The sequence below is a fragment of the Papio anubis genome, chromosome 9, assembly GCF_008728515.1.
Source record: "Papio anubis isolate 15944 chromosome 9, Panubis1.0, whole genome shotgun sequence".
Classification (NCBI taxonomy): Eukaryota; Metazoa; Chordata; class Mammalia; order Primates; family Cercopithecidae; genus Papio; species Papio anubis.
In genome coordinates, this window is record NC_044984.1 from 83,206,413 (window position 1) to 83,278,501 (window position 72,089).

Below are 72,089 nucleotides of genomic sequence, written 5' to 3' on the forward strand. Positions count from 1 at the left end.
CTCTAAGCTTTAATACTGAACAGAGATTTAAAAGGATTAACATCAACCACCTTCCAGTAAACACACGAAATGCATTTCAACATCTAGTATTTCATCTTTATTTGAGTACTTTCAAATTGTAATGCTCTAGTCATGTAGAAAGACTGGCTGGCATTGTCTATTACCATTCCTTCTAAGTTATTCACAGTTCCACAGTGAACATTTTTCAGCAAGTTTTTCAGGTCTTTTGTTTCAGCTGCTGTTTTTGTCTTGCTTACATTAGTTAGTCAGATTTATGGTGCTGTATGCAGGGGTTCCCACCATGCATGTCATTATTACTAATGTGTCTCCCTTTAGCAAACTATGTTTATAACTTAGCCAATTAGTTGCTTTGCCCAACTCTTTGAATTCCTAGGCCTTACACTTCACTGAAATAGCACTTCTTATTGCCAAGGCACTTTGTAAAACACTTGACTGTATTTTCATGTATACCTATTTTTAGAGCCCACAGTGGAATTGAACAGACCTGTTTCTTGATTGTTTATTTTGCCCAGACATTTATTTGGAAGATGTTCATTCTTTTTGGGCTTCCACAGATGCCCCATTTGTTCATTCACCATCTTCCAGTGCACCAAATATGGACATGACGAGCTCTCTCACAGATGAAATAAAAGTTAACACTTTATTATCATGAAAATAGTTGTGATGTTGGTCCTGTTAATACATAAACTTTTGCTTTTAGTTTCCTCCAACTATGTGGAGTACTATCCTTGCCCTTCAATGACAAGGTATTTCTAATAATAACTTTCACATGAGTGATAATGACTCACTTTTGCAAAGGCAAAAAATGAAATGATTTTATTATCTTTAAAATAAACGATGATTGATGACAACGATGATACCATAACCCAGTTTCTTTAGGATGTCACAGATATAGTAAAATTTGAGGGATTCTGAAAACCTGCTTGCTTCAACATGTCTCCCCATTAACCTGGTCAATGCCTCATATATTGTCTTGGGTTATTTGACATGTAAAAAAATATATTCAGAAACTACAATGGGTTAATATTCTCATCCATGAATGTATTGTGTCACAACTTCATGAAGCGTTCTATGATGTCTTCAGACAAAGTATAACTTCTTGGAACTTTTTGAGTGTTACCTAGATCTACTGTTTTATGGAACTCATTACATAATTCAAGTTTTTGTATTTAATTGTATTATGTCTGTCTTATTCAATTTGACTGTAAAGTCCTTAAGGGTAAGGTAGATGTCTGAAGTTTTCATTAATATGCTTCACAGTAAATAGTAAAGTATTCTGCATATTGTGGTTGCTCAAAAATCTGTTGAATAACTAGAAAAAAAGACATATTAATGTTGATTACCTTATTAGTTTAGCTAGACAATAGAGATATAGGTATAGAGATAAACATAATATGATGGTTAAAAAAAATCTAGGTTGCTGTTATGAAAGTTAGTCTCCAGGCAAAGTGATAAAAATAATTGATTGAAGTAGAACTTCCTGAATGGCAGAGTAAGGACCTTGCTAAATCCTCTCCATTAAAAACAAAGAAAATTTTATCAAAATTATCAAAATTAACCATTTCAAAACTCTAGAAATTAACCAAAGGCATACAACAAAGTAGAAAATGCTTAGCAAAACGATTAGATTTTTATAACAAAAATAGAGTTGTGGCATTTTATTTTGGGGATACTTACATCCCAAACCCAGGTCCATGGCATGGTAGCTCTCCTAACCATCAGCCTTGTACCCACTGGATGGAGCTGATCCTTTCTGGAGCTCTGCAAATGATACCATTCCCCAGAGTGTTATCCGTGTTTGACTATACTTAAAGTTCTCTAGAAAAGTCCCATTTCCAGGGCATTGTTGCTATTTAGCCTGACTTGGGGGTCAGCTCAACAGAAAAGCCTCATTTCCAGGTCATTGCCAAAAACAAGTACAATTATCTGCAATAATTAATATTACAACTGCTTAAGTTTGCAGTATCAGTTGGCCAAGAATTTGCAAGGAAGATCTAAGCAATGACACAACCCTAAAGGGTTTTGAAAAGCCTCAATCCACTACTAGAGATCTAGAAGTCCTAGTACTTGTATGCCTGTGTACATGCTCAGGAAAGACTGAATGGAGCACTATTTATTTATTTGTATTGGGTAACTTTGGTGAACTTTGCAAACAGCAAGTGAAAGCTAATGCAGATGTGTAAACCGATTAAACTTTGAAGGTGTGCCCTCATGTACACAGATCCCTTAGAATATTGTGTAAGATTTAGTGGCTCAAGGAAATCTTTTTCCCAATCACTGACTGATCACTAGGCTATGCTGATCTGGAGTGAATTCAATAAATACAGATTTTAAAATACAAGCAATGAAGTATATAAATTGATAGAAAAATAAATAAAAAGCAAAGATTTCATCGGCTACACACTGTAGGGAATATTTACTCCACAGAATTAGTCTTGGAAAGTCAATAAATAAACAAACAACAGCAGTAACAGCAGCAACAACAAAACAGCACTAATAAAAGGGAGCTTGATTCAAGAATTGTTACAATATACACACAATTTCCATCATACAGATTTCATACTTTTGAATTTCCCTACTTGCTAAAATCTATTTGTAACTCCAAAATCAATACTTGAAGTACTTTCACAGTTGTTCACATGACTGTAAATGTACAGAGTGATGAAAGGTTTGAGTACCCAATGTGCAAGTTCTTTGCTGAGATCAAAGATGACATTCTCTGCATTCTTGTTTTAGCTCTAATACAAAGATGGCCACAGGATTAAGACAGTAGTGGGGCAGCCTCAGGCAAATCACTTAACAATTGTGAACCCTGTTCCTTGTATTCTCTTTTGCAAATTGTTTTTTAAAAATTCCATCAGGATAAATTGTTTTCTGTTAAAATTTTAATCTATGTGGTGTATATAATATGTGCATGTCACACACATATATGTGTATATATATGTGTGTGTATATATATACATATACATATATCCCACAGGAGCTGTATTTGTATTATTGCCTATATAGAACATATCAATATACACATAAAATATATATATTTATATAAACATATATGCATATATGTGTAAATATGTGTTTGTATATTTTTATGTGTATATATATTTATGTACATATAATTAATATATATAAAATACATTATGTATATATATTTTATGTAGGTATATATACACACACACATATATACACATACATATACCTACATAAAATATATATACATAATATATTTTACATATACATTTGTGTGTATATATGTGTATATGTGTGTATATACACACACACACACAAATACACACATACATATATCCCACAGGAGCAATAATATAATATTCTCTAATTCTCTATTCTCTAATTCAGCATTTGCAGTAACTTTATAGAGCATAACTACTGTAAATAAAGAGAATCAACTATATTATCTAAATTCTTGCTTTCAACCAAAAATCAGAACAGGAAAATAAACAGGAAAGTACAGAACATAACAGAAAAAAAACACAAACAAACAAAGCAGTTCACAGAAACAGTCTTTGAAGGAGTACAGATGCTGCACTAAAAGAAACCATATTAAACCAGGTTCAATTTTAAAAAGTCAGCAAAGAGAGATAAATTATAGAAACACTAACCAATAGATATTTTGGACTTAGAAAATATAAGAACTGCAATGAAAAAATATGTAGAAGGGTTTAGCAGCAGATTTGACCTGGCAGAAGAATCAGTGAACTTGAAGTTAGAAGAAATAATCAGTAAACTTAAATATAAATTAATTAAGATTATTCACTCTTAGGAACAGAAAGAAAAACGAATGCAGGAAAATTAAAGCAACAGAGAACTGTGGGACACTATTAAGTGTTCCAGCATATGCATTAATGGCAGTCCTAGAAAGAAAGGAGTGTGAAAAAGAGATAAAAAGAAAAATCTTTGAAGAAATGGTGACCCAAAACTGTTTAAATTGATTGGAAACATAAATCTATAAATCCAAAAACTCAATAAACAATCTTTGAGCAGGAAAAACTCAAAGAGCTCCAACTCAGACACATCATAGTCATAGTGCTGAATATCAGTGACATAGACAGTATCTTGAAAGCAGTAAGATAAAATAACTCAAGTGTTCCTTGATAATATTAATAACTGACTTCTCACAGAAACCAAGAGGAGCAGAAGGTGGAATAACACATTCAAAGTGTTGAAAGGAAAAAACAGTCAATCAACATTATATATCTAACAAAACTAATATTCAAAAGTGTCTTAATCCATTTTCGCATTGCTGTAAGGAGATACCTGAGATTGGATAATTTATGAACAAAAGAGGTTTAATTGACTCATAGTCCTACATGGTTGGGAGGCCTCAGGAACACACAATCATAGCATAATGCAAAGGGGACACAAGGGCCTTCTTCACAAGGCATGAGGAGAGAGAGAGAGAGCAGAAAAGGCCCATTATAAAACCATCAGATCTTGTGAGAATTCACTCATTATCATGAGAACAGGATGGGAAAAACCACCCCCATGATTCAATCACCTCCCACCAAGTCTATCCCTCAACACATATGGATTACAGTTTGAGATGAGATTTGGTTGGGGATATATAGGCAAGCCATATTATTCCACCCTCGACCCTCCCAAATCTCCCCCCTCTTTTAACATTTCAAAACCAACCATGCCTTCCCAGTAGTCCTCCAAAGTGTTAACTCACTCCAGCATTAACCCAAAAGTTGAAGTCCAAAGTTTTATCTGAGACAAGGCAAGTCCCTTCTCCTTATGAGCCTGTAGAATCAAAAGCAACTAGTTACTTCCTAGATACAATGAGGGTACAGGTATTAGTTAAATGCTCCCATTTCAAATGGGAGAAATTGGCCAAAACAAAGGGACTACAGGCCCCATGCAAGTCCAAAATCCAGTAGGGCAGTCACTACATTTTAAAGCTCCTAAATGATCTCCTTTGACTCCATGTCTTATATTCAGGACATGCTGATGTGAAAGGTGGAATTCCATGGTTTTGGGCAGCTTCAGCCCTGTGGTTTTTCAGGAGACAGCCCCCTCCCAGCTGCTTTCACAGGCTGCCATTAAGTTTCTGTGGATTTTCCAGGCACACATTGTAAGCTATCAATGGATCTACTATTCTGAGGTCTGAAAGATGGTGGCCCTCTTCTCACAGCTCCACTAGACAGTCCCCCACTGGGAACTCTCTGTGGGGCTCCCATCTCACATTTCTTTTTCACACTGCTCTAGCAGATGTTCTGTGTGAGGGCTCTGCCTCTGCAGCAAACTTCTGCCTGGACATCCAGACATTTACATACTTCCCCTGAAATCTAGGTGGAGGTTCCTCATACTAAATTCTTGACTTCTGTGCAACCACAGGCAAAACACCATCTAGAAGCCACGAAGGCTCAGGCTTTGCATCCTCTGAAGTAACAGCCTGAGCTGTATGTTGGCTCTGTTTGCCATGGCTGGGACACAGGGTGCCAAGTCCTGAGGCTGCACAGAGCAGCAGAGGAGGCCCCTGGGGTATCTTTATAGCAGTGCCCCATTTTTTGTGCTACCAATTTACTGTATTAGCCTTTTTTTCACACTTCTATTAAGAAATACCTGGGACTGGGTAATTTATAGAGGAAACAGGTTTAATTTACTCACAGTTTCATATGGCTGGGGAGGCCTCAGTAACATACAATCATGGTGGAAGGAAAAAGGGAAGCAGGAACATTTTTCACAAGACAGCAGAGAGAGAGAGAGAGAGAGAGAGCAGAGAGCAAAGCAGGAAGAGAAAATGGAGAAGAGCCCTTATAAAACCATCAGATCTCATGAGAACTCACTATCACAAGAACAGCATGGGGGAAATTGCCTCTATGATCCAATCACTTCCCAACAGGTTTGTCCCACGACATGTGAGGATTACAGTTTGAGGTGAGATTTGGGTGGGGACACAGAGCCAAGGCATTAAAAAAAAAAAAAAAAAAAAAAAAGAAGAAGAAGAAATCAAGACATTTCCATATAGGCAAAGACTGAGATAATTTGTTGCTTGCCCAACTTTCTGACAGAAAATACCAAACACAGCCTTTTAGGCTAAAAAGGAAGGATATCAGATGGTAACTCAGCACCACACATAAAAATAAAGAGCATGAATAGAGATATGTAAATAGAGAAATATTAACTTTTTTCTTAATTTATTTTAAAAGACAACTACATAAAACAATAATTATAAAATAGTGTTGATAGACTTATAAAATATAAACATTTAATTTGTGTAATGTGATGATCATACCACAAAGGAGGAAAGAGAAAAGAAGCTCTATTTGAGCAAAGTTTTAATACATGAGTGGAATTAATTTAGTCTTAATCTGAGGTAGATTGTTTTAGACCAAAACGCACATTGCAATCTTCAGGGCAACTACCAAGAAAATAAATATAAAAATATAGTTTAAAAAAAAAAAACAAAGAAGAGGGTGAAACAAGATTGTGAAATAAAATGTTCCACTGATTGTTCTCTCCTCAGGAATACCAAATTTTATCAACTATCTGCACACAAAAAAAAGCACCTTTAGAAGAATCGAACATCAGGTGAGCAATTACAATACCAGGTTTTAACTTCATACTGCTAAAAGAGACATTAAAGAGGGTAAGAGAGACAGTCTTGAATCACTCGTGAACCCAGAACATTTGAGACCAGTCTCAGTTAACTTAGAAAGTTTATTTTGCCAAGGTTGAGGACATGCCTGTGACATAGCCTCACAAAGTCCTGATGACATGTGCCCAAGGTGGTAGGGATACAACTTGATTTTATACATTTTAGGGAGACATGAAACACCAATCAATATATGTAAGAAGTACATTAGTTCAATTCAGAAAGGTGGAGACAACTCAATGCAAGGTCCCCCACTAGGGACTTCCAGGTCACAGGTAGGTGAGGGACAGGTGGTTGCATTTTTTTGAGTTTCTGATAAGTCTTTCCAAAAGAGGCAATCAGGATATGCATCTATCTCTGTAAGCAGAGGGATGACTTTGAATAGAATGGGGGGTAGATTTGTCCTGAGTGGTTCCCAGTTTGAAGGCGAGCAAAGTTTTTTCCTTCCACATTTCCCACTTTTTCTTTTTAAAATGCTTTGGATAAAGCATTTTACAAGAAAATGAATCTCTGGTCTCAGGTTTCATCTGATCTCTCATGACTAGGACGGTTTATTTCTAGATGGGTAGGTCATGAAAGCTCATTTTTAGCATGTTGTAAAGTCCCATGTCCTGTAAAGAGAAAATAGTGGAAAGGAAGGAAGAAAAAACAACAACAAACAAAAGAACAATCAATATAAATCACATTACTCTGAAGTCCACATATTAGTAGGCAGGTATGAAAGTGACTTATATATGTAAATAGTTTACTGTTTGTTTGTTTGTTTTTTTTTTTTAAGTTTAAGTTGCCTGGCTTTAGTTCCCAGGGTTTTAAGAAAGCACAGCTTAGCATTCAGTGATTCTAAATTACGAAAAATAGAAAAAAAAAAAAAGAAGAAAAAAAATGAAAACACTATCTTGAAGACTTGTAGCCAAGAAAAATTAGAATTTGGTCCAAACTGTAGAAAATAATAAAAATTAGGGGAAAAAAACCAACATTATGGAAGACTGGAATCTAAAAACAGGTGTAAATCATCTTAACACATAATTTTCTCTCTATATATTCCCATTTTACTAAAGACAAATAATGGTAGGGCTGGTTTGCTTATTATAATTGGCCTAATTATTTGTATACAGTGCAGCAATAATAATTATTTTTTCATAGGCTTTTAAATTGGCTTTGATGGAACTTGTTTCATAGGAGGATCCTCAAATAAGACTTTTGAAAGTTAAGCCCAGCCATGGATTTGTGCCATCAAATATCCATGAGTTGGCTGAATTTCCTCTCCTCTTGAGGTTCCAAGATAAACCTGAGGCTTCTGCACCTTCCAGAAAGTGACATTCTTCAGTTACCACAGGTCAGAAATCCTATACAGGGACTATGTACACAAAATATGAGGTCAGTTTTTCTAAAGGGCTTTATTGGCTCCATAAGGCAAGTTCAATTCCTTAAATGAAAGCACACCATTCCTGTCAAAGCCTTGGTAAAATAACCTATTTCTCCAATTGTGTCCTGTTACAAATTCTAATTGCACTTATGCAAATGACTTATTGCTGTAAGTTAAGAATACTCACAAATATTCCAAATTCTGGAGAAATCAGGTAGAAACAAATATGCCCCAAATTCTGTTCATAGGAGTGTACTAAATTATTAAAAGCTGTCAATAGCTCAAAGAAAAGTTTTAATACTGAAAAACAAAACAAAGGATCAACAAACATTTTAAGCCAAAAGTCAAAAATATTGGTTCCATCCATGCAGTTAATTCCTGTTCTGCTTGACACTCATGTGCATTTTAGTTCTCCATGAGTCCTGAAAGTATTTCCTCTATTCTGATGTCACAGTCTCCAGTTATTAGAAACCAGCATTTAGGAGCACCTGTTAGAGTTTCATAGCTGATTTTAAAACCACTTTCTAAAGAGGACCAAAACAAGACAATGGTCTACGGATGAAAATAAAAGTTTTAAGGCAGCCATAGTTAAAAAAAGACACACTTGGCAAGAAAATTTGTTGATTCTCTGGCACACAATAATTTTAACATAACAATTATGATTATCACTGATAGTGTACACTAAGTTACATCAAAATTATGTGAGTTTCTCACAGTTTGGAACACATATCAATGACATATTTATACAAATACAGCCCAAAGAAAACCAAACACCATTTCATATTTCACAAATGCATCCTGTATAATTTTTATGCCAACTAAGTCAAATTATGTCATTTTTGAACTTTAGGGAAGCTAACGTCTTAAGGGATTAATTAGGTGAGAAAAAAAACATAATTTTTAATTTGATTTTGGAACATTTGCCAAATATAAAAGGTTTAAAACACTTCATGTTACAAAATAGAATTACAGGTCATTGTAAAGTCATTTATTTAACCAAAGTGATAATTCAGGGATTTCAAACAAAACAAAACAAAACAAAAAGCAAAAACCTTCATTCTTTGAGAGAGGTGACTTAATTTTCTGAACAAGAAGCCCTAATAGAAACAACATGAAGCCAATTACATTTGTTTTTCAAAATTGTGTAAACAATCTACAAAATTTAATGTTGACTGTAAAATAGAACTTTCATAAGTTTTTTATAACCTTTGTAACCTTTATTAAGGAGTTGGTTAATGCTTCAAGAAAACATTGTTAATCTGACATAGGGGTCCATATACTAGTTTTGCATCAGTGTGCCTTTGACACTAATGATTAATTTATAGAGAAACTGAACTTATTTTATCTTTGAAAATCTGCACTTAAAATCTTACATGCCCACCTCTTCCATGCTAGTCCCTTGGCCTTGAGGAATTGAATAGCTTTATGGTTTTTGCCCTGTGTCTCAGGAATGCAGTTTATTTTGAGTGACATCTTCTATGGGGCCTGAAGATTAGTCTTTAATTGCTGTCAGTGTCTAAGATTCAGCAGGACTTGTGGTCCTTTTTAGACTCAGGATGAAAGTCCTGTAACTCAACGTTTCAAGGATTTAAAACGTAATTTTTAAAAAATTATCTCAGTTTTATTTTCCTAAGCAAACCAAAGCTTAACGATTATATGACAACTTAATTATATTAAAGTTTTTGTTTTTTTAATATATAAATCCTCTGATTGTTACTTACACCAACTGTTCATGATACGCTCGGACTTTCTAGCTTGTCCTGAATATCCCTCCTTTTCAAACAACCAGTTATATTATTTTAGGGCTAAATTTACCACATAAGATTCTTCCTTATATAATATTATTTTGCTTTAAGCTTTTTTTACCTCAAAAAATACTTCTTTATTTTTATAACTTTCTTCACATCTTTTTTTATTCCTGGTTCCTTTTACCTTGTTTTATACATAACCCTTAAATAAGTTTTTAATTAGACAAAACTCATTCACTTTAAAAAAAACACACACACACTTCTTTGTAGCAAGAATGTTCTCCTAAAATATATTTATTGGTAAATGCACCAATAATAAAATATCTGTTACTTAATTACTAGAATATAACTTTATATTCTAAATTATGACCCATTTGTCTAAAAGTATTTATCCCTTTACATTTACCTAATTATTTTATTTCAATTGTTTACCTAGATTATTTATGAAAACTATGATAGTCATGATTTAAAGTTATGAAGCTGCCATTGAAAAATTATAACCGAGACAGTGAAAAAAGATTTGACCTAACTGACTCCATTTTCTCTTAACCTCCAAGCTGTCCTTGTTGATTCCTGGACTTAGGCCAAACTAACTTTGGGAGGAACTTGGTCTATAGTTTAGTTTTGAAACAAAGACAGTAAGTCATCTCCCAAAACAAGTGTCCTAATTGTCTGTGAACCAGACAGCCTAAAACCTTCATAGATTGAGAAGTTATGATGATCTTACTACATTTAAGCTGCTTCTATTTTTCATTAAACCCATATCAATGTCTTATTTATTAAAAATTACACAAGCAAAGATTATTCTGATTTAAGCTGGATTTATGGTTTTGTAACCCCTATGAAAAATTTTGAAACCTTATAAAATTTGGCAGGGACAAGTATAAAATTTGCTTGATTAATAAATACAAGCACAAATATATGCTGGCAGATGTCTTAAGACATTTCTTATATTACTTTACAATACTTTTAAAGATAGACTATTTGTTAAAGATTTGACTTAAGTTACTTGAAACTTGAAAAAGCATTTGACTAGCCTTTTCTTTTTTAGTATCCGATATAAACACTTTTATTTTTCCTTAACCAAATTAATTAGAGCTCTTTTATATATTTTTAACTAGTAAAACATTTATAGACAACACATAAATACATATAAAGATGTATTAGAGATGCTGATGGAAGTACATTTTATAGATTTTTAGGTCTTTATAAGACCCCCGCCTTTTTTAATGTTAGACTTTTAGATTCCTAATAACCTGTTTCACAACCCTAGGCAGTTGTCAGCTAAATAGCCTTAAATTTGCACATTAAAGGAAAACACTCAGGTGAAAATCAAATAGCAAAATTTGCAACATAAGGTACAGAGGAAAAAAAGTATAGTGGTGCTAGAGGGAGACACTTTTACTTTGAGCCAAGTTAAACATAAAATTAAACTACACTCTTTCTTAAAAACCCAAGAGTAGCCTCTGTTGCAATACCTATTTTAGTCAAAACAAAACAAAACAAAACAAAAAATGTGAAAACAGCCTTTCATATACAAACATGCACACATACACACACATACATCTTGGACATTAGTCTTTTAATTAAGCTGACTTTTAGCCATTGAGCTCCTTTATAGTCATTGCTTTTTCAATTTGGTCTGGCTGGCAGAAAGGTGGTCTTATTATGTAAATAAAGCCCCTTTAGTAGTCAAAATTAAAAATGTTTTCGATATGGTTTGGCTCTGTTTCCCCACCCGAATCTCATTTTAAATCATATTCTCATAATTCCCATGTGTTGTGAGAGGGACACAATGGGAGATAATTTGAACCATGGGGGCAGTTTTCCCCATACTGTTCTTGTGGTAATGAATAAGTCTCATGAGATCTGATGGTTTTATAAGGGGTTTCCGCTTTTGCATATTCCTCATTTTCTCTTGCTGCTGCCATGTAAGAAGTGCCTTTCATCTCTTGCCATGATACTGAGGCCTCCCCAGTAATGTGGAATTGTAGTCCAATTAAACCTCTTTTTCATCCCAGTTTTGGATATGTCTTTATTAGCAGCATGAAAATAAACTAATACAGGAAATTGGCACACTTAGAGTGGAACATTGCTGAAAACATACCTGGAAATATAGAAGCAACTTTGGAACTGAGTAACAGGCAGAGGTTAGAACAGTTTGGAGGGCTCAGAAGAAGACAGGAAATGTAGGAAAGTTCAAAACTTCCTAGAGACTTGTTGAATGGCTTTACCCAAAATTCTGGTTAGTGATATGAACAATAAGGTCCAGGCTAAGGTGGTCTCAGATGGAGATGAGGAACATGTTGGGAACTGGAGCAAAAGTGACTCTTCTTATGTTTTAGCAAAGAGACTGGTAGCATTTTGCCCCTGCTCCAGAGATTTGTGAAACTTTGAACTTGAGAGAGATGGTTGAGGGTATCTGGCAGGAGAAATTTCTAAGCAACAAAGCATTCAAGATGTGACTTGGGTGCTGTTAAAGGCATTCAGTTTTATAAGGGAAGCCAGGCATACATGTTTGGAAAATTTGCAGCAAAACACATTTTCTGGGACGAAATTCAAGCCAGCTGCGGAAATTTGCATAAGTAGCAAGGAGCTTAATGTTAATCCCCAAGATCATTGGAAAATTGTATCCAGGCCATGTCAGAGACCTTCATGGCAGCCCCTCCCACCACAGGCCCAGAGGGCCAGGGGGGAAAAAGTGGTTTTGTGTGCTAGGCCCAGGGTCTTCATGCTCTGTGCAGCCTAGGGACTTGCTGCCCTGTGTTCCAGTCACTCCAGCCATGACTGAAAGGGGCCAACCTATATCTTGGGCTGTGGCTTCAGAGGGTGGAAGCCTAAAGCCTTGGCAGGTTCCACTTGATGTTGAGCCTTCAGGTGCACAGAAGTCAAGAATTGAGGTTTGGGAACCTCCATCTAGATTTCAGAAGGTGTATGGAAATGCCTGGATGCCCAGACAAAGGTTTGCTGCAGGCGTCAGGCCCTCATGGAGAACCTCTGCTAGGGCAGTGTGGAAGGAAAATGTGGGGTCAGAGTCCCCACCCAGAGTCTCTGTTGGGGCACTGCCTAGTCCTGGAGCTATGAGAAGAGGCCCACCATCCTCCAGACCCAGAATGTTAGATCTACCAACAGCTTGCACCATGTGCCTAGAAAAGCCACAGACACTCAATGCCAGCCTGTGACAGCAGCTAGGAGGGAGGCTGCACCCTACAAAGCCACAGGGGTGGAGCTGCCCAAGACCATAGGAACCTACCTCTTGCATCAGCATGACCTGGATGGGAGACCTGGAGTCAAAGAGTTCATTTTGGAGCTGTAAAATTTGACTGCCCTGCTGGATTTCAGACTTGCATGAGCGCTGTAACTCTTTTGTTTTGGCCAGTTTCTCCCATTTGAAATGCCTATATTTACCCAATATCTGTACCCCCATTATGTCTAGGCAGTAACTAGCTTTCTTTTCATTTTACAGGTTCAAAGGCAGAAGAGACTTGCCTTGCCTCCTATGAAACTTTGGACTGTGGACTTTGAGGTTAGTGCTGAAATGAGTTAATACTCTGGGGGACTGTTGGAAAGGGATGATTGGTTTTGAAATGTGAGGACATGAGATTTGGATGGGCCAGGAGTAGAACAATATGGTTTGGCTCTGTGTCCCCACCCAAATCTCATTTTGAATTTCATTCCCTTAATTCCCACATGTTGTGGGAGGGACCTGTTGGGAGATAATTTGATTTATGGGTGCTGTTTCCCCCATACTGTTCTTGTGGTAGTGAATAAGCCTCATGAGATGTGATGGTTTTATCAGCAGTTTCTGCTTTTGCATCTTCTTCATTTTTCTCTCGCTGTAGCAGGACAAGCCATGGACAAGACCCCATAGACACCGAGATAGTGAAGGAAGTAGCTTTTAATCAGCTGGAAGCATTGACAGACTAGCTTCTTAAAATCCGAGCTTGTTGAGTGTACAATTTCTGTCCCTTTTAAGGGCTCATGACACTAAAGATTTTACATGAGAGGGCCACGATTGATTGAGCAATCTAGGAGGTATGTGACAAGGGCTGCATGCACGGGAAATCAGAGTGAAACAGAACAGAATGAGAAGTTTCACAATGTCCTTCCATACGATGTCTGGAATCTATGGATAACATTGGTTGCTAGGTCATGGGTTGAATTTTAACTATCAGGCTAAGGTTAGGTAGGCCCAGGCCTGGTTTTGGGTCTGGTGCCTGGCGCCGGGCTGCCTGCCTTTGGTTTCACTTCCTTGTTTCTTCTTAAAACAGGTCCTGAACATAAAACAGTATAGCACAATATGGGGGGGGGGTCTCTTTGCCTCTTCTCTCATTGCCACTACCATGTAGGGACTGTCTCTTACCTCTCATCATGAATCTGAGACCTCCCCAACCATGAGGAACTATAAGTCCAATTAAACCTCTTTTCCTTCCCTGTCTTGGGTATGTCTTTATCAGCAGTGTGAAAATGGACTCTTTTCTTTTTTTTCTTTCTTTCCTTTTCTTTTCTCTTTTTTTTTTTTTTTTTTTTGTTTTGCTAGCCATTTTTCTCTCATTTCAGAGGCTTTGTTCCTTATAATTTAGGATTCCCCTTGGGATTTGACCAAGACAAAGAAACAACAAAACAGTTAGGCAAAATTAACAATGATCACACAAATTATATGATTTATGAGTGCTCTAAATGTAAGCAGAAATTAACACCAGTGGATTGTTAAATGTTGACTTTAGTCATTTAAAAGGAATTTGCAAGACAGAACCCCAAAACAGTTTCTTACCTAGTGATGGGTCTCAGGCTGTAGACTGCTCTCTACCATCCTAGTAGCAGGAAAAAAAAAAAAACAAAAAACTTATCTTCCCTGTTGAAAGTGAGCTCAAACTCCATAAAGGAGTTGCCTGCCTTCAATTGTCATGGAAGAAGGAAAACTTGCCTTCCTATTGGAAGCAAGTAAAAATCCAATAAAAAAGGAGTTGTACGACAAAATAAGCTTTCCAACTTGACCAAATCTGGTGAGATCCTGAATTCTCTGGAGGGAGTGCTCTCAGACCTCAGCAAATTATCCTATTGGTTTGAGCTCATGCTGGTACCAAGCACCTGCAGGAGATTTGTCAAAGGTCATGGGCTTCTCCACTCAGAATCCTTCTGTGGTTACCAAAAATGTAAACCCTGAAAATTTGAGACAGATTTCAGTTAATTTAGAAACTTTATTTTGCCAAGTAGCACAGCCTCAGGAAGTCCTGAAGACATGTGTCCAAGGTGGTCAGGGCACAGCTTGATTTTATACATTTTAGGGAAACACGGGACATCAATCAATATACGTAAGAAGTACATTAGTTCAATCCAGAAAAGGTGGAGACAACTCAAAGCAAGGCCCCCTCACTAGGGGCTTCCAGGTCACAGGTAGGTAAGAGACAGATGGTTGCATTCTTTTGAGTTTCTGATAAGTCTTTCCAAAAAATGCAATCAGAATATGCATCTATCTCCGTGAGCAGAGGGATGACTTTGAAGAGAATGGGAGGCAGATTTCAAGCTGAGCGATTCCCAGATTGAAGGGGACCAACAAACTTGCCCTGAGCGGTTGCCACGCTGAAGGGCCCCAAGGTATTTTCCTTTTACACACTGATGCCAACCCACCCCTGGCACTGGCCGCATGGTGTGGAGAGAGATTCTGTGCATTTGGTGGAGGGAGAGCACAATGACTGAGCGACCTTGCAATGAACTCAGTGGTGCCTTGTCACAGTGGAAAGCAAAACTGTGCTGAACTCAGGTAGTGCCCACCTTGGAGGGAGCATTTGTACCAACCTTAGCTAGAGGGATTGCACCCATTCCAGTGACTGCAACTTGAGTTTCTTGGCAAGCCTTGCCACCACTGGCTAAAGCTCTCTGGGGTCCTAAGTGAACTTGAAGCGCCACCTAGGACACAAGGACTGCAATTCTTAGGCAAGTCCTGATGCTGTGCTGGACTTAATGGCCAGTGAACTGGGGTGGTGCATGACCTAGTAAGACACCAGCTGGGTGGAAGTTGGTGAGGACAAGGGATCGCTTGCAACACCCCTCCGCCAACACCAAACAGTGCAGCTCACAGCAATGAGAGTAACACTTTCCTTTTACTCGAGAAAAGGACAGAAAAGAGTAAACAGGATTTTGTCTTGCATCTTGGATACCCATTCAGCCATGGTAGGATAGGATAGCAGGCAGTCATGAGGCCCTCATTCCAGGCCCAAACGCACAGAAAACATTTTCATACATACCCTGGGCCAGAAGGGAACCTGCTGCATTGAAGGGAAGGATTCCCTGTTGACAGAATTCATCACATGCTGATTAAAGAGACCCTGGGACCTGAATAACCAATAGTGATATCCAGGTAGTATGTCATGGGTCTCGGGTGAGATTTTGAGATGTGCTAGTTTCAGGTACCAGCTTGGCTATGGTGGAGTTGAGCACTGAGCAAGCTCTTGGGGTCCCTGAGTCCAGGCCTAGGCTCTTGGACAGCATTTCTTCATCTGCCCTGGGCCACAGGGAAGCCCACTGCCCTGAAGGGTGAGCCCTGGGCTGGCAGCAATTACCACAAGCTGACTGAAGAGTCCTTGTGCCTTCAGTGAATAGTGGTAGTAGCGTGGAAAAACTCTTTACGGGCTGCTGATGGTAGTGGCCATAGGGAGAGGCTCCTCTCCCTGTGGAAAATGGTGGGAAGAGAAAGAAGGTCTTTGTCTTGTAGTTTGAGTTCTAGCTTGGCCACAGTAGAATAGCACACCAGGTAGATTTCTAAGGTTTTTGACTCCAACCACCAGTTCCCACACAGCATCTCTGAATACCCTCATGGCCTGGGGGAACTTATCCTGAAGGGAAGGAAGCAAACCTAGCTAGTTTCATCATCTTCTGATTGTAGAGTGCTAGGGCCTTGAACAAACACAGGTAATAGCCAAGTAGTGGTTACAGCAAGCCTTGGGCAACACCCAGTGCTGTGCTAGCTTCAGGTATAATGCAGGGCACTTCCAGTGTTGGTGACCACACTGAAACTTGCATCACACTAACTCTAGCTCTAAGTGGCTTAACACAGGGAGGGAGAGAAAAATGTCATTTGTTTGGGAGAAAATAGATGGAAGAGAACAAGAGTCTCTGCTGGGTCATCCAGAGAATTATTCTAGATCTTATCCAACACCACCAAGGTGGTAGCTCTATGAGTCTTCAAGAACCATGGCATTACTGAGTTTGGGGTCCAAATTTCTTTGAATACCTGGACAACCCTCCCAAGAAAGATGAGCACAGGTTGTAAAGTCCAGATTGCAAACACTACAACAAATACCTAACTCTTCGACGTCCAGCATCAAAATCTTCCAGGAAAACATGACATCATCTACAAGCATCAAAATCATCCAGGACAACATGAGATAACCAAATGAATTAAATAAGACACCAGGGATCAATCCTGGAGAAACAGAGATACGTGACCTTTCAGACACATACCTGTGTCTGAACATAGCTGTTTTGAGGAAATTCAAAGAAATTTAGATAACACAGAGAAGGAATTCAGAATGTTATCAGATAAATTTAACAAAGAGGTCGAAATAATTGAAAAGAATCAAACAGAAATTCTAGAGTTGAAAAATGCAATTGACATACTGAAGAATGTATCAGAGTTTCTTAATAGTAGAATTGATCAGGCAGAATAAAGAATTCGTGAGCTTGAAGACAAGCTATTTGAAAATACACAATGAAAGGAAACAAAAAAGAAATAAAGAAGAATGACGCATGCTTACAAGAACTAGAAAATAGCATCAAAAGGGCAAATCTAAGAATTATTGGCCTTATAGAAGAAGTAGAGAAAGAGATAGGAGTAGAAAGTTTATTGAAAGGGATAATATCAAATAACTTTCCAAACCTAGAGAAACATATCGATATTGAAATACAAGAAAGTTACAGAACACCAAGAAGATTTAGCCCAAAGACTACTACCTCAAGGCATTTAATAATCGAAATCTCAAAAGTTAAGGAAAAAAAATGGCCCTAAAAGCGGTTAGAGAAAAGAGACAAATAGCATACAATGGAGCTACAATACTACTGGCAGCAGGCTTTTTAGTGGAAACCTTACAGGCCAGGAGAGACTGACATGACATAGTGGCTGAAGGCAGAAAACTTTTACCCTAGAATCTATATATGGCAAAAAATATCCTTTAAGTGTGAAGGAGAAATAAAGACTTTTCCAGATGAACAGAAGTTGAGGGATTTCATCAACTCCATACCTGTCTTATGATAAATAATAAAGGGAGTTCTTCAATCAAAAAAGAAAAGAACATTAATGAGCAGTAAGATATTATCCAAAGGTACAAAATTCACCGGTAATAGTAAGCACACAAAAAAACACAGGACATTATAACACTGTAACTACTGTTTGTAAACTACTCTTATCTTAAGTAAAAAGACTAAACCATAAACCAATCTAAAATATAACTACAACTTTTCAAGATACAGACAGTGCGATAAGACATTAAGGAAACACAAACGGTTAAAAAGTGAGGAGACAAAGTTAAAATGTAGTTTTTCTTTGTTTTCTTTTTGCTTCTTTTTTAGTTTGTTTGCTGATGCAATCAGTATTAAGTTGTCATCAGTTTAAAATAATGATTATAAGATAGTATTTGCAAGCTTCATGGTGAACTAAGGTAATCAGTATTTGCAAGCTTTATGGTAACCTGAGGTAACCATGGTAATCTAAAAACATATCACGGATATACACACACAAAAAGCAAGAAATTAAATCATGCTACCAGAGAAAATCACCTTCACTAAAACGAATACAAGAAAGAAAGGAAAAACCAAGCGAAGACTGCAAAACAGCCAGCAAACAAATAACAAAATGGCAAGAATAAGTCTTTATTTATCAATAATAACGTTGCGTATAAATGGACTAAACACTTCAAAAAAAGACATATAGCATGGCTAAATGAATTTAACAACAAAAACAACAACAACAACAACAACAAAAAAACACAAGACCCAATGATTTGTTCTGTTGCCTATAAGAAACACACTCTACCTATGAAGATACACGTAGACCGAAAATAAAGGGATGGCATAAAAACAGAAAATAAAGGGAAGGCATAAAAGCAGAGCAGTGGAACAGAACAGAGAACTCACAAACAAATCTCTATATCTACGGTGAACTCATTTTCAACAAAGGCACCAAGAACACACATTGGGGAAAAGACGGTCTCTTCAATAAATGGTGCGGGGAAAACTGGATATCGGTAGGCAGAAGAATGAAGCTAGACCCCCATCTCTTGCCATATACAAAAATCAAATCAAAATGCATTAAACACTTAAATGTAGGGCCTCAAACAATGAAGCTACTAAAAGAAAACATTGGGGAAGCCATCCAGGATATTGTTCTAAACAACAATTTTATGAAGAAATACCCCACAAGCATAGGCAACCAAAGCAAAAATGGACAGCTATAGCTCCGCCCAGGAGGGTGGGGCTCCTACCTGCTCCACAGAGCAAGAGGCCTGGGTCTGCAGCCATGGCTTGGGCAGTTGCAGTGTACCTGGGGAGCTTCTGCCCCCGCTCAAAAGGGGCGGGACTCTCATGGGTCCCATGGAGTGTGCAGCCACAGCGGAGCCTCCCTTCTGCAGCTGGTGTGATGGCAGCAGCCACTACCATCAGAACCACGTGACCAGTTCTGACAATGATATAAGCAAAAGTGATGTGTGTCATTTATGGACCAAACATTTAATAGCCAAATTGAGATCCTCCACTACTCTCCTTTTTTTTTTTTTTTCCCAACAAACATTTTAGATGTTGACTGCTCTTTCATACTGTGTTCCTGAGTGCCTACAAAGGCAAATAAGTGCACCCACAAGGGAAAGTAGATGATAGAAATGGTAAGATCAGTCATTTTTCATAAAATGAGTTATATTGGGTTTACGTAAATTATCTAGATTTGGAAATAACTGAATCTGATTATTTGATTAGCTTCTCAAATAAATGAGTTATATCATCATTTCAAGGGTATATTTACTTATTTTGGCACATACTGATAAAAATATTTCTTAAGAATCAGTCTCAAACTAACAATATAGGATGAAATAAAAGTGATACCTGTAAAGCTGGTTTGTTACTCAAACACTAAGGTTTTAACATGTATTCTTCACTTAGTTTCAGCTTTATAAGAACTGGATCTCTGCTGGAACTACTTTCTGGAAATGGCCTGGTTGCTGGTTTTGATCGTTGTAAAGGTATCTTCTGTTCGTGGAAGCTTTGGATTAGAGTAAATCTAAATAAACACTTTATAGCTAAACAATGTAAGCTGAGGTGGATATAACTAAGAGGAAATTAAACTAATTTGGAGGACTGTTCCCTTCGTGTATATTTAACGTGTAAATTCATTTCTTGCTTCTGTTTTTCTTCATATGAAGTTGGTTAATTTTTTAAAAATACGAAAATTGACAGAGACAATTTTATTTTGGTTCCTTTGGTCAGAACCCACTGAAACTAGAAATAAATGAAAAATAGAAGGAAAATTTATATTGTCCTCAATGAAGGAGGAAATAGCTACACATTAAAATGTACAAAGTGCTCTGGCCAACTACATTAAAATTGGCCCAAACTGAGCAAAACTTAAAGCTGGCATATAATTTTTCAGAGTTTGAGAAGAGAGCTAATCTTTCTAAAAGTGCTAGTCTTATTCAAATATCTTGAATGAAATGGTCAGATTTTGAGGTGTGGCTAAAGCATAGCAGAAATAAGGAGCACTATCACATAAATTCAGCTGGACACAGCATAATAGTGATGAATGCAGAGAACGTAGAGTGGAAAAAGAAACTATATTTACTCCAAATTTTCATTTTCTATGAATTATAACCCTGGATAAGAGAAACTTCTTGAGGAAAAGTGGGACATGTTATGGAGGCAGGGCAGTAATTGCAATGTCTTTGCATCAAAATCCTGTGGTATAAAGGCTTTGTTTTATGCTATCTGACACCCTTAAACATCAAAAACTTTAAAAACATAGTTAAGGAAAAAATTATCAGGGTAAAGGAAACTAAATGTTTAACAAGATGGTTTCAAACCAATAAATCTGAAACAAAATCGTTAACTACCCCAGCTTACTCCCCCTATACCACCCACCTAATTATTATTATTATTTTTAAATGGTTTCATTTAAAAATGAGTAATAGGCTGTGGGTGGTGGCTCACACCTGTAACGCCAGCACTTTGAGAGTCCAAGGTGGGAGAATCACTTGAGCCCAGGAGTTGTAGACCAGCCTGGGCAACGTGATAAAACCCCATCTCTATGAAATAATTAAAAAAATTTAGCCTAGCATGGTGATGCGCACCTGTAGTCCCAACTACTGAGGAGGCTGAGGTGGGAGGCTTGCTTGAGCCCGGAAGGTTGAGGCTGTAGAGAGTCATGATGGCGCCACTGCAGCCTGGATGACAAAGCAAGACCCTGTCTCAAAAAAAAACAAAAAGTAATAATTCAAAACAAAGCACAGAATGTAAGCATAAATACTGAAAATTAATACAGAAAGTGTATCTAAGCTAAAAGCAAATAAAAGATCTACATCATATGAGGATGTATTTAAAAAAATAGAAGCATATAATTCAAATACTTTCTTCCCATAATTTCAAAGACATTAAATAAAGTGTCATAGTAACCTGAATAAAAAAAAAACCCTCAAATAATAGGAAAATGTAATGAGACAATAAGAATATTTGAAAAGGAAATTTATAAATCCTGACAACAAATTGAAAGGAGAAATAAATCAATTAAAAAATAAAAGCCCCTTTACACTACAGAGGATGTAAATAAAGAGAACACTAGTAACTAGAAAATATAATCAAGCATAGGTTGATAGATTGGAGTAAAACACATATACACATGCACATAGACACACACACACGTGGCCCACTTTCGTTAGATTTATTTTAGATACCGTTTTTAGTTGATATTATAAATTGTTTATTTTTTAAATGGTTATAGTTTTTACTAAAATATTGAAATGTAATTGTATTATTTTAAAATCATCTTTATTGAAATGTAATTCACATATGAGAAAACACTTCTATTTTAAGTGTCAAGCTCTGCGAGTTTTCACCAATGTAACTATAACAAGATCCTGAGACCTTTAGAAGTTAATCATCCTATCAGCTCCCGGTAAACACTGCTCTGCTTTCTTCATTTTAAATACAATTGATCTTTTCTATTGTTTCATGTAAAAGGAGTTGAATCTGTAGACCAATTGGAAAAGAATTGACACCTTAACTTTAAATCTTCCAAATCACAAAAATGGCATAACTCTCCATTTATTTAGCTTCTTAAATTCTTTCAGCAATATTTTATAATTTTAAATGTGCAGGATTTGCACATCTTTTACTAAATATATTGTGAAGCATTTCACACTTTTGATGCTGTATAATTAATATAAATTAAATTTAAACATTGAATTGTTTATTACCAGTATAGAGAAATGCAATTAATTTATATTTTAACCATATAGTCTATGATTTGCTAAATTCACTTAATGCTTCTCCCTCCAGAACTCTCCATACAGGTATGTAAGACTGCTTGATATTGTCCCACATGTCACCAAAGCTCTGTCCATTAGTTTTCAGTCTTTTTTTTCCTTCTGTGCTTCAGTTTGGATTCATTTTATTGTTATGTCTGCACAGTCTAATTTTTTCTTTATCCCATCCTGTGAATTTTTTATTTCATTTACCCTGTCTTTCATCTTTAGACATTTTATTTGGCTCTTTTCTATACTTTCCATTTCTCTCCTCATTATTTCCTGGTTTCTTTTTAAATCCCCGAGCATATTTACTAGATTTTTTTAAATTTTCTTGTCTGCTAGTCTACCCTCTCACATTTCTTGATCTGTTTCCATCAATTGAGGCCTCTTCTGGCTATGTTATATAATGTTCTGCTTTGCATATGTAGTAATTTTTTATTGTGTGCTAGACATCATGTGGTTACATTGAAGTTACATACATCTTCTGCAATTTGATGTCTTGCTTCAAAGAATGTTGTGCTTTATTCTAGTAGGCAGGTAACTTACTTGAAGATTAGTTTGATCCATTTAATTCCTGTTTCAAGCATTTTTATGGCACGTCTAGAGTTTTCTTCATTCCAAGCATACCTTGATCTCTTCACCCAGATATGACCTTTCTGGGGTTTCTATTGAATGCTTCATTGATGACTGAAGAATCTTTACACTGGTTAGTCGGAGCTCAAATGTTTCCTTACCTTGTGAAAGATCTGAGAGTTGTTCATCTTACAGTGCTTTGCCCGGCTTCATTGAGTTTTACCCTGTGCATATACAACCTTGTACTCAGCAAATACTCAAGGGGTCTCAATGGCCTTTCCTTCCCTCTCTCCCTTCCTTCCTTCTTTCTTTCTTTCTTCCCTTGAGATGGAGTCTCACTCTGTCGCCCAGGCTACAGTGCAGTGGTGCAATCTCGGCTCACTGCAAGCTCCGCCTCCTGGGTTCACGCCATTCTACTGCCTCAGCCTCCGGGGCAGCTGGGACTACAGGCGCCCGCCACCACTTTTAGTAGCGACGGGGATTCACCGCATTAGCCAGGATGGTCTCTATCTCCTGACCTCGTGATCCACCTGCCTCGGCCTCCCAAAGTGCTGGGATTACAGGCGTGAGCCGCCACACCTGGACGGCAATTTCCTAATAGCTTCTCCTTGTATAAAATATTGTCTAATAGTTTCCAGCTATCTCAGCTTTGACAATTTTTTTAGCCTTGACATATTGACTATAAGTTTGTCTGTTTCCATTGTACATACTCTTTTTAACAACTTCTTAATATTTCTTAACATTAATGTTCCATTATTTATTGAGTTTATTTACCAAAGATGGACTTTTAGGTCCTGTGGCAAATATTATGCATTGACTTACTTCAGTCCATTTCAAGCAACTTAGAACATGCTTACTAAATGACAAAGGCTGAAAAGTTATACTACTTTTCTCAGACTTCTCTACAGTTCAGGTTCCAAACAGGCTTAGCATTCAATGAGCAGATATAATCATATATCGGGCATGCAATCTGGTACTTCTTCTGTTTCTGCTAATGAGCTTGGTTGCAGCAGTATTTGTTTTTTATGAAACAGAAATTACTGAGCCTGATACCTTGCTTCAGAATACCTCTCATTTCATGCCTAGCTTCAGAATAGTCTCATTTCTATAGACTCAGCATAAAGGTTGTTTCTAAAGCCCTTCCAGTGAAGTACCTAATTTCCTGAACTAAATTCTTTTCAGCTTAAACTAGCTAAGAGTAGTTTCTGTCATCTATAATTAAACACAGCGCAAAGGAATTTTGAAACAGAAACTGAGAGCTGCATGCAACAGAAGTCATATATTTTGCATTGGCTTATCAAGTGGAAGATGAAGAGGACTCACGTGTTGCATTCTGAAACAATGATGAACTTTGTTATTTGATGGTAAAAAATTAATACAGTTGTTCCCTGAGGTACCCTGGATGAAAGAGTAAGTGCCAACAATGACTGTAGCATTAGGGGAAGTGGTAGAGACAATACATAAGATTGAGGTGTGTTGATTGCCTTTTTCACTTGTAAACAAAATTCTACAATAATGTTCATGTAGACAGTCTAACACCAGCCGGTGAGAAGCTCTCTGCCTAGTTCTACAATCTAGGGTGACTGAGATTACAGTAGTGTGATTCCTTGAAGAGTTGAGAAGGTCAATTATTTTAACCCTGACATTGAAGCAGTTATTAGTAAGACTGTAAATCAGTCATTACAGCAAAAGACAGCAGTAACAGAAGCCATAGCAGGAACCCAAAAGCTTACCATCAGAGGGAACTTTATCATCGCTAAGGCCCTAGTAACACTGCATGATTCTCATTTTCCTCTTTTCCAAATGAGAACTTTTATTCTGTTTATCCTGTTCCAGCTGCACCATGATAGGTTGGGTATGTTTGGGGACAGATTGTTCGCTTTTAATTTTAGCAACTGCCAGACCACAAGACTACACATAATCTAGAGACACTGCAGTGATCTTTGTGTGGGACTTTGGAACTGTCTATTTTACAAGAGGCATGACTGGGTTCTATGTGTCAGAAGAATGGTATGGCTGAATATTGGGAGAGGCAAATGGCTAGATTGTGGGAGGGACTATGAGTTGTCCCACAAAATCAACTTTTCCCGCTTGCTCAGAAATAGACCTTCAAATGTTATTTGGGCACATGGTCTCCAATAATAACAATTAAATTCTGTAGTTTTCTTTGAATCTAGGTGTGGCCTTGTGTCTGTGGATAAGTGTTGACCAATGGAATGTAAGTAAAGTGATGTGAAGAACAATCAAATAAATGTTCTCGAAGGGAGAGGGCTTCTTTTCCCTTGTCTGCTAACTCAAACATGGATCAGATGACTGAAGCTGGAGCAGTTGCACTGGACCACAGGTAAACCCCACTTATAGAGGGTGGCAGAGCAAAAAGAAAGACAGATCTCTGAGAATCATGGAGTTTTCACACCAGGAACTTACATGAAAGAGAAATGAACTTCTATCATGTTTATAAGCCACTGCTGTTTTGGGTTTTTCTGTCAATTATAGCTGAAACTACCCCTGTCTTTATAGAGTTATTTTCCAAAATTTCAATATTACCCAACAAATGCTTCAACAAAAAATGATATCTTTAAAGAAATGTATTTGTGTTCATGTTATAAGCATTATTTTTTGGATAGATTTCTAGAAGTGAAAGTCTTGAGTAGATGATGTGTTATTTTTATTTTGAAAGATATTTTCTAATTGCCTTGTAAAAATGCTTTACCAAGTTCCACAAAAAGAGTGTGAGAGGAATTGTTTTGGTGTATCTTCTATACAGATTTTTACTGATTTTTAAATTTATTCTATTTGAATATATAATCTTATGTACATATCTCTATTATGACTAAGTCTAGGAATCGTTTTTTCACACGTCTGTTTTGGCCAACTGTTTTCTTCTGTCTTTTCACAAACTTTCTATAAATTGTTTAGTTTTTCTTGCTGATATGTTTACATATTCTGGGTATTAATTATTTTTAGTTGTGTTTGGCAAGTTTTTTTTCCAGACTGCTGATTATTGTGTAACTTACTTATGATGGCTTTAATTAAAGAAGTATTTATATTTCAACATAAATGCCAACATTTTCCTTTCTGGCTTCTGGATTTTGCTTCTTAGCTAGAAACCTCTAGAGGTTATAACATTATTTTTCTATATTTCTGCTAACATACTCTTTCAATTAAAAATTGTTTCACTTTGTAATGCATCTGGAATATATTTATGCAAGATATGAATTAGAGGTCTAATATTCATTTTAAATGAATAACCAATTTTCCCAGTGCTATTTGTTTAATAATACTTCTATATTTCACTGATTTGAAATGCAAGTTTAATTATAGTCAAATTCTTGAACAGGCAAAAATGTGTTTCTTGGTTTCTGTGCTTTATTAATCTGTTTCTATGCCAATGCCATTCTTTTGAACTCCTACAATTTTGTAACACATTTAGATATCTAGATAGCAAGTCTTCTTTTCCAAAAACATTTGGATATTCTCATTTATATACACTTCCAAATGAACTTTGAAACACATTTTTATCTACCCAGCTGAAGAAAGATTTTTAAAATATTGTATCCATTCCACAACTTTTAGAAGTCAATAAGTGCTTTTAAAAATGTGTATGTTAACTATGATATTAATGTTTGAATAAAAATATAGCTAGCCAATTGGAAAGTATTTTAGAATAAAGACATTATATAAACGCATATATTGTTGATACATTTATACAAATGAAATGCCTATATCACCTACAGGTTATCAATCTATGAAAATAATTCCTCAAAATTTTTTAGTTTATAATTCCAAAGAAAAGCAAACCTTTCCCCCACAACTTAGCTGGATCCATATTTAGACAAAGAATTAACACAACCTCAATTCTCTTTCCTTTTCTGTTATTTTCTCTTTTTTTGAGATAAGAAAAAAAGAGGAAGCCTGTTGCCCAGGCTGGAGTGCAATGGTACAGTCATAGCTCACTACAGCCTCAGCCTCCTGGGCTCAAGTGATCCTCCTACCTGAGTCTTTCGGGTAGCTGGAACTACAGGTGTGTGACAACACACCTGGCTAATTTTTTCAATTGTTTGTAGAGATGGGTGTCTCATTATGTTGCCCAGGTTGGTCTCAAACTTCTGGCTTCAAGTGATCCTCCCTCCTTGGCATGCCAAAGTGCTGGGATTATAGGCATGAGCCACCATGTCTGGCTCCCAATTCACTTTTATATATGTCCATATGTTTTAGTGTATATTGAATGAAATTAGCAAATATCAGTGTTCTCAGTTTCCTTTGGACTGATGAGAAACTGGCTTGAAATTTCTGAGGTTTTTTTTTTCTGATTTTTTTCAGTGAATATATTGGTATTGTAAAACAATAAGCTACTGGTATTATAATCTAATAGTTATTATGTGGACGGAACGACTGTGGCCTTAAATTCATGTTGTTGTACTAATAAGAGAGGTGTGTAGAACTGTTAGTAAAATTGGTGAGAAATGCAGACTCTGATTATTGTTTGGCTACCATTCACTCTGTCACCCAGGCTGGAGTGTGCAATGGTGCGATCTCAGCTCACTGCCAGCTCTGTCTCCCAGGTTCACACCATTCTCCTGCCTCAGCCTCCCGAGTAGCTGGGACTACAGGCGCCCGCCACCACACCCGGTTAATTTTTGTATTTTTAGTAGAGATGGAGTTTCACCGTGTTAGCCAGGATGGTCTCAATCTCCTGACCTTGTGATCCACCCGTCTCGGCCTCCCAAAGTGCTAGGATTACAGCCGTGAGCCACTGCGCCCGGCCTACCATTGCTTTTTTTTTTTTTTAATAGCCACATGGCATCACTGTTTAGCCAGCTCCCATTTCATAGATTCTGTCTTTCACATTACTTGGCTTTTATTTTCTCAAAGTTGAGCTACTAAGTCTCAGGATAATTGAAATCTGAAATATATCTAAACTTTGCCATATGCTAGAGGAGAAAAAATTCAACTCTTATGACATTCAAGACTGAAAAGTTGAGCCCAGACCAGCAATTCAACCAAATTCTTCCCTCCTGGTGATTCTGCCTCGGGATCCTTGGTGTAGTCTCCTGCTCGCAGACCTTAGTTGGAAAGAAATCAAAGCAACTGTAACAACATTCCTATGGGGATAGACTTCACTTAATCCAAAACAGCTCTAAGAGTTCAATGTCATTGTTACTCTTATTTTATAGATAAGAATATAAAGCACAGAGAGATTGAGTGATTTGACCAACATCACACAGTGAGCAGATGGAAAGGAGGAATAGACATTTGACATAAAGATGGAAAGGGATAGGAAGACACAGTGTGCCTCGGGGTCTGCACTCCTAACCACCACTTTGTACTGCTTCCCAAAGGGATCAGAGAAAGAGACTTTTGGAGAATATTTCACAGAGACATAGAATTGCACATCAGGCTGTGCGCAATTCTCTCTCTCTCTCTCTGTTTTTTTGTTTTGTTTTGTTTTGTTTTGTTTGAGATGGAATCTCACTCTGTCGCCCAGTCTGGAGTGCAATAGTGTGATGTCGGCTCACTGCAATCTCCACTTCCCAGGTTCAAGTGATTTTCCTGCCTCAGCCTCCTGAGCAGCTGGGATTACAGGTGCCCGCCACCCCATCCAGCTATCGTTTTTTTTTTTGTTGTTGTTGTTTTGTTTGTTTGTTTTTGTATTTTTAGTAGAGATGGGGTTTCACCAGTTGGCGAGGCTGGTCTCAAACTCCTGACCTCAGGTGATCCAGCCACCTCAACCTCCCAAAGTGCTGGGATTACAGGCATGAGCCACTGTGCCTGGCCCCAGGCTATATTTCTCTTTAGGAAGATGACCATCTCACTAACTCCATCCAATAAGGGTTCTATAGGAACTAACTATAGTATTACAGAAGTGACTGTCTTGTAAAGCATATATGTGTGAAAATAATAATATCTTATAAATCTTAAAATTGTATGTAAGTGTTTATACTAGACCTTCTTCCTGGAAGTCTACATTTCAAAAGAGCATTTACTCTTCCTTTGCCTTTGAGTTTGTCAGTGAGTGCTAATCTGAACCCATAAAGTTTGTCCAATGGAAACAAATACCACTGCTTCCTCTTTTGCCAATGAATCTGTGACTTGATATGCATACAACTTTAGGCCACACCTAAAAAGCAGCAGTAGCAGATTGTTTCAACAAGATGCAGACAGGTTTAAATGGGTCCATAGGATATTCATATAGTTTCAATCGCTTTACTTTTATGGTCTAAAATTTTAATATGATTTTATAAAAAACTATTATACAGAAATTCTTGCCAATAGATCCAACAAAAAGACTTGAGCAGTTAGTCCAGCTAAGTCATTGCTTTACATCACTTACATCACTTTACCTCATTAGAAAACACGCAGACAGTTGGTTTGGGGTGAAGAGTTGTTTTCAGTTAAAAAAAAAAAAAAAAAACGTATTAGTATACTCATCTCATGTAAATCCTGTAGAGACCAGATTGAGAACATGTTTTCTCTTATCAGGATCATGATATCCTTTTCCTAAATGAAGCATTTGTACCACAGTGAAAATTCCCCCCTTTCCCTTAGATACCTATGGGAAAGAACTTCTCAATAATGCATTTATTTTGGCTCAAAGACAAACTCGTGGGTAATCTGAATCTCTCATTAGTTTCACAGTTCTCTATGGATTAGCTCTGTTTCCTCAGCAAATTTTCCTTTATCACAATGGAAATTTGGGCAAAAATGTGTTTATATTTTCCACCACTAAAATGTTATCTGAAGGGCCCACTCTGTGGTATTCAGGGTACTTCGCTTGTATTTTAGCACTGGCAGTTTAGGCCAGAACATGAATCGGGCTATAATATTTGGACTGTTTCAATGCTCATTCTAGGGCAGTCTGTTCAAATCAAGACCACACTATGATTGGATCTTCTACAGTGTTCATAAAAAGCTATCTTGGGGCAATATTTTAGTGTGGTTACATACCAGCAACCATCTTCCTTATCCCAGCTAGTGATCTCCAAGGAGCTATGCGATCCGTTTTTGTGGTCCAGTAGCAAAAACCACCACCGACAGAAATATTTTGTATTTTGCATGTACGTGAGTTATGCCCTCTCTTCTCTCTTTCTCAGACAATTTTTCCTTTTTTTTTTTTTTCATGGGTCTTTTACTTCACTCTATTTCTTTCTGCCAGAATCAACATCCAACATTCTTTTAAGTGTTCAATAATAGATCCCTGAAAGGAAATAACATTCAATATGTTATTAAAACTCTTTGTAAATTCTGATGATCCACCATTAATTCAGTATTCTATGTGCCAGGCTGTGAGCAAAAGTTTTTTTTTAAGTGCCTTAAAAAGAAAGTAAATGACATAGTAGGAATACCAGAGAAAAAGAAAAGTTAAGGAATACTTTTAAACATTATATGCAAATATGGAATTTTAGAGAAATCTATAATTTATGGGAATGAAAATAGCAAAAGCAGCTATTATTGCTTGAGCCCAGGAGGCAAAGTTTGCAGTAAGCTGAGATTATGCCACTCCACTCCAACCTGGGCAACAGAGCAAGACCCTGTATCAATCAAACAAACAAACAAAACAACAATGGCAACAACAATAACAACAAAACCCCCAAAGCAATTACTAAATACCTTCTATGTGCCAGGTACAAAATTATATATTCCTTGTAAACCTGTATATGAGAAGCAGCTCATGTATATTAAATAAAACAAATTTCAATAATGAAAAGTCATTTATAAACATAAGCTAATTAAAGAACTACTAATTTTATGGTACTTCATTAGTGATAATGAAATACCACTTCCAGTATTAGTAAAGCCTCTCCTGTCACCGTAATAAAGATGTCATGGATTGTAACACTTCCGATTAAATATTAAGCCTACTGTTCCTTGTAAACACCTGAGTGAGGCAACTAATGATCACAGTGTCTATGCTAAGGTATTTAGAGTAAATTACAGACACACTAGGCCACCCTGGGTTTTTCTTGCCACTTCTTTGGTCACTGTTTCTTCATTAACTTCGTTGAGAGGTCTGGAGTCAACTGTAGATGTTGAGCTGCCTAGGGCTGAAGCCTAACAGCCTCTTTTCTCTTGAAGTGACCTTATATACCACTCATATGCTCATGAGCCTCAAAATGTCTATCTCTAGCCATTACTTCTCCCCTAAGCCGCCCGAGTCTCATATTTAACCACTTGATTGACATCTCCACCTGGATAAATAACTAGACACTCCCAACTTCTCACAGCTGAAACTAATTTATTGATTCCCATACCCAAGGAAAAAAAAAGAAAACCCATTCCATTCTGAGTCTTGTCTCAATAAACGGTACCACTTTTTATCTAGTTTCCCAACCCCAGAACTGGAGTGAGCCTTGGCTCTTTCCTTCTTCTTATCTCTCGCATCTCATCCAGGAATTCTAGACTATTTTACCTCCAAAACACCCATCATGGTCCCAGTCCAAAGCAGCATCATTTCTTTCATGGATTACTGCAACAGCTTCCAAGTTGTTTTCCCTGCTTCCTGCATCCCAACCATCTGTTATTCACATAGCAGCCGGTGGTCTTTGTAAAATTCAAATCAAATCATAGTGTTTCCTTGCTGAAAACCTTTCAATGACTTCTCATTGCATGTGTATGAAAATTCAAATGCTTCCTAGGTCTTCCATCGTCTGGATGCCTACATCTCCGTCCTCTTTTTGTACTACCTACTCCTTCATTCCCCCATTTGCTCGTTACACTTCAACTTCTCCAGCCTCCTTTCTGTCCTTGGAATAGCCACATCCTTTATCAATTCATGAACCTGGTGCTTGCGGTTACCTCTGTGTGGTGAGTCCTTCACACAGCTCCCCATGTGGCAGATGCCTACTCACCCCTAGGTTTCATCTCAAATCCTCAGAAAGACTTTCCATGAAAATGAAGCTCAGATTACCTTTCTCTACCCCTCTATGCTCACCGCCATCACATCTGTCTATTGATTACCTCCATAACACTCCCCAGAATCTGTAGTTCTTTCTCCATTCACTTATTTGCATGCTCTTTGTTGTCTCCCCAAGAGAATGCAAGAGGAAGGACCTCACCTGCCCTGTCATGACGACGTTCCCAGTGGCGAACTTGATGCCTGATATATGTATGTAGATGCTCAGAAAGTATTTGCTAAATAAATAAATAAAACAGGAATTATGGAAAGTAAGAAGTGAATCATCAGAAATAATAGATTTTTCCAAGGCAAAGGGGCTTTAGAGATTGTTTGATCAAACCCACTTACCTTCCCAATAAGACAAACCAGAGAGGTTGTTTTCTAAAGCTGAGAGAGTGAGTGACTGCAACGGGCTCCTGACATTGAGTGCAGTGCTTTCCACTAAATAAGTGGATTAAAAACTTGATCTTTGGTCAGCTTTTCACTGGATTGTGCTGAAATGAAGAAAATAAGAGCGATATTATGTGCAGTTATATACGTCCAACTATCCTTTTTCAGAAAGAACAAGGTTAGCTCATGTCCTTCTTCCCCTTTTGTGTTTAATATCTATTCTTTATAAAACAATATTGACAGCAGATAACATTTTTTCAAAATTATCTTTTGACAAAGTAAAAACTTTGAGATCTCTCTTGAGTTCTTTTGTTTCGTGTTTTTGTTTATTTCATTTTGTTTTTTACTTTAAAGAGGCTGAATTTAAAAATTCTGATAACAAAGTATCTCTGAACAAATACAAGTCATTATAAGAGATTTATTTTACAGATCCCACCTCACTCTCTTCCAATCCTACTCCACTTAGGTAAGCAGTAAGAGCACCCTGTTGTATCCTTCAATGTCTTCCCCATTCTTATGTAAATGTGTAAATGTGCTCATGCACACACACACACACACACACACACACAGAGTTTTGACTTCGATGTAATGCAAAAGGATCATGTCATACACATTACCCTACAATTTGCTTTTATTTTTACCTAATAAAGTAGGTAATACGCATTGCAGGTTATATGCATTGTAAATCTAGAACAATGCATATAGTTGTAACTCATTCCTTTAATTTTACATAATATTGCATAGTATGGATACCAAAATATATTCAACCATTTCCCTGCTGATAAATGCTCTCAATTTTCCAGGTTTTTAAAATCTACTACAAACAATACTCTCATGACATCTCTATATTTATGTCTATAGATTAAAAACTCAAAATCTCTCTTCCATCTTTTTCTACATTTACATATTTTCTTCAATATCAGGGTTTCTACCTCTTCAGAATACATTTTCAATAGTAGAATTGCTAGATTGGGGGAATCTATATATTTTAAAAATTTTAATATATACTGATAATATTTAACCAGCATGGCCTTTCATTGTTCTGTATTCCCAAACATATTTTTTGTTTTTTGAAACATCCTGCTATAGTAGTTTTGTCCTTGTCTGTCAAAGCATTTTAATCACCTCTGGAACACAACAACTAAGCATGTTAGCTGTCTCTCATTCTGCTATTTGCCACTCTGGAGACAGTTTAGTAGTCTGAAAATCCGAGAAAAATGTATTTTCATAAGAAATGAAAATTTGTATACAAGAAAATGCCCTCACTTTCTACTCCTTATCTGGCTTCTACTACAGCATTTCCAACCACTTGCCCTACACAATACCCGTGCCACTGATAGCTTTCTTTGTCTTGAGTCCATAAGGATATTCTTATACACTAGGACCAAGAATTCAGGTGATATTTGACAGGGTATGTCCCCATTCTTTCTCTGTAAAGAAGTTAAATATTTTATCTTATTTTTTCTTTTAAGAAATTAATATAGTGTCTAATGATTAGTTACAATGTTCTTCTTTTAGGTAGTTCCCTGAAGATAAAGCAGAAACTTTCATTTTTAGGAAAATCTTGTCTGCATTGGCCACCTCTTCCCATCTGACTACTCTGCTATCCAGGGTGTCAGAGTGTTCTATAACATCTTAATAAGCTCATTCTCTTGACCATCACTGTAATCCCCCAAATCACCCATGATTAAGTTCATACTCTGTAGAGAAATCCACCCAGTAGTTGATGACCATTCTCTAAAAATACAATCGACTCCAACTCCAAAGTGTAGTGCTTTAATGCTGGTATATGTTGCAAAAGCATGCAAAATGGTGAAATCACCTGAAATACAGTAGCTGTGAATTGCTACACCAATTTTACATTATAATTTTGCTTACTAAAAATATGTATAAAACCAGTCAAAGTCCTCACCTGCCAGATTAGTGGGAAATCCAGTATCTTCACTCTCCGTGGTCCAAGAAGGAACAAGGAGGTTGGTAAGTCTGACCTCCATATTCTAGGAAGAGAAAATTGGGACTGCCTTTGGTTCTAACTGCTTTATGATCTCAGAGGTAATGCTGATGTCCAGTGGATCTGGAACTCTTTACAGCAGCATAGATTTTTCTCCCAAGCCAACCTTAGCATAGGGCCCTTAATGACCCTTCAGGTTAGAGCTTTTAACTGATAACTTTTTCAGGCCAATCCTTTAAAATGCCAGCTGGCCAGAGAATGTCAGGATTAATTCAGGTGTCCATTTACAAACTGAAAACATTGTGCCCTTTCTTGCACAAAGGTGTCTATGCTGGAAACATAAAGGAGTCATCACATACTTTTTTTTTGGAACACTGCAATAGGGTAACCTGGGATACCTTACTGCAATACCAAGCTACCTAGGATTGCAATTCTGATTGCCCCATGGAGCTGTATAATTTCTTATGCCCTATGCATATGCAGGCATGCACACACATGCACAAATCAAAGGTAGAAACAGTCACAAAAAGAATAATTTAAGGTAGCCTACTCTGCTAAAGACAGCAAGGTAACTTTCTGGTTATAAAAAGGAAAAAGAAAAAATAAATCCAATTTAAATCTCCAATGAAGTATTTTGCAACGTAACAAATAAATCAAAAAAATAAATGTGCACTCTAAAATAATCAAAGTGTGTGAAGTCTAATCAAAACTCTGTTCTTGTGCCTTAGTACAGACTTCAGAAGAGAGTCAATGGTGTTCGTTTTCTTGTAAATGAATTTGAAGTTTATTTGATTCTCTAAGTTAAATAATAGCAAAGGAAGGTTTAAAATGTCTGTTCACTTATTTACTGTGGATAGTTAAGTGGTTTGCATCATAAATGCTAATTCAGGAAAAGTAGTCACTTATAGAGAACAATCTTAGGTTACATAAACAATCTGTGCTGCAATTGGTATTGGATGAATTAAGATATGAGTCTACTGGCAATATTTTGCATAAACAATGCGTGTCAGGCAAAGAATCAGTAAGCTGTACCATTAATCTGCTGTCCCAAATTCCTTAGTTGAAAATGTTCTTCAAATTATTTTTTGTGTGTGCTAAATGTTTTGCTAACATAGACATATTTCTTCTTCCTGTAATCCTAGCACTTTGGGAGGCCGAGGCGGGCGGATCACGAGGTCAGGAGATCGAGACCATCCTGGCGAACACGGTGAAACCCCACCTCTACTAAAAATACAAAAAAACTAGCCGGGCGTGGTGGCCCGCGCCTGTAGTCCCAGCTTCTAGGGAGGCTGAGGCAGGAGAATGGCGTGAACCCGGGAGGCGGCGGAGCTTGCAGTGAACGGAGATCCCGCCCCTGCACTCTAGCCTGGGCTACAGAGCCAAATTCCGTCTCAAAAAAAAAAAAAAAAAAAAAAGAAAAAGAAATATTTCTTCTTCACTTTCCACAGAAGGTCCATGATTTTATCTAAAAACAAACAAACAAACAAAAAATGAGCTTCACATTGTCTCATGAAGAAACTGCATTATACATTTTACGGTTTGAGTTAGTCTGCATAATGATAAAAAAAAAGAATACATTTACATGCCTACATGATATCTTAGAAATTAAAGTTAATATATAAGTTAGGATATCCGTTTTTTAAAAAATGACAAAAATCCTGTCTCTGACCTGGGTAAAGTGGCATCTGGTTGGTGGTACTTATCTCAAATCACACAGACATAAGGCAATCTCTTGTTTATCCCAGCTTGGCTTTTCTTATCTTCTTTTTTTTTTTTTTTTTTTTTTTTTTTTAGACAGGGTCTCACTCTGTCACCCAGGCTACAGTGTCTTAGTGTGATCCTCATAGCTCACTGCAGCCTCAAACTCCCAGGTGCAAGTCATCCTCCCACCTCAACCTCCCAAGTAGCTGGGACTACAAGTATGTGCTACCATGCCCGGCTTATTATTTTATAATTTTTTGTAGAGACAAGGTTCTCCCTACATTGCTCAGGCTGGTCTTCAACTCCTTGGCTCAAGCGATTCTCCCATCGGCCTCCCAATGTGCTGGATTATAAGCATGAGCCACTGCATCAGGCCCCAGCTTAGCTTTTGTCTGTTCCCATGCCAGGTTCATCCCTTGGACACATGGAAAAAATGACAAAAATCCAAGAGCTAGATATTTCACTGATTTTGCAGATGGTTAGCCATTGGATAGCACAAATTTCCTTTTCATATGAGACTGAGTGCTAAGTGGTTAGTTGGACTTAACATGAAAAAGAAATTAATCTTTTCTATTCCTTTACTCTTAAAATACATTGTCAAAAATTCCACAAAATCCTAGTTTCTGATGAGTAGAAGACAAATCCCATTAGGGAATAGGATAGAGTTAATGTCCTTTTATCAATAAAGAGCCAAAGACCATAGGCTATTTTAAAAACCAACACTGTAAGAAATTTTAATGCTAACATTAAACTAAGAAGCTAATATGAAACATTTGAACATATACACAGAAAAAAGGGGAAATGGCTACAGATTAAATAGGAGTGCTCAAATACAAAATAGTATGTTGAGCATGTCTAAAATAGCACATTAAAGCTGGAATAATAAGTAGATTTAACTCTTTTATCCCCCTATGAAGCAAGTCAATAGTGATTGTGACTTCTTACCTGCAATTTGGAGGAAGAAAGGCAGTATTCTGTGTTTGGGTGGTGACCATTGTATTCAAGGAAGCAAGTAGTCACTGTGTGCTTTCAAAGACAGAGAGTTATGAATGTCTATGGAAGTCCTAAATTGGTCCTCTACTGGAAGCAACAGAGACTCCTCCCCCGTCATTCTTGACTGACAGATTTTGTTACCATACCTCAGAAAGGGTCATGGTGATTTTATGACCTCTTTTAATTAAGTTTAAAGCATCTCTAAACATAGCACATTTCAAACCAAAAGGGTGAGTCTTCTTATTCTTAAATTGACAAATTACCAGAGTTCTTTTGGGAATTCTACATACTGACTTAGATGGCTTATAAGTAACTCAATCTCAATTATTTCAGGGCTAAGCATATTTGCTTCTACACCTTCTGCCAATCCCACACAAGGTAAGAGAGCTATGAATTGAGCATTTACTAAGTGCCAGACATGGTGCTAAGTGGTTCACATGTAATATCACTTTATTATTCTCACAACTATATGTGACGAGGACTATTAGTATCTTAAATTCACAGACATGGAAAATAAGGATCAAGATGGTAATAGACCACCTGGAATTACACTGTGGAGCAGATGTTTCCTATCTCAACTACATCATCATTATCCGATCAGTTGAACAAGCCAGAAACCTAGTTCTGTCTCTTTCTCCCCCACCTCCAGCCTTGAATCAGTCATTAAGCCTTGCTAACCTTTCCAATGTTTCCGGACTCCATCATTTTCTTTTCATTCACTGTCACTGCCAAGCTCAAGTTTTACCATCTTTTGTCCTAAGGAGAACAATAATCTCCTATTTGGTTGCCCTATTTCTTGTCTCAGACTCTAATCCTTGGACCACCGTGATATTTCCTTCCTTCTTTCCTTTTTTCTTTTCTTCTTTTCCTGCTTCTGTGAAGCCTTCCTGAATATTCTGCCTTATAATTCCTTCCCAAGTTTAATTAGTTGCTCATTTCTGTACCAATAGAACCTAGATGTTTTATTATTATAAAACTCATGCCTTTGAAGCACAGCAATCTGAGTGTTTCTACTGCCAGACTGTTGCTCCTACCACCAGACTGTTAATGTCTTGTAGACAAGACCCCATCTCATCGACAACTTCATTCACTCGTTCATTGATTCACTCAACATTTATTAATCACCCACCTTATACCAGGAAATTAATTATTTTTTAATAATGATAACGATGATGCTGATAATAGCTATCTTTTTAATAACATATTCAACAGTCCTATGAGGTGGGTGTCTTGCACATTCATGTGAAGAGACCACCAAACAGGCTTTGTGTGAGCAATAAAGCTTTTTAATCACCTGGGTGCAGGCGGGCTGAGTCCGAAAAGAGAGTCAGCAAAGGGAGATAAGGGTGGTGCCGTTTTGTAGGATTTGGGTAGGTAAAGGAAAATCATAGTCAAAGGGGGGCTGTTCTCTGGCAGGCAGGAGTGGGGGTCACAAGGTGCTCAGTGGGGGAGTTTTTGAGCCAGGATGAACCAGGAAAAGGACTTTCACAAGATAATGTCATCACTTAAGGCAAGGACCGGCCATTTTCACTTCTTTTGTGGTGGAATGTCATCAGTTAAGGTGGGGCAGGGCATTTTCACTTCTTTTGTGATTCTTCAGTTACTTCAGGCCATCTGGGCTGACGTGCAAGTCACAGGGGATGCGATGGCTTGGCTTGGGCTCAGAAGCCTGACAGTGGGTATTGTTATCTTTATTTACCTTGAGGGAACTGAAGATAGAGAGGTAAAAATGCCACTGTAAAGACACATATCTTGGTTATATGTCTGGGCTGTAAGGGCTCAATAAATGTTAGTTGAATTTAGTTGAAGTTAAAATTCGAGTGGAAAAGCACTTAAAAGAATGTGTCTTTTCCAAGAGGCTAAGAAAGATAGAAGAAATATAGCACTGATTGAAAAACCTGGACTTAAATGTCAGGCACCTGTAAGATTTGCAGTCTTTGCTCGGTCAATGGTAAGCTACATGACCTGAAATAAATTGCTTACTTCTGTAAACCACAATTTAAAATCTGTAAAATAGATATTATGAGTACTAACTTCAAAGGACTGCTATATAAATTAAATGTACAAATATGTGTAAAATGTTTACTTAATCATCAGCTACAAAGTAAGCCCACAATAAATATCAACTATTATCATAATGACTGCACAACAACATAATATGATAGGGGCCAATAATAAGCTAGTCAGTGTAAAATTATTAACTTCATAAGTTAGAATTTTCAACATCATTATGTATTTTTTTCCAGTATCTTTGTTTTTGTTATTATTACTATTATTGTTATATTTTTGGGGAGCAATATGAAGTACAGCATGAAAGTGGCCACTAAACACACATAGGAGTGTCAACTGATGAATTCTTCTAGGTTTCATTATAATGGTATTTGAAACAACAAAATGTGGATCTGAAGGAAAATTATCTACTAACTCCTGCCATCAAACATTATCATTTGCATGAAATAGGCCTATTTTAAATGTTTTATACTTTAATCCTTCTTTTATAGAATTGCTCTTTCAGGAAGACTAAATAAGAATGGAAGTAGTTACTGAGTTATGAAACTAGGTTAAATGTCATAGAAAACATTATTCACACCCCAAGTTAACCATCTCTATTGTGGTTGAAATAAAGAACAGAAATGTTTTAAAATAATCCTAGGGACTGTCATCTCAAGGGAGAGATAAGAATTTCAAGCATCTCTGGATATGAAGGAATTTGGGGGATGCAGAGAAGACTTTTAGGCAAAGGATCAATTAGCCTATCTGCCTTCCATGTGGTTTCTATTGTGATGTTAAAAACAAAATGGCGCATTGCCATCTATGTGATGGGTGGGTGGGCATGTGGCCCTTCCTCCTTCCTTCCCATCAGGTATACCCAACTCCTCACTAGTGGCCAGTTTCTCAATGAGTAAATAAGGCCTGCTTCTTGACACACATTCCACAGGCAAGCCAGATTTTAGGAAGAGGTAAAATATGCCAAAAAAAATTCCCAAAAGACCAAGAAGCCACAAGAGGGTCAGGATTGTGGGTAGTGTTAGTGGGAACTTTGCCGAAAATTCAGTGCAAGCTTACTCAATCTTCTCTTTCAATAAACATCCTTAGGATGGAAGCATTAGATGGTGGACCCCTCCAATAATTCCCAAACAAATATATTGAGCCATTTGTGGTTTATAGTCTAGGGCTTTATTCTGCTGTATCATCTGTGTATTTTTTTTAATGTTGTATTTCTTTTGGTTAATCTTCCTTCCTCCTGGGAAACAAAACGTTCTGCAATAACAAACACTGTCTGTGGTAAGTCCCCAAAACTCCAGTGCAACAGATTGCAAAGCCTGCTGTCCATTTTAAATAGGCTTGCATTATTTCTCTCTTAAGCTGGTCGTTTTCATGCCTCCAACTCTATCTCACATATGTGTCATTTTTCTCTGGTCACCAATCACCAATTGCTCCTTGGAAAATATGCTTCACTATGCACAGCAAATGTTTTCTCCAAACAAAATTCACAACCCTCATTGACTTGTAGAAATTTATTGACATCCCAGTAATTTTGAAACTGAGTTAATTTTTGTCACTGCTTTCCTTATGTCCAAGTCTCTAAAAAATCTTCTAAATATATAAGTATTTTGAACTCAAAGAAAGCTGTAGAGAAAAACATAACTATTTGAACACTGTATATCATCTTGGATATACTAGTCAGACTTTATTAGAGGTACTTTTTACTTAGTAGAAATTCACTTATGAGAATGCAGAATGCAAGAAATTAATTAACTGATTTCTAGACTCACTAAAAAACCCAGATGCTCTTAAAGACAGTTCCACAGTACTTACAGGTGCAAGACAACTTGTACAGTACAGTGACTGACTCTGAGAAGCACTAGGGAGTGGATGGGACTCCGGCTATGGTGGCTCTTGTCTCAATTTGCCTAGAGCCAGATCTGATGTATGCCTGTTGTTCTGGCATAATTATTGACACTACACCTATCATTTTCAATGTACCCTAATTTTGTGATAAATCATATGGTTATCCTAAATGAAAAACTAGAGGGCACATGTTCTACCCAAAGAAACAAAAAGCTTTAGTTGGTTCTTGCCCAGCATTGTTACATAGGAATGAAGACCTGTGCTTTTTCAAAAGAAGTCACATCTAGACTTTAGGTAGACTCCTCCAGTGTTTAGTGTTAGCTAAGATGTCTTATTTTTCTTTGCGGTTACTTTGTAGGTCAAAACTTATTTGAATGACAGATTTCCCCATGCATCACTGGTTTAAAACTTCTTTTGGTCTAGAACTTCTACATTTTGGGGGCTTCTGTACCACTATTTTCTTTTCCATTTCATCAGTTGGACTGCCTGGCTCCACTTAGGATATTCATGTGTACATTGGAGTTTAGGCTAAACAGGCACTGTTTGAATGCTACTAAAGGAGGCACCCATCATCAGTTAGGAAAGTTGGAAACAGAGTGAGTGATAAACTCAAGCTTAATTAACTGATTTGCTCACATATGTATTTAAACCATTTTCCATTGCCAAAAATAACTTTCGCTGAGCAACTGCTGTGTGCCAGGCACTAGTCCAAGTATTTAATCTACATTATCTAGTCCAAGTATTTAATCTACATTATCATGACGTTACTCATCACAACAATGAAATGGCATTGACATTGTGATTCCATGAAATTAAATGGAGGCTCAGAAAATCTATGTGATTAGACCAAGGTCACATGGCTAATAAGTGATTGAACAGCCAGGATTAACACCTAAGTCTTTCTGGCTCCAAATCCCACGCTGTCTCCACTGTATTCAAATTCTTTGCTAGGCAAAAATTGACAACTTCAGCAGTTAGCTTTTTCTCTTATGCAAATATGTTTTCTCCAAATTGTAGAATCTCTATTGATTAAAGTATCTATTAGAGAAGTGAATAAATATAAGGAATAAAACAACCAATAAGTGGTGACAAATGAATATGGATGTCTATGTAGCAATGTCAAGGTAGATTAACAGTTCTAGAAAACACAGTCTTATCACTAAAAATAACAAATTGTTGTCTGCACAGTAGAATAAGTATGTGATATTAGTAATTGTCTTTAGCCAGGTGCTTTACAAGCTGAGTATGAAATAGGGATTCTTATACAAGTATTTTTTGAGGGATAATCTTTTGAGGAATTGCTTTTAAGGGAAAACTCTAAGGTTTGAAAACAGCAAGATAAGGTAGGGGAATAGCTAAGGCAAAAAAATGAGCTTTTAGAAGTCTGGTCTCCTGATTTTATATGGAGTTCTTGAGCTAGATTGTGTCACAGAGGCTGCACTGCCTAAAGGCAAGAGGGTTAATATCGTTTGGCTCTGTGTCCCCACCCAAATCTCACTTTGAATTGTAATCCCCATAATTCCTACCTGTCAAGGGTGGGACCAGGTAAAGGTAATTGGACCATGTGGGCAGTTTCCTCATGCTGTTCTCATGATAATGAGTGAGTTCTCATGAGATCTGATGGTTTTTTAAGCATCTGGCATTTCTCCTGCTTGCACTCACTTCATTCTGCCACCCTGTGAAGAAGGTGCTTGTTTCCCCTTCACCTTCCACCATGATTGCAAGTTTCCTGAGACCTCCCCAGCCATGCAGAACTGTAAGTCAACTAAACCTCTTTCCTTTATAAATTACCCAGTCTCTGGCATTTCTTCATAGCAGTGTGAGAACGAACTGATGCAAGAGCTAAGCTATCACACCTCTGTATCATGAATCTGAGGCTACCTGCCTCCTGTGCATCTCCTGAAAACCAAGGTATAAAACCATGGCAGTGGATACAGGTGTGTGCCTTTAGCAGCTAGTACCTACACAACCAGGTAAATGGAAACCGGAAGGAGGTGGACATAAGTGGAGAAGGCAGTATCTACTGAAAGCATCTGTTACAGCTATTACATGGTAGAGATTTGGATACATTACTGTCTCTTTATAATATTTTCATTTCATGGTATTTTAAGTTAAAGAAACCATTGTTTCCTTTACAACGTTGTATTTTCTTCTTGAATAAGTGGTTTTCAAAGTCTGCTGAATTCTTATGATCTTTTGTTGTCTCCAGTGGCCAAATCTTTCCCTCCCTCCATCCATTTTAGCCCAGGGAAATACATAACAGATGATGATCAATGTGCAAAATAAATTATCAGACTCTGATTCCTTTCTTTTAAACACATTTATTATCACATATTACTGTACAGCAATACAACTCAGTCAGTCCCTTGGAGATTATAATATTTGGCTACATCATGTTACATAAGTCAAAAAAATTACTGTCAAATGTAGAGAAAATAATTCCTCATTTCCCTTAATAAGAAGATATCCTTACAGGAGAAAAAGCTTTTTAAAAATAATACCATAGCAATCTTTATGTGCATATTGTTTCAGTGATAAATATTATATTAACAGTAATAGTTACAGGACCTTTAATGAGTATTTTGTTATATGTTTCACACATATTATCTTAAATGCATACCATATTATAATAACTATGAGCTTTTTAAATTCAGAAGTCTCATCTTATACATATTTTCTTCAATAAAAAGCAAAGAAGTAGATAGTTAATAAATGGTTGCTATATTTTGGCAAGACAAAATATTCACTCCATAATATTTGATTTTTTTCAGATTGTCACCAATCTCCCTGCTTACATAAAACCTTTGAAATGGAGGCCAACATAACTGTTGGTGATTCAAAACTGATTGTGGAGAGGCTCTGAGCAGGAAAATTGCTTGTTTCACAATCCACCAAGGGTGAAGAAACTTTTTCTCATGTTAACCATTTGTGGGATGGAAAATCTCAGAAATACAGTCTATATTAAAATGTTTTCAAGCATAACCTTACAAATGAGGGCTAAAATCTAAAAGTTTTTTTATCCAGCTTATAATAAACTAAGAACATATAAATCTGCGCTTATGAAAAGTTAGTTGAAGGTTTCTTACTCACCAAATGGGCCTTTCACCGTAAGTCAAAGGCAGCTTTCTATATTCTCGGTCTATTAGTCCATTTTCACACTGCTGTAAAGAACTACCTGAGACTGGGAAATTTATGAAGAAAAGAGGTTTAGGCTGGGCATGGTGGCTTACAACTGTAATTCGAGCACTTTGGGAAGCTGAAGCGGATGGATCACTTCAAGTCAGGAGTTCGATACCAGCCTGACCATTATGGCAAAACTCTGTCTCTACTGAAAATACAAAAATTAACCAGGTGGCGTTCCTGTAGTCCCAGCTACTCAAGAGGCTGAGGTGGGAGAATCACCTGAATCTGGGAGGTAGACGTTGCAGTGAGCTGAGATTGTACCACTGCACTCCAGCCTAGGTGACAGAGTCAGACCCTGTCTCAGGAGGAAAAAAAAAAAAAAAGGAAAAATAAAAGAAGAGACATTGAATTGACTAACAGTTGCGCATGGCTGGGGAGGCCTCAGGAAACTTACGATCATGGCAGAAGGCAAAGGGAAAGCACAGAACGTCTTACGTGGAAGCAGGAGAGACAGAGCAAGTGGGGAAGTGCCACACTCTTAAACCATCAGATCTCATAAGAACTCACTCACTATCACAAGAACAGCATGGGGAAATCTGCCCCCATGATCAAATCACCTCCCACTGGACACCTCCCCTGGCATGTGGGGATTACAGTTTAACATGAGATTTGGGTAGGGACACAGAACCAAACAATGTCACTCAGTGTTAGATTTTGAATGAGTTCCTGAAAAGTTTAGGAAAGAAGAGAATGAAGATCCATATTATGACTCAAATGTACACTAATCGTCTACCCACCCCTAATATCTAATCCTCATTCTAATACAATCAGCAGACCAGAAAGCGTCCAAAAAGCAGATAAGCAGATATGTCCATTCTTTCTACAAGATGACTGTTTCCCATGTTTTTCTTTAGAATGTTGTGTGTGTGTGTGTGTGTGTGTGTGTGTGTGTGTGTGTATAAAATCTTCATTCTTTTCACTGTGCTGAAACTGTGATGTGGGAAATATATCCTACTCTCCCAATCCCTGCCTCCTCAGAATCAATAGCATCTTCTTATCCACTATCAGTGCGGGAGAATGTGTGGTGCTCTAGTTTCTATTGCCCACAATTATAAAAACAATAAGTATGATATTCCCTTTTCAAATTTAAAATTATAATATTAAATAAACTTGCAAATTACATATGCTATCCCTGCAGTAATGTTAAAAAGTCCATCCTCCTCTTGAGAAACACTGCTTTCAGTTTTCAAAAGAGAAACATCATTAAATCTACTTAGTGATTAAAAGTAAATGAATATGACCATTATTTCCTTGTCGAAGAAATCACAGAATTTGAGATGCAGACAATATAAGACACATGCAAGTTTTCAGAGAATAAGCAGCCCCTTACCTGAGATTAATTGATGGTATTTCTGAGATTAGTAACAAGGATGGGAGACACAATTCCGGATTTATCTACAAAAGGCTATCTAACCACAGCCTATCCCATCTCTATAGTAGAGATGGGATAGATGAGGGAATGAGGCTCAAGAATGAGGTAAGAATGTTCATTTAGTTTTTTATTACATAACAAAAATCTAAAAGTTTAACTTTTAAAAGGTGAATCCAAGTGTGCCCTTATAAAAATAATTGGGTGCAAAATACTTTGGTATCAAAATGGCTTTGTAAAAGTGGTGAGATTCAAATGGTCTCGTCAAAAGGCTATGCACCCTGGAATAAAGATATATGGTTTGGAAACCAAACGACATTTATATCTTATGGGCCTAAATAACCTGGTGTGTGTGTGTGTGTGTGTGTGTGTGTGTGTGTATACAACAGAATAAATATTCTATGCTATTTTTTTGAAGACTAATGATAATATATAGAGGGCCTAGTACAATGTGTACCATGAAGGAAGAATTTCATAGTTTGTAACAATTATTTAACCCTAATTATAATTTTATCACTGACACTTTGCAATGACTCCTAGACTTTGTGTTATTATAACTTATCACTTGCATTGACAATGTCTGTAGACCCTTGAAGGGTAAAGAATATATCTTGTTTGATCTTGTATCCCCTGTAACAAGTATGGCTTTTATTTATTTATTTATTTATTTATTTATTTATTTATTTATTTTGAGACAAAGTCTGGCTCTGTCGCTCAGGCTGGAGTGCTGTGGCACAATCTCGGCTCACTGCAACCTCCGCCTCCCAGGTTTACACCATTCTCCTGCCTCAACCTCTCAAGCAGCTGGGACTAGAGGTGCCCGCCACCACACCCAGCTAATTTTTTGTATGTTTAGTAGAAACGGGGTTTCACCGTGTTCGCCAGGATGGTCTCGATCTCCTGACCTTGTGATCCGCCCGCCTTGGCCTCCCAAAGTGCTAGGATTACAGGCGTGAGCCACTGCGCCCAGCCAAATATGGCTTTTAAAACATTGTAAGTACTAAATAAATATTTTTGAATGCATGTTGATAAATAATTGGTACATAAAATATTATTGGGCTAAAAATATACCAACTGGGAGAATTATTCAGATCACCCTAGGAAATGCTTCTTGTAGAATTCTCTTCCATTCCTGTGTAGCTTTTCAAATCTCTGAATCTAGTTTTTTCTTTTGGCCAGTGTTTTTCAATTTGTCATATCCCAATTAACTCAGGCTGTATGACCCAAATGTCCTCACACAACTTAGAATACTGGACCATTTGAAATGGTCCAACACCTGCTCAAATCCAACACCTGTTCATAATATTTCTAGAGATTATGTTACATATATCCTGATTTCCATCCTGTTCAATCCTACTTGGTACTGGTTGAGCCAGCTAATATGTATATTCTCTGATCCTCCAAAATTCTTTTCAGTGATGCCCTTTATTGCAATTTCTAAACTTTTCTTCTGGTTTTTGATATGTAATCCTGAAATACCTTTCTCTATCCTTGACTGTGTCTTCTATCTTGTCTTTTCCTAACATTCCTGTAATTGTTACATGGACTCCTTCACAGGATTCCAGTGGATTCCTTGTTATTGACTCACCATTCTTTATGAAATGTCTCTGTTGAAAATGTGACTTTGTCTTTGGGAATTGTGCAATTGAGGCTTCCTCATAGGAGTGTCCTTCCTATACAAATAGTTTAATTGGAAATCAAACATCAAATTGATGGTGTGGTAAATTGTAGAGGAGGATGGCCACAGCTTTTTTTCCCCATAATTGTGGGCATGCTCCTTAGCAATGTCACTTTGCCACTCTCCCCATCAGGAAGTGAAGTATAATGGAATCAACCCAAATGTCCATCAATGATAGACTGGATAAAGAAAATGTGGTACATATACACCATGCAATACTATGCAGCCATAAAAAGGAACAAGATCATGTCCTTTGCAGAGACATGGATGGAGCTGGAAGCCATTATCCTCAGCAAACTGACACAGGAACAGAAAACCAAACACCACATGTTCTCACTTATAAGTGGCAGCTGAACAATGAGAACACATGGACACAGGAAGGGGGGTAACACACACTGGGGCCTGTCAGGGGGCAGGAGGAGGGGAAGCATCAGGATAAATAGTTAATTCATGTGGGCTTAACACTTAGGTGATTTATGGGTTGATGGGTACAGCAGGCCACCTGTGCACACATTTACCTATGTGACAAACCTGCACATCCTGCACACATATCCCAGAACTTAAAATTAAATTAAATTAAATTAAAAATAAAAAGAAGTGAAGTCTAACAGTCCTTAACTTTCAGCTGGCCTTTAACTTAATTTGGCCAGTAAAGTGTGGTAGGAATAAGGATAGAGGACTTCTGAGCTTAGGTTCCAGGAGACTTTATCATTTCTATTCTCACCCTTTTGGAACTGTGCTGAAACTGCCACGTGAGGAGGCATAATCTAGGCCCTAGAGGATGAGAGACCTCATGGAGCAAAAAGGACCCTCCCCACTAAGACCCTAAGATGAACCAGCTGACAGTCAACACCAACAATTGGAAACATGAGTAAGATCATCTGATTACCATCTAGTCCCAGTTGAGTGACTAGATGACTGCAGTTGCATAAATAACTCTAAAAATGGCAGAACTGCCTAACTGAATTCAGCTCATACTGCTAACCAACAGAATCATGACAAAATAAATTAATCCAGTAAATTTTGGAATGGTCTGTTATATATCAATAGATAATAACCAAAACAATAAATAATCTATAATATACATGGCTTTCCAAAGAGAGACAACTATTTTTTTTTTGTTTTAATCAAATCTGGAAATGTATTATTTCTTTTCAACCTATGGTGCTATTTAATTGCTGTGTATAATCCATACCTAGCATTTGTGGAATGTTTTAAAGTTCACAATGTACTTTAATATCTATTCCTTTGATTCTGACATCCACTCTGTAGGAAGGAAGCAGAGCAGGTATTATAATCCTTCTCATTACCTAGATGAAGAAATTGAACTCAGGATAGCACAGAACTACACAAAGACATGTGACTGCAGAGGTCAAGGCCAGGATCATGACCCGATGCTCTTTACTTTGTTCTGTGATGTCTCATAGCCCCCTCTGCCTGGATACAATAATCTTATACCTAATATTGGCAAGATTGGATTAAATCTAGGTTTGCCTTTACCAAAATCCTTTATACTGAATTTTTAAAAAACCCAGTCTCTAACATTACTAATGTTCACTTTTCACCATTACTTTTTTTAAAAATTCCATACTCATGTGCATTTTAAGTAATATTTAGCTTTGAAGTTTCTGATTCATTTTCATTTAAAAGATTTTTAGCAATATTTCTTTGATGTTCAGTAATGACTTTGAACACTTTTATAAGCCATTTGCACCTTTTATCTTTGAATCATCCAGTCACATCTTGCCAAGGGAACTCAAAATGATATTTCACACTTCTTATGTTTGGTTCAAAACACAGTGTATTTTTAACCTGAGTATGTTGTTGCTTCTTTCACAGAACGAATTGCTTTACTGTATCTTTTACAAACTAGTTTTCCCCAAAAAGAGGAAATTCACTTCATGTGAATTTTATTGCTACCTGAGGTTACTACAGTCAAAATGACCTTTGGGGGATTATTTTAGATTCTAATAAAGTGGTAATTTATAAACTGTGATTGCAGACATCATTATAAACACCAATTTTGAGAAATATACATCAAGGACAAAATCATAAGTAAAGGTCTCTGGGCCAAAAAGCAATATTTTTTTTTAATCATATTACTTTTTTAAAAAGCATTATCATAGCTTAATTTTTTAGTGATATATATTTAGTGTTCCATTGAAATGAAAGGTACTGTTTCTTTTATTTATCTGGAATTAGAAAGCACAAGTAACATTGATTTAACATCTATTTTGTGCCTAGAAAGATTCTTCTTATGACCACTCACAAAGTATGTATGTGTTACCCCTAAGTTTGTAAACAAGGAAACTTACACTTAGAAATGCCAATAACTGAACCCACACTCTATCAGATACCCTAATGTTTGATGTTAAAATGCCTTATATGAACTTATGAAATCAGTGAATCTCTAGCTCTTACTTTGCTTATATGTAAGATAACATGACAAGTTATGCATACTGCATAGATTTATGTGAAAAAAAAAATCTAACCTATAATATGATATCCATACTGCTGTCATTATTAGATTTTTCTGAAGAATCCATTAGTCAAAATTATGCTTAATGTGCTTTGGAATAAAACTCTGCTTCCAGTTGGATGTATAAAACACACGGGAAATGACAAAATTAATACCTATTAGTGAGGCACACAATGAAATATCATGTTGGAGAACCAAGGAAAATGGCTCAGATTTCCTCGAGGCAACCTCTCCCTGCAACCCCCACTCCATATTGAGAAAGAATGTCACAACATCACATAGAGTAACTGATTCCTGTGCTAAGTCTTACCCTAATTTCTATTAGGAAGTGAGAAATCAATTAAATAGCTTGAACGAGCTTCATTTATTGAGATATACAATATGAAAAGAAATCCTATCTTCCATTTAGAATATTCTAAAATGTTGATTAGAATTGGTAGATAATAATAGTTATTAATAATAATTGTTAGTTTGCTTGTACTTCATTAGAAAAAAAAACCTTGTGAAACATGTATTACATGTCTATATTTCTATTTTCCAGTTGTGGAAATTGAAGAAAAAGGCACTGAGTCTTGTGGTCACACAGCTAATAAGAGTCAACCCTAAATAATCCGATATTACAAGCCTCATTCCAAACTTCTCTGTAATTTGTAAACCCAAAGGTCTTGTGGGGACATATATGTTATTATATGTAAAAGATCCTGCAAATCATGATGTATAATACCAGTGAAAGCTATCATCTTGCCTAAAAAGTGTGAAAGTCAATAAAAGGTTTTAAAAATATAAGCACAGATTTGCAGACTGTAAGCTTACTTGCACATTGAACCAAAAAGAAGGAGGAGGAGGAGAAGGAAGAGGCGGATATGGGGGTAGGGGAGCACATAAACAAGGAAAAATACAAGAAAAAAAAGGATGCTGACTTCAAAAATTTTTTATTAGGTGTAATTGTCTTTACTTCCTTTCCTTCTTTCCCCTAAGTAGTTATTAGATATTTAGTAAAATACATTTATGAGATTAATTGTAGGACTAATTTAGATAGTGCTACTTTGAAGACCATACTTAAGCATATACCTAGGAATGATTCCTCTTTCTCCTTTTCACTTACTAGACTAGCTTTTTTCTCTATGTGCCCTGTTTTACATGCCTTACTCTTTAGAATGTTCAACAATCCACAACTATGAAAAGACCATTTAATCCATGAGTCTGGATTAAATAGCTGTTGGAATTAAAAAATGTGTAAATAAGAAAGGAAGCAAATACTGATGGAGCCACTTCTAAAATTTCATGGTCCAATATAACCGTGTCATTCTAGAGGGAAACGACATTTGAATATTTATTGTAACTCTGAGTGTACAAGATAACATAGTACAAAGTATTTTAATATTTGGAATAAACAGAACCGGCATCTTTGATTCCACCACCAACCACCTATCTGATCTCAGGTGAATTATTAAACAGTCAACCTCATCATCTTCATGAGAAATATAGAGTTAACAAAACATGCCTTTTGGAATTTTTGAGATACCTTTAAAAAGATATAAAGCATGTCCAACAAAATGGCCTTTCACATTGCAGACAATCAATAATTTTTAGTCTTCTTTTCCTTCCCGTTGATCCCCTTTCCCATCTCTCCCCTTCTTTCATGTCTAGATCAACTATGTCAGTGAGAACAAAAAATACTTACAGACCTCTGGGTTTAAATAATGTGAGACTTCTTCATGTGAGACTTAAGAAAAAAGGATTAACCATAAGTTTTCATTTCATTGGATACACTAAAAGAACTAAATTGACTTTTTCTGGTGTTCTGTGGGTCTCTATTTTCATAAAAATTATTAAGATTCATTTGTAAGATGCAAATGTAACATTTGTACATTTCAAAAATTACGGAATTTTAGAATTAGAAGGGATTAGGAGAAAAGAGATGAGGAATTCAAACGATCAACAACTTGTGAGTGCTTACTATGTACTAAGATAGGAGGTTTCTGTCCTTGCGAAGTTTATATTTTAGTAAGGCAGGTACACAATGTTCAGTTTTATTCAGCTCTTGTGTACAAGAACGGACTGGTATTGATTGAGTGGTGAAGGAAAACCTATCCAAAAAAGTTTCATTGAAGCCAACACTTAACCACATGAAGAAGTCAGCTGTATGAAGGACGGAAGAATTATGGACAGGAAATCATAAGAGATCCAGAGGGAACAATCTTGGCCTGTTTGAGGAACCACAAGCAGATTACTCAACAATAGAAATGGGCCGGGCGCGGTGTCTCAAGCCTGTAATCCCAGCACTTCGGGAGGCCGAGACGGGCGGATCACGAGGTCAGGAGATCGAGACCATCCTGGCTAACACGGTGAAACCCCGTCTCTACTAAAAAATACGAAAAACTAGCCGGGCAAGGTGGCGGGCGCCTGTAGTCGCAGCTACTCGGGAGGCTGAGGCAGGAGAATGGCGTAAACCCGGGAGGCAGAGCTTGCAGTGAGCTGAGATCCGGCCACTGCACTCCAGCCTGGGCAACAGAGCGAGACTCCGTCTCAAAAAAAAAAAAAAAAGAAATGGAGAAAGTGATAAGACATGAAGTCAGAAAGGTAAGCAGGGACACATTGTATAGGGTCTTGAAGCCATGGAGATAGTGTTTGGATGTGTGTCTGCACTCAAATCCTATATTGAAATGTTATTGCCATTGATGGAGATGGGACCTAGTGGAAGGTGATTGGCTCATGGGGGTGAATTTCTTATGAGTAGTATTGCACCATCCCGCTTAGTACTGTCTGCACAACAGTGAGTAAGTTCTAATGAGATCTGGTCATTTACAAGTGTGTAGCTCCTTTCCCTTCTCAATCTCACTCCTGGTTTCACCATGTGATGTTCTTGCTTCCTTTGTGCCTTCTGCCATGGTTGGAAGTTTCCTGAGTCCTCCCTAGAAGCAGATGCTTCTATGCTTTTCATACAGAACCATAAGCCAATTAAACCTCTTTTTTAAAATAAATTACCTAGTCTCGGGTATTTATTTATAGTAATGCAAGAACAACCTAACACACATGGTAAGTAGTTTGAGTTTTACCTTATGTGCAATGGGAAGCTGTTGGAAGACTTTGATCATGAGAGTAACAGATATAATTTATAAATTTAAAAGATAACTCTGGATGGCATATGGAAAATAGATGGTCAGAGGGCAAGAATGGAAGCAAGAAGGCCAGGTAGAAGGTATCGCTGTATTTAAAAAATGAACAAAATGGTTATTTGAATGAAAGTAGAAATAAGTGGTCACATTTAGGCAGAGTCAATGAAACTTGATTATGCATTGAACTGGGGAGTGAGACACCTCAAGAAACCAATTGTGAATCCTAAAATTTGGGCTTTAGCAAATGGTTGGAAGTTGCTGCCATTTAGTGTGATGGGAAAGATTTGGGGAAAAGAAAGTTTGGGGTCGCAAGAATTCAGTTTGAACTTGGTAAGTTAGAGATGACTATAAGACATTCAAGAAAACAGGTTGTCAAATAGTCAGTCAGATACACAACTCTTGAGTTTAGGAGAATAGTCAGAGACGGACACGTAATTTGGTTGGCTGGCATTACGCAGATGATTTTTAACGCCACGCGCCTGAGTGAATTCTTCTAAGGAAGGACTGTAGTTAGAGAAGGGGTCAAGGCCAGAAACTGAGAACCAAGGAACTTTAACATTTATCAGTTGGAAAAGGAGGAATCAGTCAGGGAATTTGAGAAGTATAAAACTACTGAGGTAGACGGAGACCCAGGCAAGACTAAAAGACAATCAGTAATAATTCAGAGATAATTCATGAAAAGTACTGAATACAATTTCAAGAGAATGCCAAGAAAATGTCAGTTCATCAGTCTTAAAGGTCAATATTGTGATAGAACCAATGCTGAATTTTTAATGATTTTGCCAAATTGAGACAGTATGTTCCTGATTAGTATTATTTTATTCCAAAAGCCTAGAAGAAAGCCTGAAATTCTGAAAAGAACTGGTAGAGAGAAAGAAGGAAAAATACGAAGGGAGAGGTCAGATGGTGGTGCTTTGAAGACCTTGCCTCAAGTATTTCCCCTGTCAGGGACACTAATTTTCAAAAGGAAATTGAAGCAAGGAAAAGGTCATGTAGCTTCCTTTTCCTTGCAGTTGCATATTGAAAGCCCCCCATGCCACTGCCAGTAGCTTCTTCTTGCCACTTCCCAGGTTATTTGTCTCCATTCTGGCTCTAGTTCCAAACCAAAATGTGGAAGCAGAAGCTCTACACAGCAATTTAGATCATAAGCTAACTGCTTAAGTTAGTTGAACTTTGAAAATATATAATTAGCCCACTAAGGGTCAACTTACTCCATTACTCAAATGACTGATCCCCTTCGAGGGTTTCCATATTGCGTAACTACTACCCATGAAAGAACAGACGTGTGTGGAGCCTTGAAGGAGTGCTTCAGAACATCAAAGTCCCAAGTGGATTCCTTCAGAAAATCACTGGTGAAATACAATTGTGTAGCACTTAGCAATTCTCTTGAAAGGTAAAGAGAATTACACTATGAACTCTGATAAGAATAATTAAGAAGATTTTAGATTGAGCGAGACAATGAAAGACAGGCTTTGCAGTCAGTTAGAGGTTGGTTCAATTTCAAGCTCCATAACTTACTGGTAGTCTGATTTAGGCAAATTGTATGGAGTTTGTAAACCTCAGTTTCCTTTTCTATAATAGGCTTTATTATTACACTAAAAGATTGGTGTAAGAACTAGATGACTCTGTGTGTGTGTGTGTGTGTGTGTGTGTACAGAAAGAGAAAGAAAGTACTGAATATATTATGATCTATCCCATGTGCTAAGCACAGAAAGTACCTTATGCAAAAGTACCATAAGGCATTAGGAGCTTTCACTATGCAACTGCAAGGAAAAGCACCACAGAAAGTACTGTGCCTGGCACACAGGTCATAACATGATATAAATAAGTGATAACCGTTTTCCCATAGCAGGTAGGTAGCATTAACAGGGCTCATCACAAAGAGTGCAATGTGGCCTTAGCATAGTGGATTTTCTGCCCCTCAGCCTCTTCTAGCAATTATTCTCTGACTCTCTCTAGGACTAGATCTAAGCAGGAAGGGCTGGAAATCTATGTTCTTTTCCCAATTTCCTTAAATACCCTTGCTCCCTTGTCTGTCCTGCTCTACTTAGTTGTTTTGTTCTTGCCCTATCCAAAATCATTTTTCAAGTCTTTCTACTCCTTATTGCCTGCTATTCAGCCTGCTCCAGTCAATTCAGCCCCCTCATCACACCCCACATCACTCTGCTCAGTCCTGCTCAATACCTTTATTTGCATTGCCCAACAGCTACTTGTCTCCTCCCCTTTGTTCAGCCAATTATTATTCAACTTAAAAAGAGAGTTTAACTAAATGCAATGGGGTTTCCTGAATTGGATCCTGGAGCAGGAAAAAGGGACATTGATGGGAAAACTGGAGAAATCTCAATAAAGTAATATACCAACATTAGCTGTAATTCTGACAAATGTATCATGGTAATGTAAGATGTTAACATTAGGAGAAAACTAGGTGAGAGGTATACTGGAACACTAAGAATTATCTTTGCAACTTTTCTGTAAAACTAAAGTTATTCCAAAATAGAAATGTTATTTTAAAAATGTACACCCCAGCCGGGCGCAGTGACTCAGGCCTGTAATCCCAGCACTTTGGGAGGCCAAAGCGGGAGGATCACCTGAGGTTGGGAGTTCAAGACCAGCCTGACCAACATGGAGAAACCCCGTCTCCACTAAAATTACAAAATTACCCGGGTGTGGTGGCACACACCTGTACTCAGGAGACTGAGGCAGGAGAATCGCTTGAACCCGGGAGGCAGAGGTTGCGGTGAGCTGACATCAGGCCATTGCTCTCCAGCCTGGGCAACAAAAGTGAAACTCCATCTCAAAAAAAAAAAAGAAAAAGTGCATCCTATCCTTTCTTGAAGGCTTCATTGTCTATAACAACTTTCTTTGCCCCTGACTCCTTTCCTTACATACATTGCTTAACTACCCTGTGCTTTAGTTTCTTCATCTGTAAGACAGAAACGGGCATAAACCATAATTAAAAGAGGGTCCAGGCAGAGGTATAGGTTGGTGCAAATGTAACTGTGGTTTAAGACCGTGAATTTTAAATCATTATAACTAGGCTCAAAGGTATCTTTAGTAGTCAAAATAGAAACCATTGCAATCAACATATTTTTGCCAACGAGAAATAAGTGTGTTTATTCCTGTAGCATAAAAATCCATGCTTCAGGATTCAACGAACTCTTGGAAAGCATTTTCTGCATCCTGCTGGTTGTGAAAGTGCTTTCCCTGCAAAAAGCTATTGAGATGCTTGAAGAAGTCGTAGTTGGTTGGCAAGAGGTCTGGTTAATGTGGTGGATGAGGCAAAATTTTGTAGCTCAGTTCGTTTAACTTTTGAAACATTGGTTGTGTGACATGTGGTCTTTGCCATGGAGAAGAAATGGACCCTTTCTGCTGACCAATGCTGGCTGCAGGGCGTTGCAGTTTTTGGTGCATCTCATCAGTTTGCTGAGCATACTTCTCAGATGTAATGGTTTCGCCGGTATTCAGAAAGCCCTAGTGGATCAAACCAGCAACAGACCGCCAACAGTGACCATGACATTTTTTTCGTGCAAGTTTGGCTTTGGGAAGTGCTTTGGAGCTTCCTCTTGGTGCAACCACGGAGATGGTTGTCGCTGGTTGTCATATAAAATCCACTTTTCATTGCATGTCACAATCTGATTGAGAAACGGTTTGCTGTTGTTGCGCAGCATAAGAGAAGATGACACTTCAAAAAAATGGCTTTTTTGATTTTTCACCCAGCTCCTGAGGCACCCACTTATTGAGCTTTTTTACCTTTCCAATTTGCTTCAAACGCCAAATGACTGTTGAATGGTCTGCGTTGAGTTCTTTGGCAACTTCTGTAGTTGTAAAAAAAAAAAAAAATCAGCTTCCATGATTGCTCTCAATTGGTCGTTGTCAGCTTCCGATGGCTGACCACTGTGCTCCTCATCTTCAAGGCTCTTGTCTCCTTGGCAAAACTTCTTGAACACCAATGCACTGTACTTTCATTAGCGGTTCCTGGGTCAAATGTGCTGTTGATGTTGCGAGTTGTCTCGCTGCATTACGGCCCATTTTGAACTCAAATAAGAAAATCGTTCAAATTTACTTTTAGGTCTAACATCATTTCCATAGTCTAAAATAAACATAAAATAAACACCAAGTACTAAGTCATTAGCAAAAAGAAAGAAAGTGAGAAGTGCCCATTAATATGATGTATAACATAACCACATTTAGTTAAGAAGGTATTCCAATATCAAGTGGAAAATTCCAACAATGTAAACACCGCAATTACTTTTGCCCTCACCTAATATTATACTGTAATGTGTATGTGTGTGTCTGTGTGTGTGTGTGCGTGTGTGTCTGTGTGTGTGTGCGTGCGTGTGTGTGTCTGTTTATGTGGGTAGAGTAACCTAGGGAGCTACTAAATAGCAGAGCTGGAATGTGCACTTAGGCTGCCTACTTTGAGTCTTTCCTCTTAATCACGAATTTATGTCACCTGTGGAAACATTATGTAACTTATGTTGTAGGCATTTGTATACCATGCATGGAAAACAATCATAAGGGCAAACAGCTGGAGTCATCTCTGAGCTATGGCATTATGAGTAATGTTCATTGTTTTCTTTTCCTTTTCCTTGTTTTACTAATGTTCTACATCAAACACATTCCTTGTGATGAGGAGCAAATAATTATACACAGCAAACTCATTACAGTGGTTGCCTCTGAAGACAGAGTGGCAGAAATAGGACTCAAGGTAAGAGTTGAAGAGGACTCTCATTATTTCTTAAAAATAAAAGGTAAATCCCAACCATCCTGGCTAACATGGTGAAACCCAGTCTCTACTAAAAATACAAAAAAAATTAGCCACGCTTACTGGCGGAGGCCTGTAGTCCCAGCTACTGGGAGGCTGAGGCAGGAGAATGGCGTGAACCTGGGAGGCGGAGCTTGTGGTGAGCCCAGATCGGGCCACTGCACTCCACCCTGGGCGACAGAGTGAGACTCTGTCTCAAAATAAATAAATATATAAAATAAAATAAAAGCAAATCCCTTATAATGCCAAAAGGTGTTACCTCTAACCTATGGACTGAGCAAAATTTAGGGGACATAAGTGAAAAACAGGATTTTGGATGTCATCCATTTATATTATTTAATTTTTAAAAAAATAAAGTAAAGATAATCTAAGTGCTAACTATTAACACAGTGAATGATTTTAGTACCGGTTTGGAAACATCACATTATTTAAAAAAAAAAAAATTATCTCAGTGCCTGTGTGTTGCTGATAGGCTTCACAAACATTTTTTCTGCCTAATGGGTTATTTGGTTATGACAAAATTGCTTCTTCTACACATGTTCCAGCTATAAGAGGGTAGCTTTCTATGTGAGAATATATGTTTATCGGGTTTCCCAACAGCTAAAGCATATGGTGTGTAATTAAAAGGCAACATGAAATAACTGTATTACAATATCTCTTTAGGAGTAAAATCTTAAAGTTGCCCAAAACCTTTCAAAAACTTTATGTAAGAAAGTGCTATGTATGAAAGTCACCTAGATATTCTGTGATCTACTCCAGAATTAAATCTGCCTTATATTGACTCCAAGAGAAGTGTCTATAGTCACTTGCCCTTCAGCATGAAGTAATAGGTTATATCGAGGGATGTTATAGGAAGCAACTCAGCACTGCCAGTATTGTAAGGATATTTTTGAGGGTGTTTATTATTATAAGCCATATACAGACCTAGAGGAGAAGTTCTACTCTGACTTTTTACTAGAATATTTTCTGAACAACAGTTTTATTTTTCACCTTATGAACACTATGAATTCTGTACTTGGTTGTGCATTCTTTTCTTGTCTGGCTGTTAAAAAAAAAATTAGGGTCGAATGTATGGCCTAAAAAAAGAATTAGAAGAATATCTGCATGACAATAACACTGGCAAAAACATCTTAAACAGGACACAGAAAACACCAGACTTAAAAGAAAAGATTGATAAATGGGACCTCATTAAAATTAAACTTTCTGTTCATCAGAAGATAATATTACGATAATGGAAAGACAAGCCATAATTGGAAGAAGATATTTCTAAGATACACATCTAACAAGCAACCCAAGTTAAACTGAACCAAAGATTCAAAAAAATTTCACAAAAGAAAATATCAAAATGGCCACTAAACATGTGAAGGCACACTCATTAGTTATCAGAGAAATGTGAATTAAAAGCACAATAAGATACCACGACCCCCCCATGAAAATGGCTAACATGAAGATTGGAAACACAAAGTCATGATGAAGATATGGGCAATGGGAACTCTTTTATATTGCTGATCGAAGTATAAATCAGTATAACAACTTCAGAAAATTACTTGGCAGGACCTACTAAACTAAAATATTATGCAACAATTCCACTCCTGGGAATATATCCAACAAAAACAAGTGGTTTTATTCACATGTACATGTACAAAAATATTCATAATAGCTTGATTTGTAATAGGCCAAAACTTGAAACAACCAAATGTTCAACAGTAGTAGAATGTATAAATTAATCGTCATGTGTTCATATAACAAAATTCTAAACAAAAGTGAGAGAAAAGTGAATCTCAAAGACATTCTGTTGAGCAAAAGCAATCAGACACAAACTGTATAATGCCATTTATATGAAGTTCAAAAATAAGCAAAACTAACACATGATAAAAGTCAGAATAGTGGTTACCTTTAGAGGAAAAATAAAGATGACATCAGGCTGATGAGAATGTTTTATAATTTGATCGGGGTGGTTATACACACATCTATGTGAGAAAAGTCATTGAGCTGTACATTTAAGATTTGTGCACTTATGTAACCTATGCTGCTTTATATTAAAAAAAGAAATAATGCATGGTTTGTCTCTTTGGGCATTTATATGGCTACGTGACATGTGTTTGATATAATGATCTAATATTCTAGCTCCATTAGGCCTTATTTTCCTTTTCATCTTCTCTCTTACTTATTTTTAATTATTTTATCTTGCTATTATTTGCATAATAGCATCCTCCCGAGCCATTTCAAGTCCTAGTTAGAACAGTTTATAAGTAAGTGCAAATATATCTGAATAAAACTTCAGGTGTTTCTAAATTGGACATCAGAAGACTTTGAATCACGAGACTCAGATTTTCTTTTTCATTCTGACTACACTTACTAAGAGTACAATTTATGGAGAAATTACTTAAGATAATATCTACTTGACATGGTTGTTAAAGGAATTGAAAGAGCATAGCTAAAAGTATTTTTCAAATTGGACAGTGACATAAAAATTACATTTAAAAACAGCTAATATTAATCTAGGAACACAATCTCCAATTAAACAATCAAACTTTAAAAAATTACATTTTTCAGAGGAAAAAACACTATTTGAAGTCTATAATTTCTGTCTTTCCTAAGATTATTTGTAATTGTTTTAAAACATACTCGGTATCCATGTTCAAATTCTGTCCAAGTAAACACCAACATGAGTTTATATGCTTGAGAAATGTCTGTTTATATGCTTGAGAAAGGATTAACTTGTGTGAAGCTATCAAAGGAGAGGATCTGTTTGCCCATCAAAAATTATTCCAGTCATGCAAAACATTTTGTTATTGAGACATAAATCTATAATATACTAAGAATCAAGTTAAGTTTGTAAATTAAATTCAGTAAAATAAAATTTAAGTTAGCCACTGTTTAGATTGGAAAATTAAGGAGAGAGTAATCACTTGAGCTCAGAGTTTGAGGTTCCAGTGAGCTATAATCATGCCACTGTATTCCAGCCGTGCAACAAAGTGAGACTGTATCAAACAAAAAAAGAGAAAGAGTGAGATAAATGTTAAGAGGTGTTTTCATCTCTCCTTGTGCAGATAAGAAGTTTGTGGAAACACAATAAGTGCTATCAGACCTTCCCAAAGGAGTTTCTGAATACAAATGTTCTGACTTTTATGTATAAAGATATCAGCTATACCAGGTGATTCTCTCAAGTTTCTTTCTAATTTAACACATTCCTCAACACATTCCAAGTAGCTTCTCACCTGAGATATCCAATTGAGATTATTCTTATCAAGATAACGTGGGATTCTCTTGTTGCTAGATCCAATAAACATGTTGTAGTTTTAACTCATCTCACCACTGAATATTAGACTCTCTCTTCTTTCCCCCCACTCTCCGAAACAGAGTCTTGCTCTGTTGCCCAGGCTGGAGTACAATAGCACAATCTTGGCCTCCACCTCCCGTGTTCAAGCAATTCTCCTGCCTCAGCCTCACAAGTAGCTGGAACTACAGGCATGCGCCATCATGCCTAGCTAACTTTTGTATTTTTAGTAGAGATGGAGTTTCACCGTGTTGACCAGGCTGGTCTTGAACTCCTGACCTCGTGATCCGCCTACCTCGGCCCCCAAAAGTGCTGGGATTAGAGGCGTGAGCCCCTGTGCCCAGCCTACTCTCTCTTCTTAAAAAGCTTCCTTTCCTTCCTTTCTGTGACGTCACCCTCTCTTGGTTTTCCTCCTATCTTTAGAAGCTACTTCTTAGTGTCTTTTGTGAACTCTACTTATGCCCATCTTTTAAAATTTGGTGGTGCTTAGATTCTCCTCTGTGTCACCTTTATCTGTCTCCCTAGGCAATACCATTCAGTCATCTGAATGCAAACACCATTTGATAATGACTATCAAACCTCCAACTTCAGCCATGATCTCACTCCTGAGCTCAAAATTTATGTAACTCTCTATTGGACATCCCCATGCAGGTTTCCTGTAGAGGCTTCAAAATCAGTTTTACATAGAGTTCATCATCTCTCTCCCTAACCTGTCCCTGTGTGACTGATTTCAGTGAGCATAAAGCTGCTAACACTGAGAATTCTGTCAACGATTTCTTTGACGCAACAAGAAGTCCTGTCAAATTTATTTGTTAACTAGCTCTGCAATTCATTCATTCTATCTTACTTCTTTCAGCTACATAATTCTTGTCTACAATCAATTCTACTCAAAACAAAAAAACCTGATTATTATTCCTCGCTTAATATCCTTTATCACTGCTAAAGACTTACATTCCATAATGACCATTAACGACTGCCATCATGAGAGTTATTTTTCAGAAAACTTTTTCTTATCAGTATAACAATTTTTTATAACACATTAAATAAATACACTATAAACAATAATATTTAGACATTAAAGTTTCAGGCAAAGACTTGATAGAGAAAGAAAAATTTGATGTGAAAGCAGTATTTGAATGACATCTTGTTTCTCATTTATAGAAATTTGTTTTCATTGTTCAAGTGATACATAGTTTTTCTTATGCAAAAATTGTTTGTATGCATTGATTTGAGGTGGAACACATAATAACATTTTTCATTAGAAATAATGGAAGTGGGCAGACCCGGAGTAGCATGTGGACTCTCAGGCGCCACGCAGTTGCCGGCCTCCTGTCGTCCCCCAGCCCGGCCCAGGCCCAGACCCTCACCCGGGCCCCGCGGCCGGCAGAGTTGGCCCCGCTCTGAGGCCTCCAGGGCCTGCGCACTGGCATGGATGCAACCTGCACACCCCACCACGCCAGTTCGAACCTCCATGGCCTCAACCAGATTCGGAATGTCAAAAAGCGGAGTGCCTATTTGATGAATTTGAGGAAATCGGGAACTTTGGGCCACTCAGGCTCTCTAGATGACACCACCTATGAAAGACTAGCAGAGGAAACGCTGGACTCTTTAGCAGAGTTTTTTGAAGACCTTGCAGACAAGCCATACACCTTTGAGGACTATGATGTTTCCTTTGGGAGTGGTGTCTTAACAGTTAAACTGGGTGGAGATCTAGGAACCTACGTGATCAACAAGCAGACGCCAAACAAGCAAATCTGGTTATCTTCTCCATCCAGATGTTATATGGAGTTGCTGGAGTATGAGAAGAGCTTCTTCATCCCAACAGCTTTCAAAGTGAAGCAGCAGCTCATGCCTGTAATCCCAGCACTTTGGTAGGCCGAGGTGGGTGGTTCACTTGAGGTCAGGAGTTTGAGACCAGCCTGGCCAACATAGTGAAACCTCGTCTCTACTAAAAATACAAAAATTAGCTGGGCATGGTGGTGCACACCTGTAATCCCAGCTACTCAGGAAGCTGAGGCAGGAGAATCACTTGAACCCATAAGGTGGAGGTTGGAATGAGCCAAGATCATGCCACTGCACTCCAGCAAGACTCTGCCTCAAAAAAAAAAAAAAAAAAAAACAAAAAAAAAACAGTGAACCTCTGGGTCCCCCAGATCTCTTCAGAGATATGTAATGTTCTCCTTTTTCCAACTACATAAGTCTGTGAGCCTGGGTTTTCTTCATATACTCCAATGAGAACAACATATTGCAACAGATAGAATGAAGAGACAAGTAGAAGAATCCAGCTGTTTTCTATTAAGCCAAACATTACAGTTGTCAACTGAAGAATTCTGAGATTAATAAATTTGCAAAGAAGAGCTTTATTTCTCCTAAAAGATTGCAGCCTGCAGGGTGGTCATTCTGACAGGCTGAGAAATGTAGTCTCTGGCCAGAAGCCAAAAACAGACACTGAGGGTCAGAAGAATAAGACGGGCATTTATGTTGAATAGGATGGCCAAATATATGTATTCAATAAACTATAGGAGGAGTCATGAATAGTCATGAAAGGAGAAACATGCACATGCTCAGTTGAGCTTCATGCCTCTCCATGGGATGCATGTGCAAAAATTGGCAGCATTAGCATGATCAGAGGGTGGAGTTTTCTGTCCTCTGACATCAAAAGGTGAAACAGAGGACACAGAAACCCTCACTGCACATCCTCTGTAAACTGGCCAGAACCATTCCAATGTGGGCAGTCTGTTATCAGGAAGGAATGCTGGTTAGTTGTGCAGAAACTGCAAAAGGAAGGGGCAGTGTCAGACCATTGGTTGATATCAGCGGTGCAACTCGTCCTTCCAAAGGGCTGATTTCTGTTTAACCTGTAGGAAGGAAATCCTAATGGTATTTAGCAATGGAGAGGGTATAACAACACATCATGGCAGGAACTTAGTTTTCAAGGTTTCTCTGTGGTCCCCTTGGCCAAGAGTTGGTGCATCCATTTAGTCAGCTGGGTGACTTAGGATTTCATTTTTATTTTTCCGAGTTTTACAAAACTCTAAAATAATTCTTTGACAGCCAGATGGGAGGGGGTCCGTGGAGAAACTCCAACCAGCCTGCCCACTGGGGTGGAGCCTCGGGAGTTTGCAGCAAGGAAGAGCCTGGCGCCTCCTTTTCCTTTGTGAACCTGGGATTCGAGCAGCCTGGTGGGAAGCACTCTAGCAGGGGACTCTGGCCTTGCAGAGGATCCTGTTCCCCCCAACCCTTTACTTCCCCTTTTCATTTAATAAAACCCTGCTTTACTCACCCTTTAAACCATCTGCAAGCCTAAATTTTTGTGGCTGTGGGATGGACAAGAGCCTTATCTTTAGCTGAACTAAGGAAAAGTCCTGCAATGATTCCATTCTTCCCACCAAATATGTTTTGTTTCGAAAATATAGTTATCATAAATATGTCATTAATATTGTTAAATCAAATTTAGCCTAAAGCTGCCTCCTTACATAGTTTAAGCTTGACTTAAAGGTTATTCTGTACTTAGTGAATTGTAACCTACCTACATGTGTAAACAAGACTGTGACCTACTCTTGTGACAATCATTGGATTTTGGCCAATCAAAGGAGGTCAACTCTTGACACTGCTTTCAAATAAGGCAAATATGGAGCTGTAACCAATATGGCTGTTTCTATACCTCACTTCTGTTTTCTATATGCCACTTTTCTTTCTCTGTCCATAAATCTTCTTCCAGCACGTGACTGTGCTGGAGTCTCTGAGCCTACTCTGGCTGAGGAGGCTGCCCAATTCACAAACTGTTCAATTAAACTCTGTTAAATTAAAAAAAAAAAAAGAAAGAAAAAAGAAATAATGGAAGTTTTTGGCCAGGCGCAGTGGCTCACCCCTGTAATACCAGCATTTTGGGAGGCCGAGGTGGGCAGATTACCTGAGGTCAGGAGTTCCAGACCAGCCTGACCAACATGGAGAAACCCTGTTTCTACTAAAAATACAAAATTAGCTGGGCGTGGTGGTGTGTGCCTGTAATCCCAGCCACTCAGGAGGCTGAGGCAGGATAATTGCTTGAACCCAGGAGGTGGAGGTTGTGGTGAGCTGAGATGCTGAGATTGTGCCATTGCTCTCCAGCCTGGGCAACAAGAGCAAAAGTCTGTCTCAAAAAAAAAAAAAAAAAAAGGGGGGGGGGCCGGGGGGGGTGGCTCTAGTCCGTAATCCCAGCACTTTGGGAGGCCGAGACGGGCGGATCACGAGGTCAGGAGATCAAGACCATCCTGGCGAACACGGTGAAACCCCGTCTCTACTAAAATATACAATAAACTAGCCGGGCGCGGTGGCGGGCGCCTGTAGTCCCAGCCACGCGGGAGGCTGAGGTAGGAGAATGACCTGAACCCGGGAGGCGGAGCTTGCAGTGAGCCGAGATCGCGCCACTGCACTCCAGCCTGGGCGATAGAGCGAGACTCCATCTCAAAAGAAAAAATGAAGGAAGGGAGGAAGGGAGGAAGGGAGGGAGGGAGGGAGGGAGGGAGGGAGGGAAATAATGAAAGGTTTCTCTTAATAAATGACTTTTCACTTAGCAGCAGGATTTATAAGAACAAATGAAAGTCATTGAGAGTAAATTGTATTCTCATTGCTTTCAGGATAAATTCTAAGCTTCTTAACATCACTTGAAAGATATACAGCCTGACTTCCGCTTCATCTGACACCAATCCCCATTTCACATTTTACCTTCCAGTCATGTGGAGCTACAGAAATCTTGCACCAACTCAGGAGCTGTGTTTCTTAAAAACACAGGGGTTGGCAGAACTAAGGTTGGCATGATTGAGTTCTCACATATGATAGAGTGTTCAGGGAAAACATTAACTATATATGAAATCTGTATACCACTGCAAAGAGGTATTTTAGAAAGCATCTACTTCCAGAACAAACTGGATCAACAAGTGACTATTCTTCTGAATCCTCTTCTTGAACTCTTCCTAAAAAATTATGGTGCTATTATGAGCTAGCAAAGCAGAATATTTTAAATATTTTGTTATACCAACTACTTTCATTTAAAGTTTACACATCAGCCCTTATTAGTTTTAAATTGAAGTGGGTTACTCATAAATATTGATTTTATGGATCGGTGTCATTCACCCTGTATTTTGCTGATTAAAAAACTCTTCTTAGCCTCAATGTTGTTGTTTTTTTTAAATTTTACCAATATTAGCCTTAATGTATTTGAATGGGTACAGTAGCTAAAACCTTTCTCAAAGGATCCTCTTAAATGAAATGTTAGTTGGACTGTAATGAGAACATCTCTCTGGCTGCTTTGCAAAAAATGGATGCTAGCATACAAAAGTGGAAAAAGACTACTGTGGAAGTTGTTAGAATACTCCAAGGTAGTAGCTTGCCAGGGATGGTGGCAAGGAGATGGAGAGATATAGAATACAAAGGTTTTAGAATAAGCAACAAAAATGGGGAAGACTAGAAAAGGAAAGGTCAGGGTGAGGGAGGTAAGGAATCAAAAGATCTGTCTTGGGCATACACATATTATTTGCTACTAAACACACAAGTGGAGATTTTTAAGCAGTCAGTTGAAAATTTGGAACAGAAGATGTAAATTTGGAAGTCATTTCTATATAGCCACAAAACTAGATCCCAAGGGAAAGAGTGCAGATAGCCCAAAATGATTTCATATTCAAACCATCAAAGGAATTAAAATGAATAGAAATGGACTCAATGGTGGATCAAATATCAAAAGAAGATGGCATAAAACAGGACTCTATTCCAGACTTCCTCTTCCCCAGCTTACTCATGGAGGATTTGCACACTACTTCAAGTCTTTTTTAGAATGAAGTGGGCATTAAATAAATAACAAATAATTTCTTACAGAACGTGTGCCCTCTTACCATGTCAAACAGGAAGTTAAACATTCGTCTTTCTACTGATCACATATCAGTGTGGCTTTCTGGAAGTGCCCTTAAATAGCATGTTAACCTGAGCTTATTACCAAGCTCGAGACCATTTCACCAAAACCAAAAGCGTTTGGCATGTGTGTGACATGCAGAGGGGTAATTATAAATAAATCCATTTCACAGGAAACCCATTTACTTGTAGTTCAGTATATTGTGCAGCTAACCCAAGTTTTAGAACTATAGAAATGTTGTTCTCCTCAAAAAAATATTCTAGAAGAACTATATCAAAAGCAGTTAAATAGCAGAAGCTAACTCCTGCCTCTACATCCTCTTTAGAAGCCACACATCTCTTGATACTCTGGGGACAGAGCTCTTATTCAGGATTTGCAACACAATCTCTTGGGAATTTTATTTTTAAAATATTCACACCCAAGCCTCACTCTTGGGGATTCAAATTTGGGAGGTATGTGAAAAGAGTATTCTGAAGAAATTCTTCATGTAATTTTGTTGCTGATTCCTGGTTAGGAATTTCTGCTCGACGGTAAGGACCTCTGAGGTTTTAAGGGAGTGAGCATTTGAGATCCAGAAAGGATTTGGGGAAGCTTCTTTGCCTTGCTTGCGCCACTTGATTGGCTGTAATCCACCTGTGAATGTCACCGTTTAATTTGAATAATAACTCAAGCCAGGTTCTTTAATTTTTATAACAAAATAGATAAATTTATCAAATATGTGTCTAGCATTTTATCGAAAGCAGATGGATCTCCTCTAGCTCACAATAACAATAACGATAATGATATTTTAGGCAAATATGATGACTGTCATATTCATTGTTCTCTCGATTTGTTCAAAATCTACATTAGTCAATAAATACAAAACAGGGACTGTAATGCATATGTGATATTCTCACCAATCAATCTAAGTTTCTCTTCCTGAACTATCAGAAAGTCAAATTTATAAACTGTTTCACCTTTGATTACTTTTGCTTCCTATAGAATGCCTTCAGACAATGTAAATTTTAAACACTAAGCCCTCAAGTTTTATGAAGGTTTATAAAAGAAATAACTTTAGCTAATAAAATCCATTGAGGATACTATCTACATGTTAAATTTCACCTCACAGGGAAAATGTAGCTAATATAAATTGATATGCCTCATTTCGTTTATAAAGAGAATTATCACTACCAAGAACTACTCTGCAGTAAGTTTTAAGTGCCACTGTAGTAACCATCCTTAATCAAGGCTTTCTGGTTCAAGCATCTTTCTAAATCACTTCATTTTTTAATCTTTGTTTTAATGATGCCATGGTGCCTATGGCTTTTATTATAAGTTACTTCAAATTCTTTTTGGAAAGTGGATTGATTATTAATAATAAAAATCTATCCTGGATTCACTCTCTCATAAAATAAATATTTATTTATTTCTAGTTATTGAGAGAACACCTCCAACAAGTGTAGTGTGAAGGTTTTCTAAGTTAAATAATCCAAAAACCTTCTGCTTTAAAACAACAACAACAAAATAAAACTTAGTACAGCATATCCTGCCACGACAGGGTTTCTTTCAGGAAGTTTACATTGTGGTCAAGGATGACGACTGCTCCTTTAGCATCTGGAATAGAACTTTGTGAGCTCCTCTTCCTCTTTTCTACAACATCACCATTACTGATATTTAAGCACTTCCTATGTGCCAGGGACTGTACCAGGAGCTTTGCCTGCAAGCTTATCTAATCCTCACAACAAAGTTGAACCTGGTCCTAATAATGTACCTATTTTAGATGAGGAATCTGAAACTTGAAAAAGATTAAATATCTTGCCTTCAATACATGGTTTTAAATAAATGCATAAAGTTGTGCAGCTAGATATACAATTATTAGACTTACCCCTGGCTGAGAGTAGGAGAAACAATGTATGGAAATATTTCTTCTCTAGATTCTGGGATAAAGTCTCCTCTGCTGCTCTCAGGAACTTGGACTTCCCTGATCTCACTGGAAATCAGAAAAATGGCTTTGCTTTCGCCCTTTTGCAACAGGCAAATGGTTGAACCTAACACATTATATGGCTACCTTTCTTTAATCTGAGCTTTGACTTTTCTATTTACCTGTGTTACTTATGTTTAAAATCTAAATAAAGGCTTAGACAGTGGTAGATCCACTGACCAAAGTGACTGTCCCAAGGCCCTTAGGTTCTAAGTGGCAAGGGATCATAGGAAGCATTCACTCAGCTGACAAACTGACCACGCAATGTCCCCCAAATGGGCCTCTCACAGCACTTTTTTCTGTTACCACATACAGCGAGGTAGCCATTGCTTACTTACCATGAGGCATATTTTTTACTATAGCCTTGAGGATGATATGTGATAGAGCATTTGACTCATATTTTTGACTATGATGTTCCAAGATTAATTAATAAAATAGTTTATTGATCCAATATGTTTTATATGGAATTTACCAGCTTGGAAATCAGGAAACCTGGTATATAATCCTGGTACGTATTCTAGTGATGTCTGATTCCAGATAAGTCATTTAAGTGCTTTGAGCCCCAGCTTCTTAACTGTGCATGAGAGAATTTTGTTAGATTGTTTTGAAGGTCTCTCCCAACTCTGAAAATCAATGAAGTTACCAATCTCTATGACTGATTGTATCAAGCTACTCTTTACTGAGCTAAATTTTTACTTCATGTAATCTTCTCCAATCCGGAAAAAAATAATTCAAAGTCAACAGGCAAAAGTAAGAAAGTGCTTTTTTATAGCAGAAGGATAAATTTAAGCATGATATATTCCCACATGTTTCATCCAGTCATTCATGAGAGTTTTCTTTCATTGTTACTCATTTCCCTAATTGACTTTAAATTTGAGCATCTGATACATGAAGATGAGGTCAAAATAATCATTGATGAATTTCCTTTAAAAAATGTAAAAGTTGCTTCCTATTGTATGAGGAATTCCTATTCCTGAATGAGGTCATTTTTTCCTGTTCCTATAGGAATTCCTATTCCTGAATGAGGTCATTTTTTCTGAGTTACCAGATTCTAACACACTGCATTTATTTATCTAAGATTTGTAATTATAGACTTCTTTCTGAACCTATAAATATTTAACCTAATATTTCCTTACAGATGTTTAAGAAAAACAAATTTTTCCTTTCTCTAATTCCTCAATTCAGTGAATCAGCTCTGGGCTGAGAAATTTCATCAGCACTTGCTTCCAAGGCCAGGGAAATCTTTGTTCCTAAAAAAGAAAAAAAAAATCTGAAACTCAATTTACAATGTTTATTACTTTTCCTTCCCCACCAAAAGTAATTTTCTACTATTATTCTTATTTATCATATTATTATCCTTTATTTTAATTCAATTTGCACACAACCATGCTTATTCTAAATTTTATGTTAACTTTTCTGGAGACATCCCTGCCTGCAGTTTTTTCCTTATTCCAAAAATGGCAATAAGCCAAGCCCCACTTTCTTCTAACTTAATTTTTCCAGACATCTTAATGGCTATGTCAATTTCCTGTCATTGTTCTCCTATAGGATTTCCTTAGTCCCCTCCTGATGCCTTTGGCGGGTACACATTTATACTGAAATTGACAAAGGTAGGGAAAAGTCATCAACACTGTTCAGAGGAGAAGAGACTTATTCATTATGACGTAACTAAGTTGAAAAGCACAGCTAATGGACTATTTTGGTAGCATGACTTGAGATACAGAAGCCTTTCAGTCCCTGGAAACGGTTGCCTCTAAATGGCACTCCCAAGGTCAGGAAGGAAACATGACATCACTGGGGAGCAGCTGCCTCTGAGGTAGTGAAAAGGAGCTTCAAGAAGCTCTTGTGATTAAAGGCACATTAATCATGACCATCCAGTTGGCTAAAAGATAAGAAAAATACAAGGATTTAAGGGCAAATTTAGAAAAACTCCAAGCAAAAAAGAGTTTGAGTTTTGTTTTCATATTCAATGAGCCCTTAACCTTGGCAGAATGTTTCTTAATAAGTGTTATTGTTTTTTCATTCTGTAAAGAAAATAAGTGATATCATTTTCTTCTCACCTGTGAGTTCAAGAGCAGTCCAGTTTCTCCCTACAGAGTCCAGAGTGAAAATTTAGACACTTATTTCACATTTATCTGTGTGGATTTGGACAGGAAAAAGGAGATATTGAACATGAACATTTTGAAACACAACATTTTTAAAAAGTATATCGTTACTAAAGAACCTCCACATAGGATTTAAGGAATCCAAAGCACCCAATGTTGAAACATGCTTGAAAACTATTACTTTTCCTAATTGTTAAGAGCTTTATTCAATGCCAAAGCAGACAAAGTTTTGCTATCAACCCCATTCCTTATAACAATCTAGCTCTTTATTTTTGTTTAGAAGCTATGCTGAGCAGCAATATGTTGTCAAATTAATGAATATTATCAACAATAATATGTAAGTTAAATATTAATATATATGTTTCTGAATATGGTTAACTTTAGACTTGTTTAAAATTGCATCTCTTTAGTGGAATATCTTAGTTTACTGTTGCTCTGTTGCAAATTAACACAAACTTAGTAGCTTAAAGCAACACAAGCTTATTCTCTTACATCCCAGGGATCAGAAATCTAGAATCCAAGTGTCAGCAGGGCTACATTCCTTCTGGAGACTTCAGGGCAGAAGTTATTTTCTTGCCTTCTTTGATCTCTAAAGGCTGTCTTCATTTCTTGGCTCCTGACCCTTTGACTCTGTCCTTACATAACTTGCTACTTTATTTGATCTCCTACCCCTCTCTTATGAAGTTTGTAAGTATATCAGACGCACCGAGATGATTCGGGACAGTCTCTCAATCTCAAAATCTTCAATTTAATCCATCTGCAAAGTCCCTCTTGTCATATAAGGTAAAATTTGTAAGTGTAGGGCATTAGAATGTGAACATCTTTGGAGGACCATTTTCAGCCTAGCACAATATACTTTACAATACTCAACAATATACTCAACAATATACTTTACAAATGTTAGTGGAAGACAACAGTCAGAAGTCATTAAAAGATATTTATAAGTAGACGTCAAACAAAGGTTCTACATGGTAACAACATTCTAAAAGTGAAAATACTAGGAATTAATTATATATGTGACAGAAAAACACTGCAGCAGTGAAACGTGAGTCCATCAACTTGAGAAGGATAAAATGGCAAAGGAATGTTAAATATAATTAATCTGATCTGGGATTAAATTGGAAATTATGGAACTTGCAATTGCAAGCTTTGAGTGAATAAACATAGATTTTGTTTGTTAAAGTTTTAAAGAAAAAATGTCCATCAACAGATCAAGGAATGAACAAATTATGATATATCTATACAATGGAATATTATTCAGCCATAAAAAAGAATGAAATACAAGCTAAAATACAAACAAACCTTGAAAATATTATGCTAAGTCAAAGATGCCAGACACAAAGGGTCAAATTCTGTACGATTTCTTTTATACGAAATATCGAGAATAGGAAAATTCATAGAGTCAAAAAACATGTTAGTGGTTGCCAGGGGATTGACAGAATCAAGAGTATGGAGGGATTACTTACCCTATTCTCATTTAGAAAAAAGTGCAGCAGCAATCGCTGCCAGCACAGTACTCTAAGGGCAAATGGGAAAAGGGTAATGGATACAGAAATTATTTTAAAAGTTTTGAAACTAGAGTGATGTTATAGTTATATAACATTGTGAATGCACTAAATGCTACTAAATTGTACACTTTAAGATGTATAACTGT

The 72,089-nt window shown here is 37.3% G+C and overlaps 2 pseudogenes across 1 annotated transcript; both read left to right on the plus strand.

Moving 5' to 3' along the window:
- Positions 1–35,723: 35,723 nt before the first annotated feature.
- Positions 35,724–35,832, plus strand: LOC116269059 (annotated as a pseudogene).
- A 24,947-nt stretch (positions 35,833–60,779) lies between these two features.
- On the plus strand, positions 60,780–62,421 carry LOC110740809 (annotated as a pseudogene). The gene has a single exon (XR_002515974.2). The product of XR_002515974.2 is annotated as a frataxin, mitochondrial pseudogene (transcript).
- The last annotated feature ends 9,668 nt before the right edge of the window (positions 62,422–72,089 follow it).